Consider the following 72,089-nt stretch of genomic DNA (forward strand, 5'->3'; position numbering starts at 1 on the left):
CCAACTCCTAGAGCAGTGACATACAGGCTGTTTGGGACGGGGTGCGTTATGCATGTACCTCATTTCTCCAACATGATTGGAAGCCCCTTGAGGTTTACAGCATGTGAAACTTTATCACAGGGCTCTAAACACCCCATATTGATAAATGTTCATTGATAATAATGTCCCATAAAATTTCAGAGCCCACCATGTCCTGACCCCAAGGCAGAAGAATGAGGGTGTCCAAGGGCTGAGATGTCCTATCAAGGCACAGCCAGGGGTTTGGAGCTGAGGAAATGGCAGGGCCTAACCTGGAAGAGAAGTTAATGACTTGGAAAGTCCCATGGACGGAGGAGCCTGGTGGGCTGCCGTCTATGGGGTCGCACAGAGTTGGACATGACTGAAGCGACTTAGCAGCAGCAGCAGCACCAGCAACCTACAAGAGAAGTTAATGACTAGAGGTCTTGAGAGAGGAGGCAAAGTCAACAATTAGGCATCAGAGAAGAGTTTTCAGTTCCATTCACATTATTTCTTAAGAATCTTGAAATCATGCTCAGATATAATAGTCAGAGCCCTTTTTCAGTGTCTGACCCACTGCTGCCTGACACCTCAAATGATGCCCATATTTTTCCTGTCCTTTCCAGCATCACAAACCAAATGGCCTCCCCTAGCATTAGCAGAACTGCAGAATTTTAGATTTGGAAGGACACTTTCTTGCAACCATCAATGACCCTATCAGTTTGTTATCTAAGTTTGTTGCTTCAAGAACAAAGAATTTATTGTGGGTGTGGTGATACAGTTATTTCGTCACATTTTTTTCCTGGCATTTCCTCTTTTCCAAAAATATGGGCAACCCTGATCTCATTACTGCAGAGAGGGGATGCAGCTAGTCAAAAACTTTTAAAGGGGGGAACTTAGAGCTTGGGGATGATGTATAGACAAAATATATTGGAGATGTAAGGGTCAGACAGCCATAATTTCATTCACTCTCTGCCTAGAATAGGGTTTTCCATGGGCTGAGAAAGAGAACGTAAAGGAGAAGCAATTAGAACAGACAGAATGGTGGGGGTCCTGGAGCCAAGTTCCCTTCTTTCTGGGCAGTGCTCCTGGGGAGGCAGTCAGATTCCAAAGAGGAAATGGTTTCTTGCAAAGTCTCAGCACAAATGGTCCGTTGCCTCTTAAAGTTTCCCTGCCCTTACATGATATAACAAAACATCTGTGTGAGACTCCAACCCTAAAGGGCAGGGCTGCGCTACAGGCCAAAGGCAGTTTTAGAGTAACTCAACTTCAGAGATGAGTCCCCACTTCTGCAATTTACTAGACAATGGACAGTGTCAATCCCTCCAGAACCTTTGTCTCAACCCAGGACTGAAGAGAGAAACAAAAACCACCTGAAATTATTACTCTTAGCTAGGCAGTAGGAGAGTTAACATAGAATTGATTTAGAAGAAATGTTTAAGTTATTTTCCTAAATTAACTGAGTCTTTGGAATGAGATTCATATATCTACTATATATATAAAACATCTATAACTACCTAACACACAATAAATGCTCAAAATGTTATTTATGTTATTAATATTTTTATTAGTGAATTCAAAGTCAGCTATAAAATCTGACAAACCTAGACAGCATATTAAAAAGCAGCAACATTACTTTGCTGACAAAGGTCTGTATTGTCAAAGTTATGTCCAGTAGTCATGGGAGAATTGGACCATAAAGAAGGCTAAGGGCCAAAGAAATGATGATTTCTGAACTGTGGTGTTGGAGAAGACTCTTGAGAGTCCCTAAGACTCCGGGGAGATTAAACAGGCAATCATAAAGGAAACCAACCTTGAATATTCACTGGAAGGACTGATGCTAAAGCTCCAAAACCTTGAACACCTGATAGGAAGAGCTGACTCATTGGAAAAGATCCTGATGCTGGGAAAGATCGAAGGCAAAAGAAGAAGGGGATGACAGAGGACAAGATGGTTGGATGGCATGATCAAGTCAATGGACATGAGTTTGAGCAAGCTCTGGGAGATGGTGAAGGACAGGGAAACCTGGCGAGCTGTAGTCCATGGGGTCACAAAGAGACTGAGCAACTGAACAACATAAAATCTGAAAGGTATTTTTCATTTGTATGACTGTCAGTTAAATTCCACATGTTTTTGTGTCCAGATGGAAAATGTTGATTCAGTTCATTGCTCTCTTAAAATCCCTTCTTAAAGAAAGAAAATGTTAATCAAATATTTGTTGTCCCTTTAAGGGAAATAAAAAAAGAGCAAGTGTGGTATATATGTCTTCATTCCACAGAATTTGTCATAGTCTGTTTCATTCAGGACTTTGCCAATTCCTTGGACAAGTGGAGGAACAGACATACATCCGATGAGATTTTTTCGCTCTGCTAGATTTGACCATTTGTTCCAACAATGCTATTTTGAGTCTCAGTTATGCTAACCAGTATTTTGGCTGCCCACTCAATAGCACATGATCTTAATTAATCACCGTACGAATCTACTGTTTTCAACAGCTTCTGCTGTTACTCCCTGCTCTTTCATTTTACCATTTCTGCAGACCTCTCATTCTTTGAGCACTCAGTCCATCTCCCTCTTCCTACCCTTCATCCTGAGGTGAGGGTGTAGTCCTACAGCTGAGGACTGATGCACAAAAGTCACACATCAGTGCCAACTAGTGTCACAACAAACCATGTCTCCAAACCACGTGCTCCCTCAACACCATGTAGCAATGCCCTCTCCCCTCAGCGGGGTAACAGCACTCTCTCTTGGCTCTCCTCTCATCAAACTGAGCTTTGTCTCTCAGGCCTCTTTGTCAGTACCTTTCTTCTTTCTTTAATATTAGTGTTCCCTGCATTCTAGCCTTTCCCCTGCATTCTAAGCTCTCTTCTCACTCAACACTCAGAAATTTCAGCCACTGTGAAAATCTGACAATCATACCCACTAATTAACCCCACAACTGTATCTCCAGTCCAGGGCCTTTGAACTCTATAGCTGTATCTTAATAGACATCTCAACATCACTGATGTATTTTAAGTCTAAAAGGTAATTTGTTTTCTACTATTCCATTCAGCAACTACTGCCTTTTCCATTTTGGAAAAGATTGCCACCACTCTTTTTTTGTGTACCTGGTCAGATTTCTGTCTCATTCCTTCCTAGAACACTTGATTCTATCCCATATTCATTAATACATGAATGTATTGCTCGTTTCTCCAATAAAAATGTGACAGACACATTTTTATTCAATAGCTATTCACCAGATGAGTGACTAATTTTCATGATCTCGTAGCTTAATAATCATCCCAGAAAGGAAAATGACAAAGCTGACATTTAGGAATTAATGTTTATAATCATCTTTTACCTTTTCTAAATGCTTGTGAAAGTCGCTCAGTCATGTCTGATTCTTTGTGACCCCCTGGACTATACAGTCCATGGAATTCTCCAGGCCAGAATACTGCAGTGGGTAGCCTTTCCCTTCTCCAGGGGATCTTCCCAACCTAGGGATCGAACCCAGTTCTCCCACATTGCAGGTGTATTCTTTACCAGCTGAGCCACAAGGGAAGCCCTCTAAATGCTTATAAACAATCCATGTACTGCTTTACGTGGGGTAAACATCAAGCTTATTGGTTTATAATACATAAAGTTACGAGACTGAGAAGACCCTTGTCTCTTCTGGAAATCAGGATAAACTCTGTGTCGCATGTGTTGGACACGTGCTCATGCTCTGTGATTCCTCATGGATTGCCATTTGGGTTTCCCAATCTTGCCTGCCCTTTTCCTAGTAGCCTATGGGACTTCCCGGGTGGCACTAGTGGTAAAGAATCCGCCTGCAACGCAGGAGCAGCAGGAGACATGGGTTCAATCTCTGGGTCAGGAAGATCCCCTGGAGGAGGGCCTGGCAACCCACTCCAGTATTCTTCCCTGGAGAATCCCATGGAGAGAGAAGCCTGTCAGACTAGAGACCATAGGGTCGCAGAGAGTCAGATACGACTGAAGCAACTTGGCACACACACATGACGTGGCTAACATGAACTCATTTGGATGGTTCTCTTTCTGTCTCTAAGAAACTTAGACTCCTCTTACCAATGTTTATTCTTCCTTTTCTGACTGCAAATACTTCTCTTTGACCAAGAAGAAAAAAAATAAAAACACTAGTTTGATAGTTCTGCTTTCTTTCTGTTGTCTGTTAACATTACACAATTTCTCTAAGTAGCAGGTACCCCTTCCTTGTTTTTCCTTCCCTAAAAACAACTGAGGCTCTCTTTTTGTTGTCCTATGTCCTCTTTGCAAACCTCTACTCAGTTTGGGTTTTAAACTTTCTGACCCAGGTTTTCCATGTTCTGAATGCTTTACATTTTTGCTTAGATTTTTCCTCTCCTTCCAGCTTCTGGTTACATCATTTTAAAATCTGTATTAAAATCTCAGCAATGAAACTGGCAGATATTGAACACTTTATTGTGTACCAGGCACCATGCAATCTTTTAATTCCATGATAAAACCAGTGATAACCAGGTAAAACCATGATAAAACCAGATAAATTTATAAAATTTATCAAAAGTTTATAAATAACAGAAGTAAACCCAACAAATCACCAAAGTAGTAATTAGTAAAAGTTTACTACACACACACACCAAAAAGACAGTTTGCAAACTGGGAGAACTCAAACCAAAATATGGAAGGAGGCTCTGGGATATATTTTACCGAAGTAGCTTCTGTTAAGTCACTTCAGTCACGTCTGACTCTGTGTGACCCTGTGGGCTATAGCCCACCAGGCCCCTCTGTCCATCTTATAAAATGACAAAGCAGTGAAGTGACTGTTTATTCTTCACAGTGATAGACTATAATATTAGAATTTTCTTAGATAGGGAATTAATCCGCGGTTACCTCAACAATTTTGGGAAACAGTTTAAGTTTTCCTTATGATTTCCAGAGGCATAAGCAAGAAATGATGCAGGTCAAGTTAAGTCTTGCAAAATAAACTAAATTAAGTTTTGCTGATTTCATCTGCTTAGGGAATTTTCGAGGCTGGTTTCCACTTGTTTTTTATTTTAACATACATATCGTTAAAAATCCCTATATTATAGATAAGGAAATGAATCTTAATAAGATTCAAAAGCTTTCCACGGTCACAAAGCTAGTAAAAGTCAGAGCCAGGAGCTCAAACCCAGTTGTAAATGACTGAAATCCTTAGTTTCAGGTTTATTGGCAAACTCTTCTTGCGTGTGTGAAAGTTGCCATAAAACAGCTCACAAAGTCAAGTTTGAGTAAAAAGGCCTAAGTGTTTGCATTTTAAACATGTTGAAATGTTCTTTGCTTCCACAAAGACAAACAGTTCTTTTTTTTTTTTTTTTTAATTTTCCCATTATCTGGAGAGATACATAGGGGGAAATATTTCTCTAAATAGACTAAAGGTAGTAGTGTGAGCTTGGTGATAAAGTGGCAGCAGATACCCGAGGTACAGGAACCAGTAAGTGGAAGGACCATACTTTGCTGGAAAGCACATTTCCTACCTCAGTGGTTCTCAAAGTATGGACCTCAGACCTGCAGCATAAGCCTCACCTGGTAGATAGTCAGAAATGCACATTTTTGGATCATGATCCACTGAGTTGAAAACTCCCTGGTGAGACCTGCAATCTATGGCTTATCAAGGCCTCCACGTGATTTTCATATACTGCTGCTGCTGCTGCTAAGTCGCTTCAGTCGTGTCTGACTCTGTGCGACCCCATAGACGGCAGCCCACCAGGCTCCCCCATCCCTGGGATTCTCCAGGCAAGAATACTGGAGTGGGTTGCCATTTCCTTCTCCAATGCATGAAAGTGAAAAGTGAAAGTGAAGTCACTCAGTTGTGCCCGACTCTTAGCGACCCCATGAACTGTAGCCTACCAGGCTCCTCTGTCCATGGGATTTTCCAGGCAAGAGTACTGACTAGAGTGGGGTGCCATCGCCTTCTCCGTCATATACTGCATGCCCACCTAAAATGTTTGAGAACCACTGCTCTCCATAAAACGGACACCTGCCACTCTGTTCCAGGTTCTTGCTACCAGGAGGGGAATATGAATCCCAGGTCTTCAGTCTCTCCCAGGTTTAAGAGAGCTGGAAGTCTCAGTTATTTTCATTCTCCCAATTTTAAAATACTGCCTGAAATATTTTTAATACTGTATAAGCTAAACAAAACATGTTTACAGGCGGGTTCTGGACTGCAGACCATGAGTTAATGACTCTTGAATAGAATTGAGTTATAGTAAATATTGGAATTATTTTATTAATAGCTATATACTGAAATGTCAGTTAATTGGCCAAACAAATTGCAGTCTCTTCATTACAACTGCTTGTTGTTGGGGAAAGTGTTGCCTACCTTACAATCACTGAATGGAGTTTAAATGTTTTGATCATTGAGCATTTGGGGCCTTATTGTAAGGACAATGGAAAATTATTGACAGATTCAAATACCGCAATAATTCTCTAAAAGTTGAGTCTTTAAAGATGTTTGATTGTATTATGGACACTCAGTGGGAAAGTATAGATGCAGAGCAGAGTGATTAGAAAATTATTCCAGGAGTCCTAGTGGGAGATGGTGTTGGTAATAAAATTAAGGAGAATTACACAGATTTAGTAAGCACTTTGGAGAAGGCAATGGCAACCCACTCTAGTACTCTTGCCTGGCAAATCCCATGGATGGAGGAGCCTGGTAGGCTGCAGTCATGGGGTCACTAGGAGTCAGACACAACTGAGGACTTCACTTTCACTTTTCACTTTCATTCATTGAAGAAGGAAACGGCAACCCACTCCAGTGTTCTTGCCTGGAGAATCCCAGGGACAGGGGAGCCTGGTGGGCTGCCGTCTATGGGTCACACAGGGTCGCACACAACTGAAGCGACTTAGCAGCAGCAGCAGTAAGCGCTTGGGCTTCCCAGGTGATGCTAGTGGTGAAGAACCCACCAGCTAGTGCAGGTTAGATGTAAGAGACACGAGTTCCATTCCTGGGTGAGGAAGATTCCGTGGGGGATGTCACAGCAAACCCACTCCAGTATTCATGCCTGGGCAGAGGAGCTTGGCGGGCTATAGTCCATAGGGTTGCAAAGAGTCAGACATGACTGAAGCGACTTAGCACGCACGTACAATAAGCATTTAGGAAGTTGAATCGATATGGCTTTGTGGTTACTGGTCAGACTCCAATAAATCAGAAGGCCCAGGTGCCACGGGCCATCACTGGAACTAGACTGCAACATGCATGCTCCAGGTGACTCTGACTACTCACCCCAGTGCTCCAGAGAAGCCCAATTTTATTCGGGCTCCCTGCACCTGCTGCCTCCTTCACCCCATGCCGACACCACACCACATTTACAAATGCATATACGGCCTTGAGAAAACAACCACCATTTACTAATCCTATGTGAAACTATGCTGAGTTACAAAACAATCAACTTCTGGAAAATAGCCTGTCTACTTTAAGTTAGATATTTCTTGCCCTCTGTTCATTATAGGATATATTTACAGCCCATTATCACTTAGTTATTAATTCTAATAAAGTTCTGAACCTCTAAAATCATTTTTCTATGTCTCATTTTCCTTTATTAGCACAATTTCATCATGCTGACCTGACAAAGTTCTTCTTGGTCATCAGTCAAAATCGAAGGCGTAGTTTTGATGTTATATCTACATTGAAACACTGAACCTCTCAGTTTAAGGTATATTTATAACTTGGGGTATTCTGAGTTTCCAGGGCAAAATAAATCAGCACCAACTATTTTTGTGCTCCATTACCATCCTAATGACAATGTGGTAGAGAATCATTCATAACCTGCTCATTTCTTTTAGGAATTTAGAATTTAGATCATTAATACTCAGCAAAAAAGATTATGGGCAATACAAATAAAAAGAAATATTAATATTAGCTCAGGAATATAGGCAGCACATATCAACACAATGCCTAGTAGAGCATTTTTTGAAATACAATAATCATTTGGAAATTCTTCATCAGCTTAGAACCATTTTTTTCAACCTAGGAGTGATTATAAAGGGACTGGGTCAATACAGCCTATACTACCATTAAGATCTCATCCTGTTAAGATAATGGATGAAAATATGAACCAAAATTAAGAATATATATTTTTACATCCTGTATAATGTTGCATGCTTTCCTCCCATTCTCAGACCCACTACCCTAAGTTTAACTTTCTTTGGTAGGTAAAGCTCTGGTACAAACTGTGGGTGAAATGGAGACATCATGAGACCCACAGGGAATACAAGATTCAGGGCAGAAAAGGTGGCCCATCAACACTCCTTAGGTCTTGAGGAGAGCTCCCTTTCCCTTTTCATGATACTAGAAATCTAGGAAGATGGAAAGAAATATAGACAGATGTAAGATAGTTAGACTTGTCCCCTTGCTCAACAATACTGCAAAAGCAGTATTTAGTGAGATAAAGTCCTGTCCAAGGCATCCTGATGATGACTGGCTATTTAGTGAGAAGAAACACTAGGACATGATCCAGATAAAGAAATGGACTTCCTGTTTGCACAGGAAAATTGAGGGTTTCATATCTTCTTCTCTGTGCACTATCTTTTGCTGTAAACCTAAATGGAGTTACTCCCAGCTTAGTGGCATTAGGATTGAGGTAGGTGACAGATACAGCTTCCAATTATTCCCAGGGGTGAAGAAAGTGAGCAAGAGTTCCACTACTAATGTGTCTTCCAGGATTATTAAAACGAAAGGACTTGGGATTTAGAATTGATGCTGGGAAAGTATTATCTTTATAAGAGATATAGAAACTACGCAGTAATAAAACAAATTGTAGGCAAAATTTATCACCTCCTTGGATGCCATTCCTTAAATAATACCTACTTGGTTAATATTTAGTACCTTATATCAGTAACAATAGTGGCATATGGATTTTAATATTGCTGCTAAATTCCATACAATTGATAAATGCAAAGATGAATTAGCATTATTTCCTTTTCTCAACAGAACAAAGTTGGTGTGAAGTTGGACCACCCTGTACAACAGAACCAGAAATTTTTCCCTTTCAAGGTCATGGAGAAAGAAACTGAGCAAAGAAATTGAATTTAAATCTGAAAGAGATGGGTCTAATATTTATCAAGCATGTCTACCTAGGCTGAAATATTTAATCCTTTCAAAGCCTTCTGAGGCATGTGTGTGTGTGAGTGTGTGTGTGTGTGTGTGCACGCTAAGCCACTTCAGTTGTGTCTGACTCTTTGTGACCCTATGGACTGTAGCCCGCCAGGCTCTCTGTCCATGGGATTCTCCAGGTAAGAATACAGGAGTGGGTTGTCATGCCCTCCTCCAGAGGATCTTCCCAATCCAGGGATCAAACCCATGTCTCTTATGTCTCTTGCATTGGCAAACGGGTGCTTTACTATTAGCACCATGTGGGAAGCCCATCTGAGGCATAGGTGTTATTTTATACTTTATAGGTAAAGAAACCGAGGCTTAGGAATTTAAGTAGCTAACTGGAGGTGGCACAGCCAGAGAGTGGCAGGAGCTGGATGCAAACATAGGTATATTTTATATGTATATTTCTTATTCCAAATTCTGGGCTCCTTCCTCAAGCATTTCAGTTAACACTGGAGCTATTTTACAGATAAGAAAACCAATAATTAGCTTTTTTTGTCCTTTGGCAGGTAAGAAAACTGCAGCTCAGAGTAAAGCTTTTTCCCAAAGTTACCTAATTACTTAATGCCACAGAATTCAAACCTACTTTTTCACAACAGATTTGCTGCCAGGACATAAGTATCACAACTAAATCTAAGCCAAAATGGGAAAGAAAAAGACTCATATCAATATTGTTCTCCCTAGACATAGATTATAACAAGTCTACACCACAAGGTCTACAAACATGGTGGTATCAACAAAAGAACCATAGAAAAAATTTGAGAAGGGGGTGACTGATACAGGTTAGGATGTCTTCAAGTATGCCTGGATCTTGGACAAAGTGAAAGCTGCACGTGGGCATGGTATCATCATTGATATTTCCCTGTAGAAATTCAAGGCCAGCCCTGGAACACAGAGACTCTCAAAAGCATGAATACAGGCACACCTTAGGCTAACTGTGCTGTCCTGACTGTTGCTGCTGGTGTTGGTGAAGTTGAAGCAGGTATCTCCAAGAATGGGCAAACCCATGAGGGTGTTCTCTTCTGGCTTATAGACTGAGAGTAAAAGAACTGATTATTGGTATTAAAATGGATTCCACTGAGACACCCGGCAGCCAAAAGAGATACGAGGAAATCGTTAAGGAAGTCAGCACCTACATTAAGAAAACTGGCAAGAGCTCCAACACAGTATCATTTGCACCAGTTTCTGTTTGGAATAGAGACAGCATGCTGCAGCCAAGTGCAAACACGTTTTGGCTCAAGTAATGGAAAGTCACTCATAAAGACGACAATGCCAGTGAAACCATGCTGCTTGAACCTCTGGATCCTGCCACCAACTCTTCCATCTGACAAACCCTTGCATCCACCCCTCCAGAGCGTCTACAAAATTGGTGGTATTGGTACTGTCCCTGTGGAGACTGGTGTCCTTGAACCCAGCATAATAGTCACATTTACTCTAATCAACATTACAACTGAAGTCAGATCTTTTGAAATGCATTGTAAAGCTTTGAGTGAACCACACAAATTGTGGGAAAATTCTTAAAGATATGAGAATACCAGACAACCTTACCTGCCTCCTGAAAAACCTGTATACATGTCAAGAAACAACAGTTAGAATTGGACATAGAACAATGAATGGGTACAAAATTGGGAAATAAGCACACCAAAGCTGTATATTGTCACCTTGCTTATTTAACTTCTATGCAGAGTACATCATGCAAAATGCCTGGCTGGATGAACCACAAGCTGGAATCAAGACTGCCAGGAGAAATACCAATAATCTCAGATAAGCAGATGAGGCAGATACCACCCTTATGGCAGAAAGTCAAAAAGAACTAAAGAGCCTCTTGATGATGGTAAAAGAGAAGAGTGAAAAAGCTGACTTCAAAATTAACATTCAAAATGAAGATCATGGCATCCGGTCCCATCACATCATGGCAAATAGATGGAGAAACAATGGAAATAGTGACAGATTTTTGGGTTCCAAATCACTGCATATGGAGACTGCAGCCTTGAAATTAAAAGACACTTGCTCTTTGAAAGAAAAGCTACGATAAATCCAGACAGCATATTGAAAAGCAGAGACATTACTTTGCCAACAAAGGTCTGTATAGTCAAGCTATGGTTTTCCCAGTAGTCATATATGTATGTGATAGGTGGGCCATAAAGAAGGCTGAGTGCCAAAAATTCATATTTTTGAACTGTGGTGCTGGAGAAGACTCTTGAGACTCCCTTGAACAGCAAGGAGATCAAATCAGTCAATCTGAAAGGAAGTCAACCCTGAATATTCATTACAAGGACTGATGTTGAAGCTGAGGCTCCAATATTTTGGCCATCTGATGTGAAGAGCCGACTCACTGGAAAAGACCCTGATGCTGGGAAAGATTGAGGGCAGAAGGAGAAGGGGATGACAGAGGATGAGACAGGTAGATGGCATCATTGACTCAATGGACACAAGTCTGAGCAAACTCCAGGAGACAGTGAAGGACAGGAAAGCCTGGAGTGCTGCAGTCTATGATGTCACAAAGAGTCAGACATGACTGAACAACGACAACTGTCTAGGGACAAGATGGGCTTCAATGTCAAGAACATGTCTTTCGAAGATGTTGGTTGTGGCAGTGTGACTGGTGAAAGCATAAATGACCCACCAGTGGAAGCAGCTGGCTTCACAGCTCAGGAAATTATCCTATGGCATATAGTCCAAATCACTGCCGGCTCTGCCCTTGTGCAGGATTGTCACATAGCTCGTGTTGCTTCCAAGTTTGCTGCACTGAAGAAGGTTGTTTATTATTCTGGGAAGAAGCTGGAAAGTGGCTCCAAATTCTGTAAAGCTGGTGACTCTAGCATGGTTCATATGATTCCTAGAAAGTTCATGCATTTTGAGAGCTTTTCTGACAGTCCTCCTTATGATTTTGCTGCTTGCGACATAAGACAGCTGTCTTGAGTGTCATCAAGCAGTGGATGCGAAGACAGCTGGAGCTGGAAAGTCACTAAGTCAACCCAGAAAGTTCACAAAACTAAGTGAATAATATGCCTAATACCTGCCACCCTAATCTTAATCAGTCCTTAAGTGTGGAAGAATAGTTTCAGAACTGTTTGCTTCTGTTGGCCATTTAAGTTTAAAGGTAAAAGACTGGTTAATGATTATGCATCGTAAAACTTTCAGAAGGAAAGGCAAACGTGTTGTAGATTGCCTCTGTTTTTGTGTGTATGGCAAGTTTAAGTTGTCAGTTTTTTAAATCAGCAATTTTTTTGCCTTTTTTGAAAAATTTTTATTGGAGTATAGTTGATTTACAATTTCTGTTGGTTTCTGATGTACAGTAAATATAATAGCTTTGAAACATATACATTACCATATGTAAAATAGATAGCCAGTACGAGTTTGATGTATGGTGCAAGGAACAAAAAGCCAGTGCACTGTGATAACCTAGAGGGGTGGAATGGGGAGGGAGGTAGGGGGGAGGTTCAAGAAGAAGGGGCCATATGCGTACCTAATGCTGATTCATATTGATGTATGGCAAAAAAAACCACCATAGTCTTGTAAAGTAATAATCCTCTAATTTAAAAAATACAATATAAAAATAAATAAAATCAGTAATATCTAATGGAAACAAGTTGACCAAAAAGCTGTTATAGAAGTTGCTGCTGCTACTGCTGCTAAGTCACTTCAATCGTGTCCGACTCTGTGCGACCCCATAGAGAGCAGCCCACCAGGCTCTGCCATCCCTGGATTCTCCAGGCAAGAATACTGGAGCGGGTTGCCATTTCCTTCTCCAATGCAGGAAAGTGAAAAGTGAAAGTGAAGTCGCTCAGTCGTGTCTGACTCTTAGCGACCCCATGGACTGCAGCCCACCAGGCTCCTCCATCCATGGGCTTTTCCAAACAAGAGTACTGGAGTGGGGTGCCATTGCCTTCTCCGGTTATAGAAGTTGGAGACACATTAAAACAGAGTTTAATGAGAAACCTATATCCTCTTTTGGTCAAGACTGTAAATCTCTATAGTACTGCGGCTGCTAAGTCGCTTCAGTCCTGTCTGACTCTCAGCGGCCCCATGGACTACAGCCCACCAGGCTCCTCCATCCATGGGGTTTAAAAGATTTAAGTAAGAGTTTCCTATAATCTATTTTTGGTGTTTTATCTGCTGAAACCAAAATTTGATAATTCTGGGTTAACATTTTTTTCTAGGTAGGAATTTTGCTATTTTCTCCTTGTCTAAGGGGAAGAATCAGTTATATATTTTAAGGATATAGTGAAAAGCTGTGGGAGGGGGTCTGTTGGTTGCAAATTTTCATAGGTTAGGACAGATAAGCAAAAAAAAAATTTTATAGATAAGAGCTTATAAAAAGACCACATTCATATATCTGGTAAAGATGAATATTCTAACTTGAAAAGATACATGCGCCACCATGTAAATATTTACAATATTTACAGCAGCAAATATTTACAATAACCAAGACATGTAAGCAACCTAAATGCCCATTGACAAATGTGTCAATGGGCATTTAGGTTGCTTCCATATGGTGGAATATTACTCAGGCATGAAAAACAATGAAACATTGCCATTTGTAGCAACATGGATGTACCTAGAAGTTATCATACTAAGTGAGGTCAGTTAGACAAAGACAAATGCCATGTGATATCACTTATCTGTGGAATCTTAAAAAAAAAATGATTAAAATGACCTTATTTACAAAACAAAAATAGACTCACACACATAGAAAACAAACTTATGACTACCAAAGGTGAAAGGGGAGGAGGAGGGATAAATTAGGAGTTTGAAATTAACAGACACACACTACAATGTATAAAATAAATAAACAACAAGGATTTACTGTATAGGAGAGCAAAAGCTATATTCAATATTTTGTAATAGCCTATTTACAATGGAAAAGAATCTGAAAAAGTTATACACACACATATCACTGAAGCACTTTTTTGTATGCCTGAAATTAACATTATAAATCAACTATACTTCAATTTTTTTTAAAAAAATTCTGCAATATGAAAGTCCACGTGCTGCATACAAAATTTTGTGTAGTTACATTAATATTGAGTAAATTTTTCAGTATTTAGATGTGATAGAATGTGAATTCTCATATTTACAAATATTGAACTAATTCAAAGAATCTTAAGTTTAAGGCTTAAATAGTGGTAACTGTTCTGCTAGAGTTCATTGTATCTAGATTCTAGGAAAAGTGAAGATGCTGGGAGTCAAAGAAAAGAAAAAATAAAATAATAAAAAAAAAGAAAAAAGAAAAGAAAAAATTCACACCCAGAACCTCTAATTTCTTCTCCAGGACCCTTTCCATTTTATAGATAATTATAACATTCTACTAAGTCCAATGTTTATCATTTTTTAATGTCATCTGTAACCTTTGTTGAGCATTTACTACTTAATCTACATAATATTCATGGTCATCTTGCCTCCTAAAATCTAGATAAGACTGGTCTCCAACACACCTCGTGTTGAAAGCCTAAATCCCTGTCCAAGATTTCTGTGCATTTCTGGGGGACTTTCATTTTCATGACCACCTTCCGCTTCAGCTGACTTCTTGTTCTCCACTTGGCATTGAGAGGGTAACAGGCAGGAAGGCTAGGGGTCTCCAAATGGAGGAAATAGGCTTCAAGTGTCAGACATTTTTTATCTCTCTCTTAAGCGGCAGGAGGAAACAAACCACAAGTGTCAGATTTTATTCCCCCTTCTCTATACAAAATTAAAAGGAGGTTTCTCCTAAAATTCTGTGTTGCCAGATGACACCTGGCTCCACCTGAACTTAACTTTTCTCAAACGTTGAGCTAACCAATGTGTTTTTCTTGTGGAAATGTTTTTCTTAAGCTATGTTAATGAACTATCTATTTACCCTGGACTCTGTCTTTCTTCAAGTCAGTTCCCCTTAAGACTCAGAACCAAAAAGAGCTCAAGAAACCTGTATGTTTTACTCATACATTTTTCTCCTAATCCATGTTAATGAAACTTGGAAAACCGCCTTTCTTCAAGATTCATGCCAATCGTTTTATGGCCCGGGATGACTCACCTGTTGTCAATGTTATCTCAAAATGCATGTTGTGGATGAGGGACCTTGTGCCACTCTGAGTTTTGAGACATCTCCTTTCTCTAATTAACAGCTTGCTGATAGGTATATAACATACTGCTACAGGCTAGCAGAGGGGCACTCTTTCTGCCCCCTTCAGATGTCTATGTCAGAAGCTTTCTCTGTCTCTTTTATACTTTAATAAAACTTTACTACACAAAAGCTCTGAGCGATCAAGCCTCGTCACTAGCCCCTGCTTGATTTCTTCTCCTCTGGAGGCCAAGAATCCTGGCATCTTTCACAGCTCAGTAACAACCTTTAGCATCTTGCAACTTGTTCTTTATTGGGTGGGTTTTTCAGCTACCTTTCTTAGTTTTACAGACACACACACACAATTATGCACACAAAGCCTCTGTGTAGCAGATTTTACAAAAAGTTTAGAAAAATTAAGTAATAGATGGGGATTGCACTACTGATCCATCACAATTACTATTAATAGTCATTCTGTTCTAGAAAGTCTTTTTGGCTGATTATCCACATTGCTCAGCCATTCTCTTTCTGTCCCCTCCAATGACTACCAGTTTTGGGGTTTTTTTGGTTGTTTTTTTTTAATACAAACTAGTTCTACCCTCCATTTAGTCTGCCCTCACCCTCTGCATTCTATGATGGGCCTATTTTTTAATATCCAATTGCTCCAAGGTATTTTCTTCTTTTAAGACCACTTATTCCCAAAGGAAACTGTACTATCAACTATTAAAAAAACATTAGAATTTTTTAAACCATCCACGATCTATACTACATGATCTAAGGAGCAGACAAGGAAGAAACTCTGCTCTTAACAAGTAGCTAATCTAATAGGAAAATAGATGCATATGACTCAGAGTTCTCTTGGGCCTCACTAGCCAGTGAAAACAATGAGGTAACATAATATTTAACAGCTCTATCTCTACAACATGCCCACCTCCCCCACTGGAATCCCTGGACCCGTGTCCTGACTGATATGAGGAAGGCCAATACAATAGAAATTCACCTACTACAACTGTGAAGACTAAATAATTTATGATTAGAGCAGGAAAAGATGTCTAAAGGCTGAAGAGAGTTATAAAGATGACCATGGTTGAAATGGCCCACCTGAGGTTTAAATCAGCTATTTCCTTTTCCAAGCTTGAGTCAACAGGGTTCAACGATAACAGCTTCTAAAGGTCTGTTTGTTCAATCTATTTTAGTTTTATTCTCCCCCAACAAAAAAATCTAGGGTTATCTGGGGTTTCCATTTTGACAAAATGGAAAGTATTAACACACAGAAAGCAACCAACAATGGAAATGCATTTAACTTCATGTTACAATGTTTCTGTTATAAGCAATGAGAAAAACCAGTAAAGTCATGAAAAGGCAGTCTTGCAAAACAATTTTTAAATAATACCACTACCACAGGTCTTCTTGCTCTCTGGGCCTAACTAAAGGTTTTTATTCACAAAGTTCTAGCGAAGTTATTTGGTGGCAAAACTTGAAGTGAACAGACATGAGACTGTTTGCAGTCATTATTCATCCTATTTCTTGGGAGTAGCCCCATGTTTCCTGAAGAAACAGGCAAGTGCTTGATTACAGGATACTGCTTCACCACACTAAGAGAAGTCCATGAGACATGGAATGCAGAATCTACCTTTCCAAAGCCTAAGACGTGCTGAATTTCAGGACACATGCAGCCCCAAGGTTTGCAGATAAAAGCTTGTGTACCTGTACTGGCATCTGCTAGAGGAGATGAGAACACGTGATCTGTCAAAGGCAGAGGGTACTAGATACAGAACTGGTGTAGACATCTAGAGTCGTGCAGAGGCTGGGTGAGTGAGAATATTTGAGAACCCCTACCAGGTTTTTCCAGTGGTCATGTACAGGTGTGAGAATTGGACTGTGAAGAAAGCTGAGCACCGAAGAATTGATGCTTTTGAACTGTGATGTTGGAGAAGACTCTTGAGAGTCCCTTGGACTGCAAGGAGATCCAACCAGTCCATTCTGAAGGAGACTAGTCCTGGGTGTTCATTGGAAGGACTGATGCTGAAGCTGAAACTCCAATACTTTGGCCACCTGATATGAAGAGTTGACTCATTGGAAAAGACTCTGATGCTAGGAGGGATTGGGGGCAAGAGGAGAAGGGGACGATAGAGGATAAGGTGGCTGGATGGCATCACCAACTCGATGGACATGAGTTTGAGTGAACTCTGGGAGTTGGTGATGGACAGGGAAGCCTGGCGTGCTGCAATTCATGGGGTCGCAAAGAGTCGGACACAACTGAGCGACTGAACTGAACTGAACTGAACTGAGACAGGTTCTCCAGCCAAAGCCAGACTTGCCTATCAGGACCTGTGGCCCAGCTACTTATCACCATGTACAAGGCAGGCTGTTGAGGACAGAACAGTAAGACAATAAACATTCTACTGGAAGTTTCCAAGTTTCTCCTTTTTATTTTAAGATATCTGCTCATTTAAGTTTGGGGTTGGTTTTATCAATGTTTACTTAATTTTCAGAAAATGGATTCTTTTTAAAAATAAAAAGAGATAGACAATACATAAAGGCTTACTAAAATAGATCTTAAACTTGGACACACATAGGAATCAATTGGGAAGATTTTTAAAACTGATCCCTACACCCATCCCAGACAAACTGATAAGGAGGTCTTAAAGTGCTTCAAAGGCACATGGAGCCTTCAAAGTGACCCAAGGTAAAGTTGATGTATAGGCAAGGTTGAGAATTATTACCTTAGGAATTTTTTTTTTAATTTTTAAAAAGAAAAAGAGAAAGACTTTCCCCCTATTTTTGTGCAAGGAATGAAAGTGCCAAAGATCCAGAAAAGTCCAAACAGGGTGGTGAGTACACTTTGCAGTTTCTGTTTTAATCACATGTACTAACCACACAAAGGAAGCTTCATTTCTGCAAAGACTATCAGTTTCTCTTTCATACTTATTGTTTGCAATCCGAGATGTAGAAAACAATTTTCAGCCAATGATTTCATCTTCCCCGGACTTGAGGCCTTGGATATACCCTACATTTATGTACCATTAGGGATTAAGGGAATGTCTGCTATATGTCAGAAGGGAAAACATCTTCCCAGAAATTCCCTGGTATGTTGGCTGGAATGTAGCAAGAATCAGTGTCTCAACAGGAACCTAACTTCTTTCCTTCCTTCTGCTGGAGTATCTGCATATTACTCTCCACATTCTTAAGCAATTTGGCTTTTTATTCTTTTTTCCTGAATTACCTCAAAAAAAAAAAAAATGTTGCAAGCTAGTCCCTGTCTTATCTGCTTTCTAATATGGCTCCAGAATGCTTTGTCTTTGATCGTATCATGTTTACCCCCATGACTGCTTAGTTTATTTGTGATAGCGGACAATTCTTCCTCTTCATCTGTTGCTTGGCGGAAATGATTAGCCAAACAGGATTCATATTCTTCATGTGTTGTTCAAGCAAACATGTTTTCCGAGCTCTTATTTATTTTTCTCTCTCCATTTGGACTTTTTCTCCCTTCTCCTCCTTCAGATCTCTTCTTCAGAGGTTCTGCCTTTATCCTTGATTCAAACTGGGTTCCTTGTTATCATTTCTCAGAACATCATGTGCTTCACTTTTCTTTTTCCTTTGTTTTCAGTTTTATTTATTTATTTATTTTACTTTACAATATTGTATTGGTTTTGCCATACATTGACATGAATCCGCCACGGGTATACACGTGTTCCCCATCCTGAAACCCCCTCCCACCGCCCTCCCCATCCCATCCCTCTGGGTCATCCCAGCGCACCAGCCCCGAGCACCCTGTCTCATGCACCACACTCATCACAACTTAATTAAATGCTTATCTCTGTGCTTATTTATTTAACTTTCCTACAAGAATTGAATATTTGAGGTCAGGAGACAAGTCTGTTTCACAGTTTAGTTTTTTGCTGTTTAGTTGTTTAGTTTGTCATCGTTTGGCTTGGTTTCTGTTTTTATCTTTGTTTCCTGTGTGTGTGTGTGTGTGTGTGTGTGTGTGTGCGCGTGCATGCACACACATGTGCATGTGCTTGGGGATTTTCTTGGTGGTTTTGCTTTGTTTATTTGATTGGTTTTGGGAGGGAAGGGGCCTTTCCTTTTTTTATTACCACTCGTCAAATCAGTGCCTAACAGTAACACAGCGTGGGTGATACATAAATAGTAATTCAATCAACAGATTAAATAGATTCAAGTAAGCTGGGACCATTGGATATGCTCATCAGAAGAAGGTCACTGGAGACTTTATGAAAAGGTGTCAGTTAAAGTAGAGATAACTGGAAACCCGAAAGCAGTAGACTGCAGATGGGCTGGGTGGCAAGAGAAAGGAGAGGCAGTACACTCACCTTTGCATAGCAGGACTTGCAATTATCACGTAAAAATACGTGTCCAAAATGTAAGACTTCAGCCAAGGAGTCACACCTAATATGAACATACATTTCAGAGTTGCACTTTCCACTTCTATATAATTATGATTCAGAACAAATACCTTGATGATGTTTTATTTGCTATGGCAAATGCTTAATTGCACCTTGTTTTATTGGCATTTATTTAAATGTCAGTAAGACTCTCTCCCACCAATATTAAACTCTATAATTAATCATTCATGAAGCCTTCTTTAATCAACTTTTCCTTAAGTATTTCACATTCCTGTCAGACCCATTCATTTCCCCGGTGATGACCTAAGAATTGGTTTTAGGTGATAAATTGACTATGTTCTTCCAGAGCACATTTTTCTTAAGAGTTGAAGACATTCATCTTCACTCATCTGAGTTATCATGCTCAGTATGACAGCCTGAGCTACAATAAACACAACATAATGAGCAGCATCTGTCAACCCAGTGGCAAGTGATGTCAAGCATTTTCAAGTTTCTTGCATTTTTATATAGTCAGTGAGTGAGTCAGTCAACTAACATATGCAACTGCCAACCATGAGTAGTATCCAGAAATAGAATTGTATACACACTATGATATGTAATATGATGTGACATATAAAACTACGCCTTCCCTCATGGAGTTTATAGTCCAAATGGAAAGATAGACATTCAGCAAGCAGTAGAGTTAAGTAGCTATAATGGAGGCAAATATAAGTAATAGAGGAAAAGATTGAAGTTTGGGGTGATAGGGGGATCAGAATAGCTTCCTGACTTAAGCTGTATTTTAAAAACTGAGTAAATAAGGGGATTTTAGTGAAAGGAGTAATGGGGGGAAAGAACAGTCCAGATATGAAGAAGTGGTTCAAAGACCCAGGACTGTGAAACAGTATGACCCCTTGGACATGCCAATCATTAGGCATCTTGCAGGTCATTGGGCACAGAGCTAGTGAGAAATGAGATGGGAGAAGCAAGCAGAGTCCAGGTTGTGGGGTATCTTGTATGCTGTATTGAGCACTTTGGATTATGTTCTCTCGCCAATGGCCAATGTGGCAGTTTTGGAGTGTTTCAAGTAGCGAATGACTTGGTGAGACAGGTGTTTTCAGGAGCTCACTCTGGCAGCTGTTTAGAGATTGAATTAGGAAGTTTGATGTCTGGAGACATTTTATTCATTCATTCAAGCATTTTAAAAATATTCTTTTAACTGCCAGATACTGTCTAAGCTCTAGGAATACAAGAATGAACCAAAGAGACAAGATCTCTAGGCTCACAGTGTTTTAGCAGAGGCAAACAGATAATAACCAGACAAGGGAAGAGATAAACAAGAAAAGTAGAAGATAACGTTAAGCACTGTGTAAAAATGAAAAATAGGCTGACATAAGACAGACTGTCTGATGGCTACTTTAAATTGCATAGAAAGAAAGACCTCTCTGAGCAGAATCTGAAAGCCAGTCAGTGAATCTATGACTGGGAGGTAAGCATTTCAAGCTAAGGAAACACTGATGCTAAGAAGACAAAAGTTTAGCCAGTTCAAGAAATGGAAACAAGGTCAGTGAACAGGATCAAGAAGGTGAAGGGTAAGCAATTAAGTTTAAATAGGTAGACCCAAACCAGAATTTAAAGGCCATGTGGCCTGAGGCAACAGATTTGGATTTTATTTTAAGGTCCATAGGAAGTCACGGCATTGCTGTTGCTTAATCACTAAGTCATGTCCAACTCTTTGTGACCCCATGGACTTGCCTGGAGAATTTCATGAACAGAGGAGTCTGGTGGGCTACAGTCCACTGAATTGCAAAGATGTGGACACAACTGAGTCACTGCATGCTTTTAGGCAAACAAGTGACATAGTCTAGCATGTATTTTTATGTGGTCACAGGCTGCTTTGTGGAAAGTAGACCAGAGCAGAAGTAGAAGGAAATTGGAAAGCTATAGTAGTCATCCCCATGGGAGGGATCAGGGTGGACTAGGTTGATGGCAATAGAGATGGAGAGAAGCAGAGGGAACTGGGACATGCTTGTAGAGTTAAAAAGGTCTTTAAAAAGTTAAAGTGAAGTTGCTCAGTTGTGTCAGACTCTTTGTGACCCCCTGGACTGTAGCCTACCAGGCTCCACCATCCATGGGATTTTCCAGGCAAGAGTACTGGAGTGGGCTGCCATTTCCTTCTCCAGAGGATCTTCCCAAACCCAGGGATTGAACCCAGGTCTCCCGCTTTGCAAGCAGACATTTTACCATCTGAGCCACCAAACATAAGTTTCAAAAAAAGGTCTTGATGGGTGAACTAAATCTGGGGAACAAGAGGAAAAGTGTTATCAAAGAACACTGATGAACATTAGCATGTGCAGTGGATGGATGTTGGAAATGTTTATTGAGAAAGGAGCAGGTCAGAGAGAGAAAACTGGGAATTTCTATGGGGCCATGTTAAATGTGAAAGAACCATTACATCCAAGTGGAGATGACAATTTGGCAAATGGATGTACATGGCTGCAGTTCCAAGGAGAGGTCAGAGCTGTAGATAAAGTCACCCCCATGCAATGTTTCTAAAGCTCTGGGACTGGCTGGGACAACAAGGAGATGGTGTAACTGGAAGAGAGGATGTTACCCAAGAACCAGCTCTAGGTGTTGAGAAGGAGATGCAACTATAGTTTGAAAAAGATACTGTGGCCTCACGGAAGCCAAGAAAAGAATGAATGGTTTTACAATATAACTTTTTTTAAGTAAGATATCATTATAATAAGCAAAGCTTCTTTTGCAGCAGCAGCAGCAGCTTGTCCCTGTCTTTTTCAGCTCTGAAAATTTAGTGCTATAAGAGATCCTGATGCAGAGTAACAATAAAATGAGTCTTGCTAAGCCTAAAGCTCAGGCAAGAGGCCAGGGATGGAGGTTTGTACAGATGTGGGAAACTTCAAAATTGAAGTCATTGCAGCGGGTGAGTGAGATTATCCGAAATGGGTGTAGAAAGCCAAGGGCAGAAAGAATGCAACAAATAACATTTAGAGAGTGTTTAGCAATGAAACATTTAGCAACACTTAGCAGTGGTTTAAAGAAGGAACGTTCAGTAGGGCAGGAGTGGAGCCAGGAGAACATTATTATTATGGCAGGCGTGGAGTGTGAAATGCTACCAAAAGGAAGTCCCTTAGCAGACCTCAGAGAAGTAAACAAAAAGGATCTTGGTGGTAATGGGTGGGGAAGAGGTAAGAAAGCCAGGAAAGTAAGTTTGAACTATTCCCTCGGGAAATGAGGAGTTGTTTAATGAGTATAAAATTTCAGTTTTACAAGATGAAGAAAGACTTCTGTGAATATACTTAACACTATAGAGCTGTACGTTCAAAACTAGTCAAAATGGAAGTTTTACATTATATGTATTTTACCACAACGTAAAAAAAGATTTTTTTTTCAAAAAGAGACCATCTTCCTCTGAAGCTGGAGAAAAAGAGATGAAACTGATGTTGATGAGGAGTTAGTTGACATCAGCACAGAAACAAAGAGAAAAGCGTACATTGACATGACTTCTCTAAAATATTACGTGTGGTCGTCAATGCTAACAGGAGGGCAGGCAGGAGTGACTCCAACATCAGTTATCTTTGACGTTTGGGAAGTAGCTTAGTAAGATCATTTCACAGAGGAGTCAAACCTTGTTTTTGCCTGTTCCTCTCCTGCTAGACAGTTTTTCCCTGAAGAGTATAACTCATTGTTATAGTCAGTCTGTGAGAATAATACACAGATGAACACAAACTCCTGTATTTGAGTTTTGATTTACATCAAACTTAGTATTCACATTATTTCTTTTGTTCTGATCACACAGAAGAAATAAGATCATGACTTTCGCAGACAAGTAGTTTTGAAGGTGTATTTATTTGTTGACAGCTCACCTTGCAATCTCAGGATGGTCTAAAATTAAATCTAGAGGATTAAGAGAGGAATAGTGGTAATTTTTCTGGGAAATTACCACTGTGGAGAATTCTGAAAGAGATGGGAGTACCAGACCACCTGACCTGCCTCTTGAGAAATCTGTATGCAGGTCAGAAAGCAACAGTTAGAACTGGACATGGAAAAACAGACTGGTTGCAAATAGGGAAAGGAGTCAGTCAAGGCTGTATAATGTCACCCTGCTTATTTAACTTATATGCAGAGTACATCATGAGAAACGCTGGGCTGGATGAGGCACAAGCTGGAAGCTAGATTGCCAGGAGAAATATCAATAACCTCAGATATGCAGATGACACCACCCTTTTGGCAGAAAGTGAAGAAGGAGAGCCTCTTGATGAAAGTGAAAGAGGAGAGTAAAAAAATTGGCTTAAAGCTCAACATTCAGAAAACTAAGATCATGGCATCCAGTCCCATCACTTCATGGCAAATAGATAGGGAAACAGTGGAAACAGTGGCTGACTTCATTTTTCTGGGCTCCAAAATCACTGCAGATGGTGACTGCAGCCATGAAATTAAAAGACACTTGCTCCTTGGAAGAAAAGCTATGACCAACCTAGACAGCATGTTAAAAAGCAGAGACATTACTTTGTCAACAAAGGTCCATCTAGTCAAGGCTATGGTTTTTCCAGTAGTCATGTATGGATGTGAGAGTTGGACTGTGAAGAAAGCTGAGCGCCGAAGAATTGATGCTTTTGAACTGTGGTATTGGAGAAGACTTTTGAGAGTCCCTTGGACTCCAGGGAGATCCAACCAGTCCATTCTAAAGGAGATCAGTCCTGAATGTTCATTGGAAGGACTGATGCTCAAGCTCCAATACTTTGGCCACCTGTTTTGAAGAACCATCTCATTAGAAAAGACCCTGATGTTGGGAAAGATTGAAGGTAGGAGAAGAAGGGGATGACAGAGAATGAGATGGTTGGATGGTATCACCAACTCAATAGGTATGAGTTTGAGTGAACTCCGGGAGTTGGTGATGGACAGAGAAGCCTGACGTGCTGCAGTCCATGGGGTCGCAAAGAGTCGGATGTGACTGAGTGACTGAACTGAAATGAACTGAGTGGTAATTTTTATTTCAAATATGAATTATAATATCTAAAATTGAATGCATTTATTTCATAATGTCAGAAAAGAAGCACTCATAATATACAAAAAGCACCAAAAATATGTACAGCAAAACATCACAACACAATGTTACTTCTTCCCAGTTAACTATTAGTGCCAGTGAGAGTAGAAACAGAGCAAATGTGTCTGAACTTTGCCTGGCATTTAATTTACCCCAGTGCATATGTGTAGGAATATTTTATTTGCTTGCAAAATTTTATTTGCATCTATATATACAGGCTTGAATTAAAAAAAAAAAAAGCAGTGTATAGGTACAGCTCTTTATCATGGAAATGTTTATAAACAATTTTTGTTTTATTCATAAATATTTCAATGTGTATCTCTAAAAGCTAGTAACTTATTTTTATGAAACATGGATATACCATTATCACATCTTAAAAAATTAATAACTCCTTAATATCAGTGAATGTCCACTCAGCATTTAAACTTTCCAATGTATTTTCTAGTAGTTCAAATGGGGACCCCAATAAACTCCGTATATTACAATTAGTTGACATGTACTCTAAATCTCTTTCAATCTGTAGGCTCCCTTTTTGTCTTTCTTTAATTTCCCCCCAGCCTCTTCCTTTTATACCGAAATTAAACAATAAATGGGCCAGAAACTATGCTAGACACTTTATGGATATTGTCATACTTATTTATCACCAGAAGTCCTCACACATAGATATTATACTACCTAGATACAGGGACTTCCCTGGTGGCTCAGCTGGTAAAGAATCCACCTACTAATGCAGAACATGCGTGAGAGGTGGGTTCCATCCTTCATTCAGGAAGAGCCCTGGAGAGGAAAATGGCAACCAACTCCAGTATTCTTGCCTGGAAAATTCCATGGACAGGGAAGCCTGGTGGACTAGAGTCCATGGGGTCACAAAGAGAGGCAACTGAGTGCACACACACACACACCCCTAGATACAAGATCAGGAAATCAAAGCTTAGACAATGAATACTAACAGTAGCAGAACTGAGTTTATGTTGGCAGACCTCTTTGACGCCAAAGCCCATGTTCTTTCTACTAGTGATGGCCTCCCAAGTCACACTGTACTTGGGTATCCAAAGCTCAAGACTATCTCTGATTCCTTTTAAAATGCTATCCAAGCAAATTTGAGCCCAGGCATCCCATGTACCTGAGTTTCTGTAACAAAAGCAAGGAATATGTGTCAAACCTTCTAACCATTTAGATATTTCCAGTTAATTCTCCCAAAACAACAGAAATTACTGAAATATCAGCTGAATGATCCTCCCACCCCCAGCTCCTGGTATCAGCTTTCAGCCTTCAAGGGGTGAGAAGGAGATGAAAATTTGTTGAGAGTGACCAGAGAGTGCTATAAGGAAACAGATTCAAAATAGTTCTTTGCATACTTGCCTCAGATTTTGCAGAGATGGAAACCCCTGAATGATGACTCTAAACATAATGAAAGTCAGGCAGACTCCTTTTTATAAAAAAACAATAGCAACAACAACAACAAAAAACCTTGTGACGAAGCAAGAAAGTTTAAATCAGTTGCAGTCTCTCAGACAGATAATACTATGATTAGGGTTTGCATTCTTGATCCAAAAGCCATCTAAAAAAAAAAAAACTACTATTTTTGAAATTACATAAAATAACAAATTAATATTTCAAGTGCTATAAATGAGCATAAATTTACCTTGTATGCTGATGTTTAAATCAGTCCCAATTTACTATAATTGCATGTAGAGTTTACAAAATGATATAATCCTATTAAATCTCCATATTTATAACTGTTACACTTATATTCAGTCTCCCAGATTTGGGTCTATCATTTTCATCTTACTTTTTCAGATATATGGTGAATGCCAACTTTATGCCCAAGTAAAAGTTTTTTTATTTCTGAAGCCATTCAGTATACACTTAATGAGCCAATCTTAGGTGACAAGTCCAGTGTTGTTCAGTCGGTCAGCCGTGTCTGACTCTTTGTGACCCCATGGACTGCAACACACCAGGCTTCCCTGTCCATCACCATTTCCCAGAGCTTACTCAAACTCACGTCCATCGAGTCGGTGATGCCATCCAACCCTTTCATCCTCTGTCATCCCCTTCTCCTCCTGCCTTCAATATTTCCTAGCATCAGGGTCTTTTCCAATGAGTCAACTCTTCACATCAGGTGGCCAAAGTATTGGAGCTTCAGCTTCAGCATCAGTCCTTCCAATGAATATTCATTGTTGATTTCCTTTAGGATCAACTGGTTTGATCTCCTTGCTGTCCAAGGGACTCTCAAATGTCTTCTCCAGCATCACAGTTCAAAAATATCAATTCTTTGGTGCTCAGCCTTCTTTATGGTCCAGCTCTCACAACCATACATGACTACAGGAAGAACCATAGCTTTGACTATACAGATCTTTGTTGGCAAAGTAATGTCTCTGATTTTTAATATGTTTTCTAGGTTGGTCAATAGCTTTTCTTCCAAGGAGCAAACATCTTTTAATTCCATGGCTGCAGTCACCATCTGCAGTGATTTTGGAGCCCAAGAAAATAAAGTCTGTCACTGTTTCCACTGTTTCCCCATATGTTTGCCATGATGTTATGGGACCGGGTGCCGTGATCTTCATTTTTTGAATGTTGAGTTTGAAGCCAGTTTTTTCACTCTCCTCTTTCACCTTCATCTAGAGGCTCTTCAGTTCCTCTTCACTTTCTGCCATAAAGGTGGTGTTATCTGTATATCTGAGGTTACTGATATTTCTCCCAGTAATCCTGATTCCAGCTTGTGCTTAATCCAGCCCTGCATGTCGCATGGTATACATTGCATATAAGTTAAATGAGCAGAGTGACAATATACAGTCTTGACATACTCTTTCCCCAATTTAGAACCAGTCTGTTGTTCCATGTCCAGTTCTAACTGTTGCTTCTTAATCTGCATATGGGTTTCTCAGGAGGCAGGTCAGGTGGTCTGGTATTCCCATCTCTAAGAATTTTCCAGAGTTTGTTGTGATCCACATAGTCAAAGGTTTTAGTATAGTCAATGAAGCAGAAGTAGATGTTTTTCTGGAATTCTCTTGCTTTTTCTGTGATCCAACAGATGTTGGCAATTTGATCTCTGGCTCCTCTGCCTTTTCTCAATCCAGCTTGAAATCTGGAAGTTCTTGGTTCATATACTGTTGAAGCCTGGCTTGAAGAATTTTGAGCATTGCTTTGCTAGCGTGTGAGATGAATGCGATTGTGTGGTAGTTTGAACATTCTTTGGCATGTTAGATGCTAGATACTAGAGAACTAGTGATTAATAAGACCAAGTTACCATCTATAAGTGGCTCAGCCCCATAGAGAACTGACATGAAAAGGAACAAAGACAATATAATGCAATGAGTGCTGGGTGTATAAAATGCCTAAAGGATACATGAAAGGGAGTATCTAATGCTGCCTAGAGTCAAGGAGGCCTTCACAGAGGACAGCATCCATGAGCTGATGGTTGAAAGATGAGGATGCCAATGATGGTGGTGGTGGCGGTGGTGGTGACAGCAGCTATTTTATCTCTGCCGTGTTTATATAATATCTCACTAAATCTTCACACTAGTCCATCAAGATCAGTTTTACCCACATTTTACAAAACAAATTGTTGAGATCCAGGAAGTTAAGAATTTTATCTAATCATACAAGAAATTGGTGAAATGAAAACTACCTACCAAAAACTAAAAATAAATAAACCTACCTATGAAAACATCTGATTAAACCAAAATTCTGGTTCCAACAATAGCTTCTTATGCTAACTATTAATAATACTCTCAGCCTCTCTGCCCAGGGCAAGCAGACAGCAAGCACAGGGGACCTGTATGACAGCATCCTAATTTCCCTCCATTGATCCTTGGTTAGTGCTACCTCCCTCAGTGGCTTCAGCCTTATGCACAAAATATACTGTGCTTTGAATTTAGAAGCTGCTAAATTAAGAATTAGACTCACAAGGAGATTGAATAATCAGAATAACAGCAAAGAAGAGCCAGTGGGAAATAATTTTTCAGAGTCAATATTCTTTCTTTTTCATAAAGCCTCAGACAATTGCACTATCATGCCACAGTTGGAATATTTCAACTTTATGTCCACCAGGAATCTACTTTTTCATGATATTACAGAAAATACTGAAAAAAGAAATGTTTGCTTTGAAAAAAAAAAAGAAAAACAGAATTAGGTTTTGTAATTACTTGTGTTTAAAGATTTCCATTTTTTAATTTTCTTAAGCTAAAAGCTAAGCTGGCAGGGTCTTGATTTCTAAATGGAATAACTAGAGGATTAAACAATTGCTAACAATGTAGTATTTAAAGTAGATAAATAGATAATCTGACAGAAAAAAAAAAAAAAAACAGAAAATGAATAAGCATCAAGGGTACTAAAAAGCAGATGCCTACAGTGAAGATCAAGGGACAGCTGGCCAAAGGCTCCATAGTGATGCTTTAAATGGAAGATAGAAACTGTAGTCCCTCCCAGTGAAACATTGGTGCATTTTCAGGGACAAGATAAATGTGTACGAAGGTAGAGGACATGAGCAATGTGCTGTGAGAAATGGAACCAAATATTCTCTAGGTCTTAAAATCCAGTGCTGTCCCCTCCTACCCACTTCCTCATGCCTAGAGTCATGGTAAGTGGCATTCTCAGACTGCATACTGTGAAGTTTCAAGTATAAATGTGTCTGCATTGATGTAAACTTAAGACTAAGAGTGGAGGTTCCTCTGCACAGTGGTTCACAAGGACACATGACTTTTACTAAGATGTGGCAATGAAGATCTAGCAGGGGGAAAACAGAAGCAAAAGAGTGGGGAATTAGAGTGAATCTCTGTGGCTATGAGCTTATGCTTTAATTGACATCTGTAATTAAACCGCCTTTGGCCTATTCAGACACATCACTCTGGGAATGTTCCCTCCTCTGTCCTGTATCATCAATTTTTCCTTGTCTATTGGTTGGATCATTTCCAACACATATACATAGTTTTATCCTTATCATCTTATAAAAATGCCCTCTCTGGACTGTACTTCCCCCTTCAGCTACTGCTCATTTCTCTGTTCTCCTTTTCAGCAAGACTTCTTGAGATACTTGACTATTCACTATTTCTTTGTTTAATTTTGTTACTATACTCTAATTAGGCTTTTGCCACCACCACTCCCCAAACTGCTTTCCAAGCTCATCAGTGATCTCCATGTTGCTGAGTCCGATGGTCAGTGATCAGTCCTTATCCCACTTGGCATATCAGCAACATTTCACAGAGCTGATAACATTCAATTTCTTGGAAATATTTTCTTCACTTAGAATTCATGGCTATGCACTGGTCACCTCTCTTGCTGCTTTATCCTCTTCTCCAAGCCCAATGCTTGGTTCTTGGACCTCTTATTTCTCCACACTCTCTCTTGAGACCTCATGGTGTTATAAACCCTCTCTATATTAATGACTACCAGAGTGGTACTTCCATGCTGGATCTCTCCTCTGAAATCTTCTCTCATCCATTAAACCATCTACTCTATTTGACTGTCTAAAAAGCATCTCAGAATTAATATTCCCCAAACAGAACTCATGATCTCTTTGGCACTATCAGATTTGGATCACCCATAATGTTTCCCGTGTCAGTCAGAAACATCCATCCATTTGGGACTTGCTCAAGCCCCCAAATCTCAGATTTTACATCTAATTTCTGTAAAGTAAGAGCTTTTCTTTCTTTTCCTGAGAGGTCTTAGTGAAATGTCATAGATCCCTTTAAGAAAGGACTGAGTGCCCCAAGTACCACAAATCTTCCTTCTAGTCTTCCCCAAAGGGAAGGTGGTAACTTACTTATCAGTGTGACTGTGCACTATGGAAATGGAAATACCCAAACTTTTCTGGGGTTACTGAAGACTGGCTCTAAGGTGAGACCCATTCCTAAGAACCCAAAATGCCACTGTGGCCTACCACACCCCACACGGTGGGGACCCCTGGAAGTCAGGTGATAAATGCAATTTTGGCCTAAATCTTTCATGGACCCAGCAGATGAAGAGATTCACACTGTCATGATTTCCCTAGTGCCTCAAGGTTTACTTGGAATTGACATTCTCAGGAATTGTCACAATTCCCACAAGAAGGGCCAAGTAATGATGGTTAAGATCTAGACTCTGGAGCTTGCTTGTTCAAACCCTAGTATGACACTATCTGTGTGGCCTTGGGCAAATTACTTGAGTTAAGGTCTCTGTGCTTCAGCTTACTAATCTTATAAATGAGATAATTACATCCCTTAAGGTTGGTAAGAGAATTAAAAGAGTTAGTATTTGTCAAATGCCTAGGCATAGTAAGTGCTATATAAATGTTATTTAAATAACATCCTTAATCCCTTTCTTTATCTCTCAGATCAATCCAGAAATCCTTTTGGCTTTACCTCCAAATCATATCTAAAATCTGAGTGCTTTATATTACACTCCCCTCCACAACCCCCAGTGCTACCTCCACAGAGCCAGCCATCACCAACTCTTATTGGATTATTGTAGTAACCTCAGGCCCTCCATTACCTCTCTAACCTGATCTCTTCATAGGCTCCTCTGTATTCATCCCACTACCACTACACTCCATCCATACCAGCTGCTCCCTAAGTGCTCCAGACTTGCTCTCACTTTAGTGCCTTTGCACTGGCTGTTCCCCTAGGATGCTCTTGCTTCACTTATTCTCCTGCATAAACACTCTTTGATGTTCTTCACAAATGTTACCTTCCTAACAAAGTCCACTCTGATCATCTCTATTTAAGTGCACTTATGCCCCTATACGTATTTCCAATATATTCACACATACTCCTTATCCTGCTCTGTTTTAGTAGGCTTTCTAAAATGTATGCAATTTACTATAATTACTAGATCCTGCAGAAGATCATGGAAAAGTACCAAATGATTAAAGGCCTATTAAATAGAAGGTACCTGAATGCCTGAGTCACTGCCTGGAGCAGAGCAGTCCAGGAGAACCTCCGTGAGCAAGGACTGACTGACTGCTTTCCAGGAGGTCCATCTCCAGGTCCATATAACACAGATTACTGCCTTCACCTGGCTTTACCATCTTTCAAGAGCCCCCTCAACTTATTGCTAATATCTCAGGGGTGAATGGAGCCACTCATAGGAGAAAGAAAATAACAATAGCACCTACAGGACCCAGCAACCAGAGAGAAACAGCAGAATGCCTAAAACTGGCAGCCCCTCATAAACCAGAACTGCTGGAGAATAAGGATGCTTTAATTTCTGAGATTTAAAACAGAACAATAACAATGGTACTCAAAAATTCGGTTCTAATATATGAAGAGAAAAAAAAAGAGACTCTGGAATTCAAAGAGTTGTGTTTTTTTGTTTGTTTGTTTTCGTTTTTTTATAACTTTACAAATTCTACAGAGGAACTAAAGGAGCTGTTGTTTTCTGTTGGGGATTGAATTCAGGCCTGTATGATTAAGCAATACATTTCTCAACACAGAAAGTAAAAACACAAAGAAATGGAAACCATAAGAGAAATTTTTAAAAAGGGCTTGCAGGACAGATGCAGAGACTCAACATGTGAATAATGAAAGTTCCAAGGGAGGGAAAGGGAACAGATGTAGGAGTGCATTAATTAGGGAAATAATAGAAGAAATTTCCCCTTGTTTGAGGAAAGGCTCAAGTCTACAAATTTAAAGTGCTCATTGAGTTCCAGACATAATTAATGAGGAAAAAAAATTTTTTTAAACCCAGCTGGGTATATCCAGGCAGAATTCCTAAATTCAAGCATAAAGAAAATGTATAGGCTGTCACACATAAAAACTGCATCACATACAAAGGAAAGGGCCAACACGAATAGGACTGAGGCACTGGACAGAAGAAAACAGAATTACCCCCATAGAGCACTGAGGGAAGAGGACGCCAACCCCAAAACCTACTCTCCATTGAGACAGCCCCCTGCCAGGGTGAGAGAGGGTGTGGGCAAATATGTGACATCATGTACATCTTCCACTACAGCAATGCTTTAGGAAGGACCCTAAGGCAACGGGACGATCACAACAGAGTTCCCAGTAGGGCACAAGAAGGGGAGGAAATAGCATGAGAATGCATCTCTGTCTCTCTGCAGGTGCATTTGTATACAATTTTCCACTTCAGTTCAGTTCAGTTCAGTTGCTCAGTCATGTCCGACTCTTTGCGACCCCATGAATCACAGCAGGCCAGGCCTCCCTGTCCATCACCAACTCCTGGAGTTCACTCAGACTCATGTCCATCGAGTCAGTGATGCTATCCAGCCATCTCATCCTCTGTCGTCCCCTTCTCCTCCTGCCCCCAATCCCTCCCAGCATCAGAGTCTTTTCCAATGAGTCAGCTCTTCGCATGAGGTGGCCAAAGTACTGGAGTTTCAGCTTTAGCATCATTCCCTCCAAAGAAATCCCAGGGCTGATCGCCTTCAGAATGGACTGGTTGGATCTCCTTGCAGTCCAAGGGACTCTCAAGAGTCTTCTCCAACACCACAGTTCAAAAGCATCAATTCTTCGGCACTCAGCTTTCTTCACAGTCCAAATCTCACATCCATACATGACCACTGGAAAAACCATAGCCTTGACTAGATGGACCTTTGTTGGCAAAGTAATGTCTCAGCTTTTAAATTTTCCACTTAGATATACATATAGTGAAGTGAAAGTCTCTCAGTCATATCTGACTCTTTGTGACCCCATAGACTGTATAGTCCATGGGGATTCTCCAAGCCAGAATACTGGAGAGGCTAGCCGTTCCCTCCTCCAGGGAATCTTCCCAACCCAGGGATCTAACCCAGGTCTCCCGCATTGCATGTGGATTCTTTACCAGCTGAGCCACCAGGGAATCCCAAGAATACTGGAGTGGGTAGCCTATCCCTCCTCCAAGGGATCTTCCCAACCCAGGAATTGAACTGGGGTCTCCTGCATCACAGGTGGATTCTTTACCAGCTGAGCCACCAGGGAAGCAGACATACATATACTTAAATATAAATTGAAAATGATAGAATGCCAGGGAATCTGTAACATTAGTGCCAAACAATGATCATATAAAGAGAACATCCTACAGGGGAAAACCTAAAAATGTCTAAGAATACTAAATGATCTCAAGTCCTCGGAAAGGGAGGAAGGAACAAGTAGAGAAGGGAAGTGGAAGTTTTCTTAAGGTTTCAACTGAGTAGGGAAGTAAAAGTTTTACAAAGGTGAAAGAGGACAGCAAGGAAATGAACATGTCTATGGAGAGATATGGTCGGTATCTTATTTTCATATTGACAGCAGAGAAAGAAGTGGTTCAATAGAAGTAAACGAAATGGGAGAGTAATGCCTAGAAGAGTGGGGAAATGTGATAGAAACTCTAAATTCAGTAAGGAAAATGTAGACAACTAATTGTACTTGGATCAACCCACCAAAATTAAGGGCGGGGGGGACAGCATAATATAAATAATATGCATGAGGTAAAATGAAAGAAAGAAAATCAAAGACATCTGTTTTCAATTAAATGTAAATAGATTGGATGCATCTTTCAAAGACAAAGATTGTCAGATTGAATTTTTTTTTTTTTTTTAAGTGGATGTCTCTCAGACGGTAAAGCATCTGCCTACAATGCAGGAGACCCGGGTTCGATCCCTGGGTCGGGAAGATCCTCTGGAGAAGGAAATGGCAACCCACTCCAGTATTCTTGCCTGGACAATCCTACAGATGGAGAAGCCTGGTGGGCTACAGTCCATGGGGTCGCAAAGAGTCGGGCACGACTGAGCGTCTTCACTTCACTTCTCATTTTCTTTCTTTTTTTTTTAATTTTATTTTTAAACTTTACAATATTGTATTGGTTCTGCTATATATTGAAATGAATCCGCCACAGGCATATTTGTTTTAATGTAGGAAATAAATAAATAGGCAAACAGGTATCAGGAAAATACTTTTTTTTTTTTTTTTAAGAAAAGTTAAGCAGAAAAAGCAGCATACAATTATAACTAGCAAAGCAGCAGTTAAGATTAAAAGCATTAATCAGAGACTTCCCTGGTGGTCTAGTGGTTAAGAAGACACCTGTTAATGCAGGGGACATGGGTTTGATTCCCTGGTCCATCCGGGAAGATTCTACACGCCACACAGCAGCTAAGCCCTAGAACTGCAAGTACTGAAGCCGGCGTTCTAGATCCTGTGCTGCAACGGAAGAGTAACCCCCTCTCACTGCAACTACAGAAAAGCCCATGAGCAGCAACAAAGACCCAGCGCAGCCAAAAATTAATGAATTAACTAAAAGCATTAATCAGGACAAGAGGAAGTTTACCAAACGTAGACTCCATTTACGAAAAGGATAGAACAGTCACGAATCTCTGTGTACCAAATATCTAAAAAGCTAGATATGTGAAACAAACATCATTAGGATATTTCTTCTTAAGAAACATCTTCTTAAGATCATCTTCTTAAGAAATTATACATAAACCTTAACTCTATAGTGGGTTGTTTTAATGATTACATTTATTATATCACTTTTATATTCATATTGCTGTGTTTAGTGCAGGTGACTTTATAGTTTGAGACCCTGAGGTTCAGTTAATCATAGAAGAAGGGCTGGAGATATTAAATTTACTTATAAAGATTCCAACCAGTCTACTTGTTTTGAAAGCTGGTGGTCCCTTTACCACACTGTGCTGACTCCCTTGGGCCAAAGGGAACCCAGCCAGGACCATCACAGGGCCCACCAGAGAGAGAGCAGAACAGAGTCCCTGGGGCCCCTCCGAGGAAATGCTCTGGCCCTGCTGGTGCAGCACGAACTCAGGCCCTCCTTCCACCCCAGGCTTCTGCCAGGACCCTCTGAGTCTCACACTGCAGCCCCACTACTAACGCTTGACCCCGGTGGGAGCGTCTTGAAGGGAGATGGGGAGTTCTCTCTGTCCTCTGCCAGCCACTCCCTAGATTAACTCCTGGCACTTAGAAAGCATTCATCCCTCTTCAGTTTCCACAACAAACATGTTTTGAGTACACAGATGTACAAGGCCCTGTCCTGGATTTCTTTATTTGGTCATTTTCAGTCACTAAGTTATGTGTGACTATTTTTTGTGACCCCATGGACTGCAGCACACCAGGCTCCACTTTATCCTGGAGTTTGCTCCAATTCATGTCCATTGAGTCGGTGATGCTATCTAATCATCTCATCCTCTGCCTCTTTCTTCTCCTCCTGCCTTCAATCTTTCCCAGCATCAGGATCTTTTCCAATGAGTCGGCTCTTCCCATGAGGTGGCCAAAGTATTGCAGCTTCAACTTCAGCCTCAGTCCTTCTAATGAATATTCAGAATTGAGTTTCTTTAGGATTGGCTGGTTTGATCTCCTTGTTGTCCAAGGGACTCTCAAGAGTCTTCTCCAGCACCACAGTTTGAAAGCATCAATTCTTTGGTGCTCAGCCTTCTTTATGGTCCAACTCTCACATCCATACATGATTACTGGAGCTTTGACTATAAAGAGATTTATCAACAATGTGATGTTTCTGCTTTTTAATATAATGTCTAGGTTTATCAGAGCTTTTCTTCCAAGGAACAAGCGTCTTCTTAATTAGGGCTCTTTTTTCCCCAATACTCTTCTGAGATCTGGTGAATGTGCCAGAGCTGTAGGACTCACGTGTGGCTTCCAAATGCTCCATATTCAGGGACAATGATCCATAGGCAGTGCTGACCCATGACTTAGTTTCTAGATAGTGAGCTTTAGTAAAGCTAAATCAATTCTATTTAGACAATTGCTCTTTATTCTGATACTATTTAATATGTCCTTCCTCTTTATAGTTTAGACTTTAACTTATGAAATGATAGCAGATGGCAGAGTTTATCATTAATAATCTTACTTGAAAAATAAATGTTGCCAACCCTATGAACGCCCCCTCAAATAATTTATGATAGATGTAAGATGTATAACTCTGTGAATTCAAATATGTGGGGACCCCTGTTTTCCATGGCTTCCTCCCTACACATTTTCAATGTGTGTGGCCATCGTGTGCCACATGCAGGATCTTAGTTCCCCAACCAGGGATCAAACCCATGCTCCCTGCAGTGGAAGATTAGAGCCTTAATCACTGGACTACCAGGGAGGTCCCCCCTTCTCTGTATTTCTAAGGACTATCCATGCTGCACAGATATATTTCTACCACTACCTCTCAATCTGCAAACACGTCTTGACCAGCAATGGAATGGTCCAGTCATTCAAGGAACCAGATTTCCCCTGGAGGGATGGGGACTACATGGTACAGAGTCCTGTCCTGGAAGACTAGAAGAACACACTGCATTGGCAAGCATTGCTAAGCCTGGTGGATCTGTTCCCACACTGTCAATTGATGTCACAAGCTTGGTCTCCCACATATGCTGCTGGGGAAACATCACAATCCAGTGTCACTCTAAAAGAAAAATTCTCAAATACTGGCGTTGTCGCTGTTCAGTCGTCAAGTCATGTCCAACTTTTCATGACCCCATGGACTACAACACACCAGGCCTCCCTATCCCTCACCATCTCCCAGAGTTTGCCCAAGATCATGTCCATCGAGTCGGCAATGCCATCCAACCACCTCATCTTCTGTCATCCCCTTCTCCTCCTGACCTCAATCTTTCCCAGTATCAGGGTTTTTTCCAATGAGTCATCTCTTCACATCAGTTGGCCAAAGTATTGGAGCTTCGGCTTCAGCATCAGTCCTTCCAATGAATGTTTAAGGTTGATTTCCTTTAGGACTAACTGGTTTGATCTTGCTGTCCAAGGGACTCTCAAGAATCTTCAACACCACAGTTTAAAAGCACCAATTCTTTGGCCCAGATACATCCATAGTAATCATCACAAATATGGCAAAGTTGCCCTGAATCTACCTTAAAATTTAAAAGAAAAAAGTTAAAATTGAAGATTAAAATTTTAACAATATCAAACCAATGATAGAGAGGTATTGTCTTCATTTACACCATGCTCTTATTTTCCTAAATTTCAAAATGATTTCTGAGGTTCTTTCCCTCATTCAGTGGTTCAAATTTTAAGAAGTTTACTTTTAACCCAGGTTGAGTTTAGAAATTCAGCTCATTTGACATGGTACTTCACTTCTTTCCTCCACTGGAGACAGCCTGCTGTTGGGAAATTTGGTCTGTCTGAGGGCAGTATCTGAGTTTGAATCTTGACTAAAAATTTTTTATGAGCTACATTGTTACTTTCAGCAAGTTTTTAATATCTCTAAGCCAGGGCTTCATCATTTGTAAAATGGGTATCGTAAGACAAACAACACAGTTGTGATGTATCTGGTATAAAGTATCTAAGAAATGCTGGTAGTATTTTTTAATCTAATTAGACTTCAAATTTTACTTTCAAATAAACTTCAAAAAGATATTATTTTTTCTGTTTGTCCTATTTTTTTTAAAAAGCAGTTGGGAGGAAGTGTTTAAATTTACTTCTCAAGTTTGTGCAGAATGACAAGATGAACCTGGAGTGAACAGGATCTCATGCCAAATGCTCTTGCCCACTTGTGATGCCACAGATCCACAAATAAGAACCACACGTAATCCTAGCTTTGATTTTACCCCACTGTCTCTTTAGCCAAGCAGTGTCCTTAGCACGGGGCTTCAGTGCTGAATCATTACTGACTCAGAGGTTTATAAATACCGCTACTTGAATCACTTGGAGTTTTCTTTAGTGGTCCCCTACTTCCCTTTCTTAAGTTTCAATTAAACCTGACCCCATAAAGGGAGTGATATCTGACTTCCCACATTAGCGGGGCTGCTGTCTCTATGACGTACATGATACATTTATAAGAAGGAACATTCTAAAAATAAGCTTAATGTATTCTCATTCAATTCACTAAATAGCTGATGTAACTTGAAGACAGTAAGTCATCCTCATCAGTGTTCTGTAACAGCTTACTAAATGTCAGAAAGAAATAGAAATGTTCTAAGCTAGGACCCCATTCTTAATTCCTTACATAATAAGCTAGAATGCATACATTTTACAGAAAAGAAAATGTTAAAATAATGTAAATATAATAGCATTCAAAATCTAAATCTCATTTGGTAGGAATAGTTAAAAAATAACATTCATAAAGACAGCCAAGGTGCTGTGTTGAAAGCATTGAAATGTGACTGCCAGTACATGAAACCATTTCAGTAAGGAATGTACTTAAGAAATGGAGGTAGAATTATAGAATAATGCACAAGTAAATCAACATTGTTAGATCCAACTCATCATCTATGCTAGTCATGTACAGCAGCAAAGATAATCCAAAAATTTTTTATATTTGTTCTGTTTTGAGGGCTTCCCTTGTAGCTCAGTTGGTAAAGAATCTGACTGCAATTCAGGAGACCCCAGTTCAATTCCTGGGTCGGGAAGATCCCCTGCAGAAAGGATTGGCAACCCACTCCAGTATTCTTGCCTGGAGAATCCCCATGGACAGAGGAGCCTGGTGGGCTACAGTCCAGGGGGTTGCAAAGAGTCAGACGCAACTGAGTGAGTAAGCACACACACATTATTTGCAGTAGATTTATCTTCCCAATTATATTTAAGATTTGTTTCCCTTTTTGGATATTCATTACCTGATGGATAGGGAAACATACCCAATGGCATTCTCAAGGCCACAGATAAATAAAATTTTTCCAGAGATAATTAACAGAGCAAATTGTGTCTGTCAGTAGGTCATGCAGCCTGGAACCCTGAGAGTGTGGAAAGGAGTGAGATCAAGCACGTTATTGATGGCTCTGCCGTCCATCAGCCACCCTAGGCAGCCCAAGGGAAGCATGATTGCCAGCAAGCCTACTCATTGCAATCCTCCTTTCCTCTAGACATGTACCTCACCTCTTCAGGGCTGTCATGGTTAGAACATCATGGAGGATGGGGCTCATGAGAAAGGACCACCTGGGCTTCTTTGAAACCAAGTATCATCCATGTATGTTTTGAGACATGTTTTAGATGTTTCTTTTAGAAACCCTGCAACTACTCTAAAAATTGATTGTACTTTAGAACAGACTTACAGCCAGTGATGGCAGAGTCTACCTAGAACTCTGCTTCATGACCTGCTGGAAAAAACCTTTCAAGTTGTTGGCTATACTGTTCAGTATGACTGTGTAGCTTATTGTGTTGTTGAACACGTTGATGGTATTGTCATGAGTTCTAGACCATCAGTGGATTCTACAATTCAAAATTCAAATATTAAAATATTTGCAAATTTGCAGAGACTCTTAACATTTTTATGACATCCAAAAAGGTGACATTGTGATTGCAAAAAGCTCAAATGATCCAAAATCAAATATTTGTAAAAGAGTGACTGCTTTGGAAGAAGAGAAGAGAAGCGAAAAGCAAAGGAGAAAAGGAAAGATATAAACATCTGAATGCAGAGTTCCAAAGAATAGCAAGAAGAGATAAGAAAGCCTTCTTCAGCGATCAATGCAAAGAAATAGAGGAAAACAACAGAATGGGAAAGACTAGGGATCTCTTCAAGAAAATCAGAGATACCAAAGGAACATTTCATGCAAAGATGAGCTCGATAAAGGACAGAAATGGTATGGACCTAACAGAAGCAGAAGATATTAAGAAGAGATGGCAAGAATACACAGAAGAACTGTACAAAAAAGATCTTCACAACCCAGATAATGACGATGGTGTGATCACTGACCTAGAGCCAGACATCCTGGAATGTGAAGTCAAGTGGCTCTTAGAAAGCATCACTACGAACAAAGCTAGTGGAGGTGATGGAATGCCAGTTGAGCTATTCCAAATCCTGAAAGATGATGCTGTGAAAGTGCTGCACTCAATATGCCAGCAAATTTGGAAAACTCAGCAGTGGCCACAGAACTGGAAAAGATCAGTTTTCATTCCAATCCCAAAGAAAGGCAATGCCAAAGAAGGCTCAAACTACCACACAATTGCACTCATCTCACACGCTAGTAAAGTAATGCTTAAAATTCTCCAAGCCAGGCTTCAGCAATATGTGAACCGTGAACTTCCAGATGTTCAAGCTGGTTTTAGAAAAGGCAGAGGAACCAGAGATCAAATTGCCAACATCTGCTGGATCATGGGAAAAGCAAGAGAGTTCCAGAAAACATCTATTTCTGCTTTATTGACTATGCCAAAGCCTTGGACTGTATGGATCACAATAAACTGGAAAATTCTGAAAGAGATGGGAATACCAGAACACCTGGTCTGCCTCTTGAGAAATGTGTATGCAGGTCAGGAAGCAACAGTTAGAACTGGACATGGAACAACAGACTGGTTCCAAATAGGAAAAGGAGTTCGTCAAGGCTTTATATTGTCACCCTGTTTATTTAACTTATATGCAGATTACATCATGAGAAATGCTGGACTGGAAGAAACACAAGCTGGAATCAAGATTGCTGGGAGAAACATCAATAACCTCAGATATGCAGATGACATCACCTTTATGGTAGAAAGTGAAGAGGAACTAAAAAGCCTCTTGATGAAAGTGAAAGTGGAGAATGAAAAAGTTGGCTTAAAGCTCAACATTCGGAAAACGAAGATCATGGCATCCGGTCCCATCACTTCATGGGAAATAGATGGGGAAACAGTGAAAACAGTGTCAGACTTTATTTTTCTGGGCTCCAAAATCACTACAGATGGTGACTGCAACCATGAAATTAAAAGATGCTTACTCCTTGGAAGGAAAGTTATGACCAACCTAGATAGCATATTCAAAAGCAGAGACATTACTTTGCCAACAAAGGTTCGTCTGGTCAAGGCTATGGTTTTTCCTGTGGTCATGTATGGATGTGAGATTTGGACTGTGAAGAAGGCTGAGTGCCAAAGAATTGATGCTTTTGAACTGTGGTGTTGGAGAAGACTCTTGAGAGTCCCTTGGACTGCAAGGAGATCCAACCAGTCCATTCTGAAGGAGATCAGCCCTGGGTGTTCTTTGGAAGGAATGATACTAAAGCTGAAAGTCCTCAGCTTTGGCCACCTCATGGGAAGAGTTGACTCATTGGAAAAGACTCTGATGCTGGGAGGGATTTGGGGCAGGAGGAGAAGGGGACGGCAGAGGATGAGATGGCTGGATGGCATCTCTGACTCGATGGACGTGAGTCAGAGTGAACTCTGGGAGTTGGTGATGGACAGGGAGGCCTGGCATGCTTCGATTCATGGGGTCACAAAGAGTCGGACACGACTGAGCGACTGATCTGATCTGATCTGATCTCACTGCTTTGGAAGGAGACAAAATCCTCAGCAATAATCCATCAGGTTTCTTTCAAAGCTATAGCTGGGGCTTCCCTGGTAGTCCAGTGGTTAAGAATCCACCTTTCAATGCAGGGGACACGGGTTTGATCCCTGATCAGGGAACTAAGATCCCACCTGCCGTAGGGCAACTGAGCTCCTGTGCCACAGCTACTGAGCCTGCTATCTAGAGTCTGTGATCTGTGACAAGAAGCCACTGCAATGCAAAGCCTGCACACCACAACCAGAGAATAGTCCTCACTCACTGCAACTAGAGAAATCTCACTCACAGCATTGAAGAATCCAGCAACAAAGACCCAGCACAGCCATATAAATAAATAAATAATTTTTTAAAGCTATAGTTATGTGCCAATAAATCATATTTGGTCAGAAGGTGAAAATCTACAGAATTCTACAGACTGCAGGTACTGTTGGACCTATTTTATGCAAACTAATATGAGAATGTGTCTTGTTTAAGATTTGACCTCTGAGTGATTTGGATTTCTACGTGAATGTCTTAAAGGCCACAGATTTTACAATGATTAGTAAGCATTTATTCTTTGACTTGCCTATTGTCTCCTGTTCAAGTGAATGTATTGTTGCCACTGAAATCATATACTTACCAATAAAATAGTTACTATTAAAAATAAAATACTTCCAAATTGTGGGGGGTGGGGGGGCAAGTATAAAGAAAGCTAATATAAATCTATTGAAAATGAATGAAACTTTGCTATATTTAAAATGGATAACCAACAAGGACCTACTGTATAGCACATGGAATTCTGCTAAATGTCATGTGGCAGCCTGGATGGGAGAGGAGTTTGGGGGAGAATGGATACATGTATATGTATGGCTGAGTTCCTTTGCTGTCCACCTGAAGCTATTACAACATTGCTAATTGATTATACTTCAATACAAAATTTTAAAAAAAAATTTTTAATCTTTTTAAAAAATGAAGAGATCTAGCTATCTCTTTATAGGTTGGCTATCCAGAAAAAAGAAAAAATGAATGAGCTAAGCTACATGCTGAGAAGAATTTGCAAAGAAATCTTTCTGATTCTTAAGGAGATAAACCACAATTTATGCAAAAATTCTTCTTAATCTTTTAAATCCTAGGTAAGGTAACAGTGGAACAACTAGCTTCAAATCTCTTCTCAGACACAGACAAAATCATAAAAGTTATAGGAAACAATTCCTCAGTACTGAAAGTAAGGTATGTTGTCAACAAACAAGGAAGATTATCTGACCTATAAAGTAGGGGATAAACAGGATCAGAAGATGTCACTAAAAATCAATTCAGCTTTCCCACCTGTAAATGCAGGGTTACAGGAAGAGAGTAAAGCAAATCTTGACAAGTTTCACCAGCAATCTCTAATAATGAGTGATGAAGGCAAGAGGAGAGAGTGACAACGGATGGACCACAGATTCAGAGGCTGGGGCAGGCAGGGAAGGCAAGCCCTGAAGACAGAAGAAAATCTGCAGCAACTCAGCTTGCCGCCACCCAGATGCTTCACAGCAGATGTGTTTTGACCTGAAGAAGTACTTTCCGAAATGGGGAAGGAGGCAGGACCCTTGATCCCGCTCTGACAGGGTAGGAAAGACCATGAGAGAGATGGAGACCACTCCTCGTGGAGGCACGTTTGTGCTGGCCCTCACTCCAGCATCTGTTGAACCAGTGGCCCATGATACTGGCTCCAAGCTTTCTCTCATCCAAAATTTTATCTCCCTAGCCATTTCCTCCTGATACATCAAAACACATTACCAAATTAGAAGTAATTGGGAACATTGTAGAGGGACAGTCCTGCATGATGACAAGTCACTCTCTCAATTCGGAGGGCAAAATCCCTCAGGAAGATCCCAGAGAAAGTTGTACCCACCCTGTATCCTTGGAGTTAGAAGAAGGATGAACAAAATACCAAATGTAAAAATCTGGCCTCTGGTACAACAATTTCAGCAAAAAAGTGGAAGCATAACTTCAGAGACAAATGTATAGATTTCCCTCGTTTTTGATCCACATGTGACTCCCATTCCCTCGCTACCCTATTCAGACTTCTGAATGACTGAACTGAAAACATTATCCAACAAATCCAGCACTCCACGTTGTCCATAAAAGAATAGGAAAAATTCTTTTAAAAAACAGACTGGAGTCAGATAGCTTCTTTGTAACATTAAAGGCCAAAAGAAAAAGAATCATTACTTTTTTAGGGAAATAGCTATAACATTGAGTCAAATAATGATAATATGAAATAGAACACAATACTGAGTCCTATAACTCAGTAAAATGTCCTTTTCATATAGGGATAACAGGAAAATCAAATTTGCAAATCTTTAGGAAGTGTACAACCAGTATATTCTACTCAGAAAAGACAAGATTGTGTACCAGTGGTCAAAAAGAGATGCAAATAAAGAAGTAACATTACTTTAGGAGATGGGTCAAAGAGGACCTTGCTGTGATGTATGTTAAAGAGTGTACACTCCCTATATTTTCCTCTAAGAGCTTTATAGCTTCTGGCCTTCCATTTAAATCGTTAATCCATTTTGAGTTGATTTTTGTGTGTGGTGTTAGAAAGTGTTCTCGTTTCATTCTTTTACTTGTAGCTGTCCAGTTTTCCCAGCATCACTTACTAAAGAGGCTGTCTTTTCTCCATTGTATATTCTTGCCCCTTTTGCCAAAAAAGGTGGCCATAACAAGATCCTCTTTGACCCACCTCCTAGAATAATGGAAATAAAAACAAAAATAAACAAATGGAACTTAATTAAACTTAAATGTTTTTTCACAGCAAAGGAAAATAATTGCAAATGAAACAACTGACAAAGGATTAAGCTCCAAAATATACAAGCAGCATACCAATAAAAACCTGGGAAATGGAAAGAAATGTCACCGCTGATAAATTCTTCATCTTAAAGATGACAGTCACTAGATGCTTATTTCATATTAATAACTTGAGAAAGTTTGCCTTTAAATATTTAAAATAAATCAGGTCTTCTGCATTGCAGGCAGATTCTTAACCATCTGAGCCACCAAGGAAATCCAGTGAAATTAAATGTTGACTTTAATTCACAACATGGGTTGCCACTGCCTTCTCCAATCATATACTTACTTGTATTTAAAAAATGAAAACAGAAAAACTACATATGCTATATCAAGATAGAATATAAATTAAACCAAGAAAAGGCAGAAAACATGAAATGAAATAGGAAAAGTAATAACCATATGTTATAAAAATAAATGTAAAAGAAATAATCTCATCTGTTAAAAGGAAAGATTCTTAATCAGGTCAAAACACAAAATCCAATTATACATTATCATTGAGTTATACTCAAAATGATTCAGAAAAGTTAAGAAAAAAAAACAAAGAACAAAAAAGCACAAGTTGCAGTGTAAACATCAAAGTAGAAATAAAGGGGAAAAAAACATTAAATATAACAGAGTCATTTTTGTTAAGATCTGAAAATTCACAATGAATATCATCTATCAGAAACATATGTGTCAAATAACATACCCTTTTACATACAGCTTAAAAGTTAAAAAGGAAGTGACTATAGACATGAAGAAATTAATATAATTTTGCAATCCTAAAAGATTACATACATCAAAAACAAATAATAAATGATAGCATTATTTTTTGCTTTTGAACTGTGGTGTTGGAGAAGACTCGTGAGAGTCCTTGGACTGCAAGGAGATCCAACCAGTCCATCCTAAAGGATATCAGTCCTGAATATTCATTGGAAGGACTGATGCTGAAACTGAAACTCGAATACTTTTGGTCACCTGATGTGAAGAACTGACTTATTGGAAAAGACCTTGATGGTGGGAAAGATTGAAGGTGGGAGGAGAAGGGGATGACAAAGGATGAGCTGGTTGGATGGCATCACTGACTTGATGGACATGAGTTTGAGGAAGCTCTGGGAGTTGGTGATAGACAGGAAAACCTGGTGTGCTGCAGTCCATGGAGTCACAGAGTCAGTCACAACTGAGCGACTGAACTGAACATTATTTTAATATGTTTACAAATGCCAAATTTAAAGAAAGTCCACCACCTTTTATGGTTGCCATGGAATTTAATGTAATGGAACATTATGAAATGTTATATGAAATGTTACATGAACATTATGAAATGTTCCATTATAATGAAACATATGTGAACTTATGGAATATAATTATAAATTTGTTCTGAGAGAAAAACACCCCCACTCTCCTCCCCATCCGCACCAGTCTTTTCTTTTTCTTTCACTTTGGATAGATTTCGCTACATTATCAAGTTCACTAATAGTTCCTTCTGCAGTGTCTTATATGGTGCTAATTTTATTCAATGGAATTTTTATTTTAGATAGTTTATTTTTCATCTCTAGATATTCCATTGGGTTCTTTCTCAAATCGTCCATTTCTCTCCTCATATGTTTATGTTTTCTTTTCACTCTTAAGCATATTGAAATGTTTGTAATAGATGTTTTGGTGTTCTTCCCTGCTAATTTCATCATCCCTGTCACTTCTGAGTATACATCTATTAACTTCTTCTATCCTCGTTGTGAATCACATTTTCCTTGATCCTTCCTATGTTTATTCTTTACCACTGATCTACCTGGGAAGCCCTGTGTTAAGTTACATGTAAATTAATCAAGGCTTGTTTTTAAAACTCATCAAATAAGAAAGTCTAGAGTAATCTTTCTACTATGATTAATTTTGTCTCACTACAAGGTGTGAACTTTCTGGGATCTCAACTGAATGTCCTGTGTAGTCGTCAGCATCTATTTACTCTGGCTGTTGGGACATTGAAAGATGATTCCTAGCCTATGTCAGCTCTGGAACTTGCCCTGCTTCATATCTGTCTGGCAATTTCCCTTTCCCCAGAAGTTAATTTTTCCTGGCCTTGTGGAGTTTCATCCTATGCATGTGAAGTATAGTGTTCAGTCCACAATTCAAGCAGATCCCTAGGTGGATCTCTGGTGCCCTTCCTCTGTGTATCTTCCTCCTCTCCAGTTCTCTGCCCTGTAAATTAATACCATCCTAGTCTCCCCAAACTCCATTCTTTCTCCTCTATTCAACAATACTTGTGGGCTCTGCTTGGGTTCCCTGTCCCTGTGCTGTCCTCTAGAAATTGTCTTCAGGCTAAAAGCTAAGGTAACTGTAGGGCTCACCTCATTTCTTTCCCTTATCAGAGAGACCACAGTGCTGTGCTTCCTGTTGTTCCACATCCGAAACTGCTGTTTTTTTGTTCCACTGGTGTAGTTGTTTATGGTGGGAGACTAATTTTGGAAGCTGTTACTATCTCATGACCAGAAGTGGAAGTTCCAACCAAAATCTTTTTACCAAGAAAATCTTCTTTTTTAATTTTTATTGAAGTACAGTTGATTTACAATGTTGTGTTAGTTTCAGGCATACAGCAAAGTGAATCAGTCACACATACACATAAATCCACTCTTTTTTAGATTCTTTTCCCATACAGGCCATCACAGAGTATCGAGCATTCCCTGTGTTATGGAGTAGGTACTTATTAGTTACCTATTTTATATATAGTATATATGTATATAGGAGAAGGCAATGGCACCCCACTCCAGTACTCTTGCCTGGAAAATCCCATGGATGGAGGAGCCTGGTAGGTTGCAGTCCATGGGGTCGCTAAGAGTCAGACACGACTGAGCAACTTCCCTTTCCCTTTTCACTTTCATGCATTGGAGAAGGAAATAGCAACCCACTCCAGTGTTCTTGCCTGGAAAATCCCAGGAACAGGGGAGCCTGGCGGGCTGCCGTGTATGGGATCCCACAGAGTCGGACACAACTGAAGTGACTTAGCAGCAGCAGCAGTATATGTATGTCAGTCCCAATCTCTTAATTTGTCCCTTCTCCCCTTCTCCCCTGGTATGTCTAATTTTGTTTTCCACATCTGTGACTCTACTTCTGGTTGGTGAGTAAATTCATTTGTACTCTTTTTTAAAATTCCAAATATCATATGTCTGATTTATTTCACTCAGTATGACAATCTCTGGATCTATCCATGTTGCTGCATATGGCATTATTTTGTTCTTTTTATGGCTGAGTAATATTCTATTGTATATATGTACCACATCTTTTTTATCTATCCATTCCTCTGTTGATGGACATTTAGATTATTTCCATTTCCTTGATATTGTAAATAGTATTGCAACAAATATTGTGTTGTATGTATCTTTTTGAATTATGGTTTTCTCTAGGTATATGTTCAGGAGGGATTGCTGGATCACATGGTAATTATATTTTTAGATTTTTTTTTTTGACTGTATTTTTTTTTAATTTTATTTTATTTTTAAACTTTTCGTAATTGTATTAGTTTTGCCAAATATCAAAATGAATCCGCCACAGGTATACATGTGTTCCCCATCCTGAACCCTCCTCCCTCCTCCCTCCCCATACCATCCCTCTGGGTCGTCCCAGTGCACTAGCCCCAAACACAAGAAACCTCCTTACTGTTCTCCACAGTGATGGTACCAATTTACATTCCTACCAACAGTGTAGGTGAGATCTCTTCTCTCCACACCCTCTCCAGCACTTACTGCTCAAAGAGTTTTTGATGATGGCCAATCCGACCAGTGTGAGGTGATACCCCATTGTAGTTTTGATTTGAATTTCTCCAGTAAATGGTGCTGTTAAGTGTCTTTTCATGTACTTTTTGACCATCTGTACGGATTCTTTGGAGAAATGTTTGTTTATGTTTTCTGCCTATTTTTTGATTGGGTTTTTTTTATATTGAGATGCATGAGATGTATACAGACTTTGGAAATTAATCCCTTGTCAGTTGCTTCATTTGCAAGTATTTTCTCCCATTCTGAGTGTTGTCTTTTTGCTTTATTTATGGCTACCTTTGCTGTGGACTTCATTTTTTGGGGCTCTAAAATCACTGCAGATGGTGACTGCAGCCATGAAATTAAAAGACGCTTACTCCTTGGAAAGAAAGTTATGACCAACCTAGACAGCATATTGAAAAGCAGAGACATTACTTTGCCAACAAAGGTCCATATAGTCAAGTTTATGGTTTTTTCAGTGGTCATGTATGGATGTGAGAGTTGGACTGTGAAGAAAGCTGAGCGCTGAAGAATTGATGCTTTTGAACTGTGGTGTTGGAGAAGACTCTTGAGAGTCCCTTGGACTGCAAGGAGATCCAACCAGTTCATTCTGAAGGAGATCAGTCCTGGGTGTTCTTTGGAAGGAATGATGTTGAAGCTGAAACTCCAGTACTTTGGCCACCTCATGCAAAGAGTTGACTCATTGGAGCAGACTCTGATGCTGGGAGGGATTGGGGGCAGGAGGAGAAGGGGACGACAGAGGATGAGATGGCTGGATGACATCACTGACTCGATGGACGTGAGTTTGAGTGAACTCCGGGAGTGGTAATGGACAGGGAGGCCTGGAGTGCTGTGATTCGTGAGGTTGCAAAGACTCAGATGTGACTGAACTGAACTGAACTTGCTGTGGAAAAGGTTTCAAGCTTAAATTATGTTCTTTTTCTTTATTTTTGTTTTTTTTATTTACATTACTTTAGGAGGTGGATCAAAAATGATCTTGCTGCAAATTATGTTAAAGAATGATCTGCCTAAATCCATTTTGAGTTTATTTTTGTGTATGGTATTAGGGAGTGTTCTAATTTCATTCTTTTACACTTAGCTATCCAGTTTTCCCAGCACCACTATTGAAGAGACTGTCTTTTCTCCATTGTATATTCTTGCCTCCTTTGTCACAGATTAGGTGAGCACAGGTACTTATCTCTGGGCTGTCTATCCTGTTCCATTGATCTATGTTTCTGTTTTTGTGCTAGTGCCTCATTGTTTTGATGACTGTAGCTTTGTAGTATAGTCTGAAGTCAGGGAGCCTACTTCCTTCAGCTCCTATTTTCTTTCTCAAGATGGCTTTGATTAGTCAGAGTCTTTTGTGTTTCCATACAAATTATAAAACATCTAGTTCTAATTCTGTGAAAAATGCCATTGGTAATTGGATAGAGATTGCACTGACTATGTATATTTCTTTTGGGTAGTATAGTCATTTTCATAATATTGAATCTTCCAATCCAAGAATATGGTATATCTCTCCATCTGTGTCATCTTTGATTTCTTTCATCAGAATCATGTAGTTTTTTGAATACAGGTCTTTTGCCTCCTTGGGCAGATTTATTTCTAGGTATATTATTCCTTTTGATGCAGTGGTAAATGAGATGGTTTCTTTAATTTCTCTTTCTGCTCTTTCATTGTCAGCATATAGGGATGCAAGAGATTTCTGTGTACTGATTTTGTATCCTCCAGCTTTACTAAACTCATTGATGAGCTCTACTAGTCTTCTGGTAGTGTCCTTAGGATTTTTTGTGTATAGTATCACATCACCTATAAATAGTGGCAGAATTACTTTTCTTTTCCAATTTATATTTCTTTCATTTCTTTTTTGGCTCTGATTGCCATGGCTAGGACTTCCACAACTATCTTGAAAACCCTGGCAAAAGTGGACATCCTTGTCCCCTTCCTGATCTTAAAGGAAATGCTTTTAGCTTTTCACCACTGAGAATGATGTTTGCTATGAGTATGTCATCCGTTCAGTTCAGTTACTCAGTTGTCTCCTACTCTTTGCGACCGCATGGACTGCAACATGCCAGGCTTCCCTGTCCATCATCAACTCCCAGAGTTTGCTCAAACTCATGCCCATCGAGTTGGTCATGCCATCCAATCATCTCATCCACTGATTTCCCCTTCATTTCCTGCCTTCAACCTTTCTCAGCATCAGGGTCTTTTCCAATTAGTCAGTTCTTCACATCAGGTGGCCAAAGTGTTGGAGCTTTAGCTTTGGCATCAGTCCCTTGAATGAATATTCAGGACTAATTTCCTTTAGGGTTGACTAGTTTGATGTCCTTGCAGTCCAAGGGACTCCAGAGAGTCTTCTCCAACACCACAGTTCAAAAGCATCAATTCTTTGGTGCTCAGCTTTCTTTACAGTCCAACTCTCACATCCATGCATGACTACTGGAAAAACCATAGCTTTGACTAGACAGACCTTTATCAGTGAAGTAATGTCTCTGCTTTTTAATATGTTTTCCAGGTTTGTTATAGCTTTTCTTCTAAGGGACAAACATCTTTTAATTTCATGGCTGCAGTCACCATCTGCAGTGATTTTGGAGCCTAAGAGAAAAGAGTCTGTCACTGTTTCCATTGTTTCCCCATCTATTTGACATGAAGTGATGGGACTGGATCCCATGGTCTTTGTTTTTTTAATGTTGAGATTTACCAGAGGGATAGTATGGGGAGGGAGGAGGGAGGAGGGTTCAGGTTGGGGAACATGTATATACCTGTGGTGGATTCATGTTGATATATGGCAAAACCAATACAATATTGTAAAGTTAAAAAATAAAATAAATTTTTAAAAATGTTGAGATTTAAGTCAGCTTTTTCACTCTCCTCTTTCACTTTCATCAAGAGGCTCTTTAGTTCATCTTGGCTTTCTGCCATAAGGGTGGTGTCATCTGCATATCTGAGGTTATTGATATTTCTCCATGCAATCTTGATTCCAGCTTATGTTTCATTCAGTCTGGCATTTTGCATGATGTACTCTGCATATAAGTTAAATAAGCAAGGTAACAATATACAGCCTTGACATACTCCTTTCTCAATTTGGAACCAGTCTCTTGTTCCATGTACAGTTCTAACTGCTGCTTCTTGACCTGCATACAGGTTTCTTAGGAGGCAGGTAAGGGGGTCTGGTAGTCCCATCTCTTAAGAATTTTCCACAGTTTGTTGTGATCCACACAGTAAAAGGCTTTCACATAGTCAAAGAGGCAGAAGTAGATGTTCTTCTGGAATTCTCTTGCTTTTTCTATGATCCAAGGGATGTTGACAATTTGATCTCTGGTTCATCTGCCTTTTCTAAATTCAGCTTGAACATCTCGAAGTTCTTGGTTCACATGCTGTTGAAGCATAGCTTGGAGAATTTTGAGCATTACCTTGCTAGCATGTGAAATGAGTGCAGTTCTCTGGTAATTTGAACATTCTTTGGCATTGCCTTTCTTTGGGATTGGAATGAAAACTGATCTTTTCCAGTTCTGTGGCCACTCCTGAGTTTTCCAAATTTGCTGGCATATTGAATGCAGCACTTTCACAGCATCATCTTTTAGGATTTGAAATAGCTCAGCCGGAATTCTATCTCCTCCACTAGCTTTGTTCGTAGTAATGGTTCCTAAGGCTCACTTGACCTTGCACTCCAAGATGTCTGGTTCTAGGTGAGTGATCACACCATCGTGGTTATCTGAGTCATGAAGACCTATTTTATATAGTTCTTCTGTGTGTTTTTGCCACCTCTTCTTGATATCTTCTGCTTCTGTTAGGTCCATAGGGTTTCTGTCCTTTATTGTGCCTGTCTTTGCAAGAAATGTTCCCTTGGTATCTCTAATTTTTTAATAGATCTCTAGTATTTCCCATTCTAATGTTTTCCTCTATTTCTTTGCACTTAGGAAGGCTTTCTTATCTTTCCCTGCTATTCATATATGGTCTTTATTATGTTGAGGTAGTTTTTCCCATGCCCACTTTCTGGAGAGTTTTTATCATAAATGGGTGTTGAATTTTGTCAAAAGCTTTTTTTGCATCTGTTAAGATGATCATGCAGATTTTATTCTTTAGTTTGTTTATATGCTGTATCACATTGATGATTCATGTATATATTGAAGAATCCTTGCATCTCTGGGGTAAATCCCACTTGATTATGGTGTATGATCCTTTTAATGTGTTGGATTCTGTTTGCTTGTATTTTATTGAGGATCTCTGTCTATGTTCATCAGTGATATTGGCCTATAATTTCCTTTTTTGTGATATCTTTGTCTGGTTTAATTATCAAGGTAATGCTGTTCTCATAGAATGAACTTGGGAGTATTCTTTCTTCTGCAACTTTTTGGGAGAGTTTCAGAAGGGTAAGTGTCCTTAAATATTTCATAGAATTTGCCTGTGAAGCCATCTGGTCCTGGACTTCTGTTTGTTGGAAAATTTCAATCACAGGTTTTTTTTCTTTTTAGCACTTCTGATTGGTCTGTTCATATTTTCTATTTCTTCTTGGTTCACAAGAATCATGAGACAGTAGTATATGAATAAAATGGACCATCTAGATGAAATGAACAAATTCTTAGAAAGGTACAACCTTCCAAGACTGAACCAAAAATAATCTTAAGAATACATCATTCCTTTCATAGTGTTCTTACTCTCCTATGCCAACAAATACGCATAATCATTTCAATTACTATACTTGCAAAATTTTCTGAAAAAAGTGTATTTACCATGTGACCCACAAAGACACCACATATCTGAGGAAGAAAAGGCCAATTAGATATAATTCAAGTTGATGAGCACTGCCTGTGTTAAGATGAGTCCTCCCATCATGCTTGTGAGCTCTGAAGTCTTATTTCCAGAGGACAGATAGTCCATATCCTCTGGTTAGTGAAAATTTTTTAGGTTCTGGGGGTATGATTTCATGGTCTACACTCAGTCAGGGTTACTTTCTCTCTTCTTAAGAATAAGATACTGTGCTTTTTGTGTTTTACTACACTACAGGTCTATTTCAGTTGGATTTTGCCCCTGACAGAGTGTCAATGCTGCATATTTCTTACTGTTCCTACTATAGGAAAAGACAGCCTTGGAAGCAACCTGAAGATAGTGCCTAATTTGGATGCAATCATTCCGAGAATAGAAGATGACTCTTTTCCTAATAATAATAATAATAACCAGTAAATAAGAATAATATCAAAAGCCAAATGCAATATAAGTAACTTCTTAACAACAGAAATAATTATTAGATATAATAATGAAGGGTGTATGCTGAATGAATGTACTAACTAACAAATTTTACTACTGATATTCAGTGGATACTGCAATATAAAGGATGATACGCTCCCTTATTTAAATGTCCCCTCGCTAGTCTAGGAGGGTCCTATGTCTTGGATCCACTGCACTGTTTGACAAGATGCGTTAATACTTGACTTATTCAGTACTTGAATAGTACGTGTAGTTTCAACTTCTATTAGGAACACTCCCTCCTCATTTCTAGCTGGTAAAAACTTATAGGATGGTTGCTTTTCCCACACATAAAAAGAGATAATGGAGTTGAATGAACCAACCAAACTTGATTTCTTATTTGTTTATCAGCCCAAGATTTTTTCCCTTCTTTTTGTAATTTTGTACTATATAGTTTCAGAGGAATTTCCCCTTTGGGGGGGTAAAAAATCCCAGAAGATAAGCTCATTCACAGAGCTGAAAGACTATTTTTCTTTAAGCATTATTCAAAAGAAACCAATTATCTTTAGAGAGCTAGGAGAACTTGCATGATCCTCTACGTAGAAAACCCTAAAGACTCCACCAGAAAATTACTAGAACTAATCAATGACTATAGTAAAGTTGCAGTTTATAAATCCTCAATGGTGAAAAATTGAAAGCATTTCCTCTAAAGTCAGGAACAAGACAAGGGTGCCCACTTTCACCATTACTATTCAACATAGTTTTGGAAGTTTTGGCCACAGCAATCAGAGCAGAAAAAGAGAATTTGCAATGACCTCTCAATCTGAATTTAGAGGCTTCACAGGAAGATTTTTTCATTCTAAGTTATACTTGTCTAACTTTTAATTTTAATAATTTTCTGTAACATAATAAAATGAGATTTATTTCAAAATATCATTGCAGTTACTGCTTGGTTAGCTGCAATTGTGTATCAGAGCTGGATGTTATGATTAACATCCATTGATTGTATTTATTTGGTTTTGCAATCCATACCTGTAGAGTTAAAAAGAAAAAGTTTCTACATTTGGGCTTAGATTAAGACTCATACTCATTCTCTGTCATCGCAAATGGGAGAAATATCATTGAACATCTACTGGAAGAAAGACACTGAATTCTCTAAGTTCAAAGGAGACAATTTTAGTAAGTGAAGTAGATATATTAGAAAAATAGAAGGCACACAAGTTCTGGAACAATTAGCAATTTTCTGTTTTCCTGACATTTGGGGGATTGATCTCTTCAAATATACATATGTTAGATTGCTTGATGTTTACCCTAAAGTTGTTCAGGGTCTCTTCTCCCTTTAGACGTTCCAGGGCTATAAGGATAATTCTTCCTCTAAGTCAATAGGCAGGTTTGTTTTCTGACCAGGAGAATAAGAATGACGTCCATCACCACAGAGGAGAATGGACAGGTTCACTGGCAGTCCGTTTATCAGAGCAGGGGTTTTCTGGGCTCAGCATTACTCAGCTGTGACACACATCCACTGTGTGCCTAAGCATTCACCTGGGCCCTCCTCCGTATCACCCCCACGGTTCCTGGGGAGTAAGGAGAACCAGTGAGAACACGGTGCTCATGCTGCCTACAGTGCTGTGACTGAAAACTGTCTGAATCATCCAGGCTCGTGTCCTGTCCCTGGCTGAGTCTCTGGAGGGTGAGTCAGCCAGACCTGCACCTGCAGTAGACACTGTTGCTTAGGAACTTCTTGACTGATTGAAATGTGAAACTCTAGAAAAGACAGAGCTAATGTACAGTGATCAACGTGGCCCCATGATTGCTTGGGACTGGGGTGGGGAGGACTGACTGGGAAAGAAGGAGCCTTCTGAGGTGATGACTACATCTGTTCAAGTTCTTCCTACTATAAACTTAAAATGTATGACTCTTATAGAATGCAAAGAACACTTTAATAAAAATTTTTTTTTAACTTTATCCTTATCCTATGACTACTATAAGTCTGAGACAATGTGTGAGAGTTAAATAAAAATAATCCACAAGTCAAAGGCAATATTCCATCATGGAGTATTCAACTGAAATGAGATTGTCACATTGAATAAATCAAATACCTTCTCTGTATCCAAATTATTTAGAAAGATGAAGGAAAATCTGTCTTCTTAAATTTTGACTAAACTAAAACCCTGAGATTTAGCATACCCACATTAAGTTCTTTGAAAACGAATTTCATTTAAAAATTAGAATATGTAGTTATTATATATACTTTTTAATTGTGAGCTTTCTTTCAGATAAACATGTTTCTGCTAGAAATTACTTAAAAATAACTATACTGCCTTCTAAAAATCTTAAAGGAAAATTAAACTTGGGGAAAATAACTCAAAATATATGCAGTGCTCTATTCCAAACAACCAGATAACCACGATGTGTTTGGATCACATACCTAGAGCCAGACATCTTGGAGTGCAAAGTTACATGGGCCTTAGGAAACATCACTACAAACAAAGTTAGTGGAGGTAATGGAATTCCAACTGAGCTGTTTCAAATTCTAAAAGATAATGCTATGAAAGTGCTGCACTCAATATGCCAACAAATTTGGAAAACTCAGCAGTGGCCACAGGACTGGAAAAGGTCAGTTTTCATTCCAATCTTAAAGAAGGGCAATGCCAACGGATCCTCAAACTACCACACATTTGCATTCATTTCACATGCTAGCAAAGTAATGCTCAAAATTCTCCAAGCTAGGCTTCAACTGTATGTGAACCAAGAACTTCGAGATGTTCAAGCTGGATTTAGAAAAGGCAGAGGAACCAGAGATCAAATTGTCAACATCCCTTGGATCATAGAAAAAGCAAGAGAATTCCAGAAGAACATCTACTTCTGTTTCATTGACTATGTGAAAGCCTTTAACTGTGTGGATCATAACAAACTGTGAAAAATCCTTAAAGAGATGAGAATACCAGACCACCTTACCTGCCTCCTGCAGGTCAAGAAGCAACAGTTAGAACTGGACATGGAACAATGGACTGTTTCCAAATTGGGAAAGGAGTATGTCAAGGCTGTATATTGTCACCCTGCTTATTTAACTTATATGCTGAGTACATCATGTGAAATGCCAGCTGATAGAAGCAAAGAATGCATTTTAGGATGAGCCTTACTCAGGGGACAAGACATCTTGTGGTTAAGAGCACAAATTCTACCTGTGTTCAAAGTCCAACTCTTCTTCTCATCCTGGGCCAGTCATTTAACTTCAGTTGTCATGGCTGTAAAATGCGGATGTTGGTGGTACTTAAACTGAGAATTTACGTCATAGAGTAAAAATTACATTACAGTGATCAATACTGGATTACATTAATTAATACTGCAAAAGCTCTTAGAGTAACTGGGAACTCTAAGTACTAAAGTACATTTAGTGTTTGCTGAAGAAACAAAACGATCTCCTCAAGAACATTTAGGAGCCTTCCCTGGTAACTCAGATGGTGAAGAATCCATCTGCAAAGCGATAGACCTGCATCAATTCCTGGGTCTGGAAGATCCCCTGGAGAGGGAAATGGCTACCCACTCCAGTATTCTTGCCTGGAGAATTCCAGGAACAATGCAGCCTGGCAGGTTACAATCCATGGGGCTGCAAAGAGTCAGACATGACTGAGCAACTAACACACACTCAACAGTATTTGGGGACTCCTTGTAAGAAAGCTCCCTCTCCATAGTTCCTAAAAGTGGCACCCATGGTCCTGCCTCCTCCACCACCTTGACGGTTTGTAAATTCTGTTCCTTGTTCCACCTCAACAAACAAGTAAGTGGGGGGAAGCTTGACATTTAAAGCTGAGAGGCTGTAACATTATAGTTAGCCAATGGGGTCAAAGCGGGTCTCTTAAGGAAAGCTAAAACCAAATAATCTTTTAAAAAATAATAAAAATCACAAACAATGAAGGCTACACACAAGATATGAATTAAGCTCTTGATCTGAGAACTGTCACTGATGAGTCTCCCAGGTCTTCAGATGTGCTTTCAAGAAAGGTAAATGATTATCAGACAAGTAAGCTGACTCAGAGAAGGTCATCTGAATGCTCCTACAAGGCAGGTCAGTGGAAACTGGTACATAGCTGACATTCAGTGAATAAATAAATAATGGCAAATATATACTGGACAAGCATTTTGCACTTAAATACTTATAAGCAAAATACACTGGATCATGCATTTCAGTATATTAATATAATATATTAGAAGATGATTCATTAATCTACTCTATTAATATATTGTGTAATGTAACGTGTGTGCTCAGCCATGTCCAACTCTTTCCAACCCCATGAACTATAGCCCACCAGGCTTCTCTGTCCATTGGTTTCTCCAGGAAAGAATCCTGGAGTAGGTTGCCCTTTCCTTCTCCAGGGGATCTTGCTGACCCAGGGATCGAACCTGCGTCTCTTCATCTCCTGCATTAGCATGTGGGTACTTTACCATTGCACTATCTACTATGTAAGTGCTCTATAATAATTCAATAAAGTTACCACTGATTTTATCTCTACTTTAAAGATGAGGAGTATGAGGAAAAGAGAGGCTTAACATTTTTGCCAAGATCACACTGGAGCAAGCGTTGGACCTTGGATTCAGACCAACACTATCTGACTCCTGAGTCCACGTGCTGAGCAATTATGCCACAAGTGAATTTAGGACACAGTTCAGAAGAACAGTGAGATAGCCATGAAAATGCCTACCCAGCTTCAGTTAACAAGGAGCTCAGAAGCCACAGGCTCCGGCATTTAAGGATCCATGCTTTCCCTGGGCAGTCCTCCACCAGTGATCACATGGTGAGGGCACCAGGGGCTGGCTGCTTCTGCCCAAAGCAGCCCCCGTAATAGGCAGTCTCTGCTCTGGAGCTCCCTGCTGAAACCATCAGATCTGCACAGTGGCCCAAGGCTCTCTCTGCTCAGTCTGCTCCTCATCCCATTTCTTTCACAGATATTACTCCCAATAAACTTCTTTGTTAAAAGAATTTATTTATTTTAATTGGAGGATACATTGCCGTATATCAACATGAATCAGCCATAGGCATACATGTTGAACCCCCTCCCTGCTGAATCCACTTCCAACCTCCATTCCCACCCCACCCCTCCAAGTTGACACAAACAGCAGCTTTGGGTTCCCTGTGTCATACATCAAACTCCCACTGTCTAACTTACATATGGTAATGTACATGTTTCAATGCTATTCTCTCAAATCATCCCACCCTCTCCTTCTCCCACTCTGTCCAAAAGTCTGTTGTTTATGTCTGTGTCTCCTTTGCTGCCCTGCATGTAGGATCGTTGGTACTATCTTTCTAGATTCCATATATATGTTGTGTTAATATACAGTATTTGTCTTTCTCTTTCTGACTTACTTCACTTTGTATAATAAGCTCTAGGTTCATCTACCTTATTAGAACTCACTCAAATGCATTCCTTTTTATAGCTAAGTAATATGCCATTGTGCATATGCACCAGAATTTCCTTATCTATTCATCTACTGATGGACATCTTGGTTGCTTCCATGTCCTAGCTATTGTAAACAGTGCTGCAATGAACATTAGGGTGCATGTGTCTTTTTCAATTATGGTTTCCTCAGGGTATATGCCTAGTAGTGTGATTTCTGGGTCATATGGTTTTATTCCTAGGTTTTTAAGGAATCTCCATACTGTTCTCCACAGTGATTGTATCAGTTTGCATTCCAACTGTACTTTTCACAGAACTAGGACAAATCATTTTCACAATTTGTATGAAAACACTAAAAAAAAACAAAGAGCCAAAGCAATCTTGAGAAAGAAGAATGGAACTAGAGGAATCAACCTTCCTGATTTCAGATTATACTACAAAGCTACAGTCATCAAGACAGTATGGTGCTGGCACAAATACAGAAATATAGACCAATGGAACAAGATAGAAAGCCGGGAGATAAATCCACACACCTATGGACACCTTATTTTTGACAAAGGAAACAAAAACATATAACAGAGAAAAGGCAGTCTCTTAAACAAGTGGTGCTGGGAAAATTGGTCAACTACATGTAAAAGAATGAAATTGGAACACTTCCTAACACCATACACAAAAATAAAGTCAAGATGGATTAAAGACCTAAACGTAAGACCAGAAACTATAAAACTATTAGAGAAAAACACACTCAGAACACTCTCTGACAAATCACAGCAAGATCCTCTATGATCCACCTCCCAGTATGATGTAAACAAAAACAAAAGTAAACAAGTGGGACCTAATTAAACTTGAAAGCTTTTGCGCAATGAAAGAAACTATAAGGAAGGTGAAAAGATAACCCTCAGGATGGGAAAAAATAATAGCAAATGGAATAACTGACAAAGAATTAATCTCCAAACTATACAAGCAGTTCATGCAGCTCAATACCAGAAAAACAAACAACCCAATCAAATAGTAGGCAGAAGACCTAAGAGACATTTCTCCAGAGAAGACATACAGGTGGCTAGTAAACAGATGAAAAGATACTCAACAGCACTCATTATTAAAGAAATGCAAATCAAAACTACACTGAGGTATCAGCTTATAATGACTATCATCAAAAAGTCCACAAACAGTAAGTGCTGGAGAGGCTGTAGAGAAAAGGGAACCCTCTTACACTGTTGGTGGGAATGCAAACCAAAAAACTTCTTGAACTACTATCACCATCTCAGCATCTACCTTGTGGAGGAAATAACTGGTTTACCCTATAAAATATCCAGCCAAGATCTCACCAGTAAGGAAGAAGTATGAAAGATCAGTGGGCTTCCCTGGTAGCTCAGCTGGTAAAGAATCCACCTGCAATGCAGGAGACCCCAGTTCGATTCCTGGGTGGGGAAGCTCCCCTGGAGAAAGGATAAGCTACCCACTCCAATATTCTTGGGCTTCCCTGGTAGCTCAGATAGTAAAGAATTTGCCTGCAGTGTGAAAGACCTGGGTTCGATCCCTGAGTTGGGAAGATCCCCTGGAGGAGGGCCTGGCAACCCACTTCAGTATTCTTGCCTAGAGAATCCCCATGGACAGAGGAACCTGGCGGGCTACAGACTATGAGGTCTCAAAGAGTAGAACACAACTGAGCCACTAAGCACAGCACAGCACATGAAAGTTCAGTAACAAAAGTCTGCCAGGGAGATGCTGAGCACAAAACGTCCAGCTCACCGAGTGCGGAGGGGGATCAGGGCTGCAACATCTCACTGCAGCGCTAAAGCAGTGTCCTCACGTCCCTTCGCCTCCCAGATGACAAAGCTTTCCTCTTTGCTGGAGTACTGATTTTAACGTTATGCTAGTACACTTGCTTTCCTTTTGTCATTTCAACGCCAATAAGAGGAGGAAATCTGACAATTGCAGAATATGGACATTTTGGCAGATAGGAACCCTTCCTACTCCCCCAGGGTTACAACACTGGTGTCCCTTTACAACTCCACAACTGAGCTGACTTCTCCCCACTAAAAGGCAGGCATTCTGCCTTTTCAAAAGGTCCCTAATCTTTTATGTTCAGTCTAAATTAGATGTGAAAAGAAAAAAGTGAAAGTGTTAGTCGCTCAGTCCTATCTGACTCTTTGTGACCCCATGGACTGTGGCCTGCCAGGCTCCACTCTCCATAGAATTCTCCAGGCAAGAATAGTGGAGTGGATAGCCATTCCCTTCTCCAGGGATTCATCCTGACCCAGAGATCAAATCCAGGTCTCCTGCAGTACAGGCAGATTCTTTACCATCTGAACCACCAGGGAAGTCCAAATTAGATGTAATTTTAGTAAAAATTACAAAATAACACTGTGGGGTTCAACAGTATGTGAACCAAGGACTTGCAGATGTTCAAGCTGGATTAAGGCAGAGGAACCAGAGATCAAATTGCCAACCTCTGTAGGATCATTGAAAAAGCAAGAGAGTTCCAGAAAAACATCTACTTCTGCTTCATTGACTATGCTAAAGCCTTTGACTGTGTGGATCACAACAAACTGTGGAAAAAGCCTTAAAGAAATGGGAATACCAGACTACCTTACCTGCCACCTGAGAAATCTGTATGCAAGTCAAGAAACAACGGCTAGAACCGGACATGGAGCAACGGACAGGTTCCAAATTGGAAAAGTGGTAGGTCAAAGTTGTATATCATCACCCTGTTTATTTAACTTCTATGCAAAGTACATCATGTAATATGAAGGGCTGGATGAAGCACAAGCTAGAATCATCGATAACCTCAATATGCAAATTACACCACCCTATGGGAGAAAGCAGAGGAACTAAAGAACCTCTTGATGAAAGTGAAAGAGAAGAGTGGAAAGCTAGCTTAAAACTCAACATTCAAAACTTGAAGATCATGGCATCTGGTCCCATCACTTCATGGCAAACAGATGGGGAAACAATGGAAACAGTGAGAGACTTTATTTTTGGGGCTTCAAAATCACTGCAGATGGTGACTGCAGCCATGAAATTAAAAGACACTTGCTCCTTGGAAGAAAACCTATGACCAACCTAGAGAGCATATTGAAAAGAAAAGACATTACTTTGCTGACAAAGGTTCATCTAGTCAAAGCTATTGTTTTCCCAGTGGTCATGTATGGATGTGAGACTTGGACCATAAAGAAAGCTGAGTGCCAAAGATGTTTTTAAACTGTGGTGTTGGAGAAGACTCTTGAGAGTCCCTTGAACTGCCAGGAGATCCAACCAGTCCATCCTAAAGGAAATCAGTCCTGAATATTCATCGGAAGGACTGATGCTGAAGCTGAAGCCCCAATACTTTGGCCACCTGATGCAAAGAACTGACTCATTGGAAAAGACACTGATTTTTGAGCATGCTCCAGGAGCTGGTAATGGACAGCGAAGCCTGGTGTGCTGCAGTCCATGGTATCGCGAAGAATCAGACACGACTGAGAGACTGAACTGAAGTGAACTAAATGCCGTGGGAATGAAAGGAAGATGGAAACATGTTCAGATTTCTCTACCATGGATTCAGACTCCTGGAAATAAAGCTAGCACATTATGACAAAAATTTAAGGGCAAGGGATTACTTATAATTTTTTAAATTGTATGACTAAGAATTAAAGAAACCTTTAGGGAACGATGTTGTAGAAGTATTTGTACAGTAGATAGGCACATCACTATGTACAATGGTAATACTCATTCAGTTCAGTTCAATCACTCAGTCATGTCCGACTCTTTGTGACCCATGAATTGTAGCACGCCAGGCCTCCCTGTCCATCACCAACTCCCAGAGTTCACTCTGACTCACGTCCATCAAGTCAGTGATGCCATCCAGCCATCTCATCCTCTGTCGTCCCCTTCTCCTCCTGCCCCGAATCCCTTCCAGCATCAGAGTCTTTTCCAATGAGTCAACTCTTGGCATGAGGTGGCCAAAGTACTGGCCTTTCAGCTTTAGCATCATTCCTTCCAAAGAAATCCTAGGGCTGATCTCCTTCAGAATGGACTGGTTGGATCTCCTTGCAGTCCAAGGGACTCTCAAGAGTCTTCTCCAACACCACAGTTCAAAAGCATCAATTCTTTGGTGCTCAGCCTTCTTCACAGTCCAACTCTCACATCCATTCATGACCACTGGAAAAACCATAGCCTTGACTAGACGGACCTTTGTTGGCAAAGTAATGTCTCTGCTTTTCAATATGCTATCTAGGTTGGCCATAACTTTCCTTCCAAGGAGTAAGTGTCTTTTAATTTCATGGCTGCAGTCACCATCTGCAGTGATTTTGGAGCCCCCAAAAATAAAGTCTGACACTGTTTCCACTGTTTCCCCATCTATTTCCCATGAAGTGATGGGACCGGATGCCATGATCTTCGTTTTCTGAATGTTGAGCTTTAAGCCAACTTTTTCACTCTCCACTTTCACTTTCATCAAGAGGCTTTTTAGTTCCTCTTCACTTTCTGCCATAAGGGTGGTATCATCTGCATATCTGAGGTTACTGATATTTCTCCTGGCAATCTTGATTCCAGCTTGTACTTCTTCCAGCCCAGCGTTTCTCATGATGTACTCTGCATATAAGTTAAATAAGCTGGGTGACAATATACAGCCTTGACGTACTCCTTTTCCTATTTGGAACCAGTCTGTTGTTCCATGTCCAGTTCTAACTGTTGCTTCCTGACCTGCATATAGGTTTCTCAAGAGGCAGGTCAGGTGGTCTGGTATGCCCATGTCTTTCAGAATTTTCCCCAGTTTATTGTGATCCACACAGTCAAAGGCTTTGGCAAAGTCAATAAAGCAGAAATAGATGTTTTTCTGGAACTCTCTTGCTTTTTCCATGATCCAGCAGATGTTGGCAATTTGATCTCTGGTTGCTCTTCCTTTTCTAAAACTAGCTTGAACATCAGGAAGTTCACGGTTCACGTATTGCTGAAGCCTGGCTTGGAGAATTTTGAGCATTACTTTACTATTAGCGTCCTTTAATTGTAAGCAATAGATAGTGACTCTGCTAGCTTAAACCAAAGACAAGTACTAGGAGGTTTATAGAAAGAATGCTTCCTTGCTAAGTTTGCTAAGTTGCTTCAGTCATGTCCAACTCTGTGTGACCCCATAGACAGCAGCCCACCAGGCTCCCCCATCCCTGGGATTCTCCAGGCAAGAACACTGGAGTGGGTTGCCATTTCCTTCTCCAATATCACTTTTAGGTGGGATCTAAAAAAATGGTACTAATGAACTTATTTACAAAACAGAAACAGACTCACAGACACAGAAAACAAACTTATGGTTAACACAGGGGAAAGGGGAGGAGGGATAAATTAGGAGTTTGGGATGAACATGTCACGCAAATGTATGTTCCTCGGTTCTTTGTCTCATCACAACAAAGATTTGGAGCGACAGACATTAAAGCCCTCGGCGCGTCACAGCTCTCGGGTCTTGGCCAAACCGTATTATAGCTCTTAGGCAAATCAGTGTTACAGCTCTATTTTATTAAGAAGATAGCAGGAGAGAGAGAGAGAGAGTGAGAGAGAGAGAGCACACACACGCGGGAGAGAGAGAGTCCGTGAGAAAGCACTTTGGCTCCTCCTTTTATATGTTTTTTCCTCCACCTGGGCCTGCCCTATGCAAATTGGGCTTAGCCAAGAGTGGTGTTTGTTCTGCCTGAAGTCTTCACTCTGGTCCTCGGACCTTCCTTTGACCTTCCTTGTCTTTTAGCCACCGCCATTTTGGACTCCTTTTCCCTATTCTACCTACCTAACATTCCCCCCTCAAGAGATGGGAGGCCTAATTCTTTGGGAATAGGGACGTTGAGGTCTTTCTGGCTACTTCCTGCTGAACTGGGATGGCGAGGGGTATTGGGCCTCCCCCTCTTGCTAGTCTCAATCCTCAGAGTCCTTATAGTGGTGTCCAAGGGTATGTGATATTTTCCGTGGTCAGCTGTAGTTTTATATCTTTGTTGAACTGGCACTGCATGTTGTAGCTGGTTGACAGGTGTATCGAGTGTCCTCTTCTGTTTTCTTCCACGGCTTGACTCGTGAGTAGTGAATCCAGGAGTCATGTCCTGGTACCTTGACTGCTTAACCGGAGGTCTTCTGGAATCTGAGACTGGGCCACGTGAGCTTTCTGCTGAGTTCGTTTTTCATTTTTTGCTGTCCCGGTTTCCAGCACAATGGGCCTTCCCCTGCGCTGGGTTTCTTCACCTTCCACTTCTAGCGCGGGAGCTTCGCTGAGTTGGGCTCCTGCTGTGCTTGGCCTCTTCCAAAAGAATGGAAAGCTGGAAAGCGGGAATTACAATGAAACCACATATGAAGAATAGTATGATCAAGGAACTTGGCTACGTGAGATGGAAATCCAACTATTCGTACTTTGAGAATCATTGTCCTCCTGTTTAAAATTCAATTTAAATTCAAAATTCCATGGAGAGGACCTCAGATTGGCCTAGCTTGCATCAGTATCCAGTCCTTGGGAAGAAGTAAAGAGGACTCCTGATTACAATTTCAAAAGACAACATCCATTGCTTTTTGTTTAGTGGCTGAGTCATGTCTGACACTTTGCAATCCCATGGACTACAGGATGCCAGACTGTCCTTCACTGTCTCCCAGAGTTTGCTCAGATTCATGTCCACTGAGTTGGTGATGCTATTTAACCATCTCATTCTCTGTCACCCTTTCTCCTTTTGCCTTCAATCTTTCCCAAGAGATAATTCATAAAAAGGAAATCAGGTGGGAAAGAAAGAAATGGAGGGAGGAAAAAAGGAAGAGGAAGAGAAAGAGAGAGGGAGAAAGGGAGGGAGGGAGAGAATGTTGAATAGCCAAATAACTTCAACTGTTTAATAGATTATGTCAAACTTCCAAATTAGTACTGGTGAACAAATTCAGTAAGATGAAGATGATTTCTGTCTGCCCCTCTTAAAGCTAAACAGCCTTCAGTGGAAGACATAAAACATGAATAAGGATAAGTTCTCTGAGAGAGATATAGATAAATCAGAGTATCTTTTACAGGGGGATAGGATGGTGAAAGAGCTATCCTAATAAAACCAGGTAACAAAACTCATGTGAAGAAATGTTGAAGGAACTAGGAATATTAGTCAGGAGGAAAAGGTCTCAGGAAGGGTAGGTTAGCTGCCATCACATATTTGTCATGTGTTGATGATCTTAGAGTCACTATCTTCCCAAGGATTAGATTTAGAACAAATGTTGTTGTTGTAAATGTTGTTCAGTCCCTCAGTCGTGTCCAGCTCTTTGCAAACCCATAGACTGCAGCACGCCAGACTTCCCCGTCCTTTACCATTTCCTGGAGTCTGCTCCAGCTCCACTGAGTTTGAGCAAATGTCCATTGAGTCGCTGATATCATCCAACTATCTCATCTTCTGTCGTCCCCTTCTCCTCCTGCCCTCAATCCTTCCCAAGATCAGGGTCTATTCCAGTGAGTCGATTCTTCGCATAAGATGGTCAAAGTATTAGAGCTTCAGCTTCAGCATTAGTTCTTCCAGTGAATATTCAGGGTTGATTTCCTTTAGGATTGACTGGTTGGATCTCCTTGCAGTCCAAGGGACTCTTAAGAGTCTTCTCCAACACCATAGTTCAAAGGTGTCTTCAGCGCCCAGCCTTTTTTATCACCCGGCTCTCACATTCGTACATGACTACTGGAGTAACCATAACTTTGACTATATGGACCTTTGTAGCAAAATAACGAATCTGCTTTTTAATACTCTATATAGGTTTGTCATAGCTTTTCTTCCAAGGAGCAAGCGTCTTTTAATTTCATGGCTGCAGACACCATCCACAGTGATAATGAAGTCCAAGAAAATAAAGTCTGTCACTGTTTGCATTGTTTCCCCATCTATTTGCCATGAAGTGATGGAACCAAAATGTTGAGTTTTAAGCCAACTTTTTCACTCTCCCCTTTCATGTTCATCAAGAGACTCTAGTTTCTCTTTGCTTTCTGCCATACAGGTGGTGTTATCTGCATATCTGAAGTTATTGATATGTCTCCCAGCAGTCTTGATTCCAGCTTGTGCTTCATTCAGTCTGGCATTTTGCATGATGTACTCTGTATACAAGTAAAAGTGAAAATAAGATGTACTCTGCATATAAGTAAAAGTAAAAATAGGCAAGGTGAAAATATACAGCCTTGAAATACTCCTTTCCCAATTTTCAACCAATGCATTGTTCCATGTCCACTTCTAACTGTTGCTTCTTGACCTGCATACCGATTTCTGAGGAGGCAGATAAGGTCATCTGGTATTCCCATCTCTTTAAGAATTTTACAGTTTGTTATGACCCACAGAGTCAAAGGATTTAGCATGGTCAATGAAGCAGAAGTAGATGTTTTTCTGGAATTCTCTTGCTTTCTCTATGATCCAACAAATGTTGGCAATTTGATCTCTGGTTCCTCTGCCTTTTCTAAATTCAGCTTGAACATTTGGAAGTTCTCAGTTCACATACTGTTGAAACCTGACTTGAAAGATTTGAGCATTACCTTGCTAGCATGTGAAATGACTGCAAATGTGTGGTAGTCTGAGCATTCTTTGGCATTGCCCTTCTTTGGGATTGAAATGTAAACTGACCTTTTCCAGTCCTGAAGCCACTGCTGAGTTTTCCAAATTTGTTGGCATATGGAGTGCAGCACTTTCACAGCATCATCTTTTAGGATTTGAAACAGCTCAGCTGGAATTCCATCACCTCCACTAGTTTTGCTTGTAGTGATGCTTCCTAAGACCCACTTGACTTCGAATTCCAGGATGTCTGGATCTAGGTGAGCGATCATACCATCGTGGTTATCTGGGTCATTAAGATATTTTTTGTGTGGTTATTCTGTGTATTCTTGCCACCTCTTCTCTGTATCTTCTGCTTCGGTTAGGTCCATACCATTTTTGTCCTTTATTGTGCCTATTTTTCCATGAAATGTTCCCTTAATATTTCTGATTTTCTTGAAGAGATCTCTAGTCTTTCCAATTCTATTGTTTTCCTCTATTTCTTTGCATTGTTCACTTAAAAAGGCTTTCTTATCTCTCCTTTGAACCAGTAGGGTTTGGAATCAAGGGATGGATTCAGAATAAGTGAAAGTAAGTTGGGTCTGCTTTCACTGGGAGTGAAATCCTGAAGCAATTCCCGTTATAAAGAAATGAAACAATAAGGAAAAAGTTGGAGCTGGGATTAGAAAATTACATTAAAGAGAATTGAGCTTGATATAATATTAACAAAAATGGCTATTTTTTGGCATACACTGTATACAAGGCTATACCCCTTAAATATCACTGCATCTCAAAACTTTGAACCCCTTTTATGACAGGAAAAAAAAAGCGAATGCTTACCTCCAGACCACAGGGGGCAAAGCAAAAGGATTCATAATTGTTAGGGGTTCTCAGCTTTTCCTTAAATTCTTGGGACTCATGTTGTATGTTAAAAATAAGGCATAAGTGTTAAAAATTTTTTTTTCTGAATACCAACAATTTAATTTGAAACACTGTCCTCTATTTTATGGCTTGTTTCGGGGCCTCTTGGTACATTAATGCCTAACTTCATGGGTATGCATGCTCCAGTTTCTGAAGAATGAATATTTTAAAGTAAGGTGTTTTAAAAAATATTTAGAACTGTCTGAGAATGTAATGTACTATCTAAGGAAACTTGTACCTAAGTAATCTAATCTCTAAGCTACCAAGTCAAAGTTAGTCAGTCATGTCAACTCTTTGCGATCCCATGAATTCTCCAGGTCAGACTACTGGAGTAGGTAGCCTTTTTCATCTCTAGGGGATCTTCCCAACCCAGGGATCAAATCCAGGTCTCCTGCATTGCAAGTGGATTCTTTACCAGCTGAGCCACCAAGCTACCAAGAATGAATTCAAAACCAACCTCACAAACAAAAGTAGTCCTTCAATTCACCTCTTCAGTTCATCCATCAGAGACACTCTAATCAAATCCTTCTGAATTATCCTAACACCTGAAGCTCCAAGCCCAGTGACTAGTATAGGGAAAAGCAGTCAAAAGTCAAAGATCCACAGATGTTTTCAAGAAGTTAAGTTATAGACAACCCAATATTTAGGGGGCAAAATCACTATTTTGCTACAGAATAAAATCTTCTGTAAGTCCTATCTCTCCCATTCTTATGGTGAACAACATGTTTGATATATTTTTGCCAGTGAACCGGCAAAAATATTACACATTAAATAATTCAGAGAGTTTTCAAACTGGAAGATATCTTCAGATTAATTTTGTCTAGGCTTCCTACCATTAGAAAGCTGAATTTCTATGAACTGAAGTGGCTTGCCCACATAGTGTTAGAGGCAGAACTGGGCCTTTTTATTCTCAAATGAATATTCTTTTTAGAAAAACAAGGTGTGCTCTAAAAACTTTAAAATGGAACACTCGGGCACAGCCAGTTACCTAGCCTATGGCAACCTGGGCAAGTTGCTTATCTTTTCTGAGCCCATTTCCTCTCTGTAAGGTGGGAATAAAACCCACCTCAGAGGCTCTTCCAAGGATTTAAAGTGGGAATGATCTCAAAGCAATTAGCACAGTTGTCAGCACATGGAGGTTGCCTCCCAAAATACTTTTGTCCTCCAATTCCTAGCCTTTCTTATTTTGTTGTTTCCCAAGTCTTCCTGTTGGTTGTACCCCTATAAATTTAACAAGAAGAATGGAGTTTCCCCTTCTTTTTTCAAATCACATGGCTGAGAGACAAACACAGAGAGACAGAGATGGGGCCAGTGCAGCAAAATATTAGTGATGGTAGAGGTGAGAGGGAATCTCTGAGTTCTTTGTACTTGACTTGCAAGTTTTATGTTTAAGTTTGAAATCATTTCAAAATAAACTTTAATGGAAAGTTAAAACCTGTACCATCACACATTATTTTTCTTCCATTCCAAAGCTCATTTGCACAGCAACCGAACTAAGGTTAACTTCACGCACGTCTCAAACTCCACTAACGTAGGTGCTCCTTCCCAGCCCCTCTCCAGAGAAAGTTGTCTGTGATTCCCCTTTTACTTGTTGAACTTACAACACAAAGAGGAACTGTGTCAGGCCTGGGGCACAGTTTGAAACTCAAAACTACCTAGGTTGAATGATAAATGTATGATCACCCTATGTTAACCACTGATTAAGACAAGGTCATGTGCTAAACTGAAAAGTCCCAGCAGAGGGGAAAGTGATCAAGAGTTTTTTGTATCCAAAATAGCAAAAATAGTTTCCAGCTGAGAAGAAACCCAAGTTTGTTTCCCTTTCACAGTGATGCTGTAGGTTTTTTGGTTTTGTTTTTTTTTAATGATTTAGAAGACATCTCCACCACTACCTGAACAGATATACATTCTTCTTCATCTGATAAAACATCAAGATCCTGGTCAACTATAGGTTTGATAATCAGAGATGGTCTGTGCATGAATTATTTTATAACTTTATGAAAAGCCTTCCAGTATTTTGGCATTTAAATAATCTGTGGACAATTTCTACAAGGGGAAGTGGGAACAATAATGACATTATGCTAACAAGGATCTTTTCAGATGAGCATTAACATATAAAGTAGAAATGCCAGGATAAATCCAAAGCAACTTCTCCTCCCCCTTCAAACTTCAGCATATAATTCATTCATCCACTCACTTATTTAATAAGTATTTTTTGTGTTCCTCAACTACCAGTCATCATGCTAGAAGCTAGGTGTGCTGTGGCGAATAAACTAGGTGAGCTCCCGCTGTCACTGAATTCAAACCTGGTGGAAAGACAAGCATCATCGAATGATTATAATAAATGCAGTAACTTCTCTGGCAGAGTACTGTGTGAAAACACAGCACTCAGCTCAGCCTAAAGGGGACGGGGGCTTCCTAAGGGAAGTTACATCTAGGCTGAGACCTGACATTCAGACCAGAATTAACAAAGCCAGTCGACTGGGATGTTTTCCAGGCAGAAGAAACAGCAACACATGAAATTATCTGCAAGTTAGGAATTCCAAATACCAGCAGCGTAGAGCCAGGAAGGTTGGGATGAGGAAGAACCAATGAAGCTACAAGGCACACTCAAATGCCAGAGGCCACACAAGCAGAACAACACAAGCTCACCATCCTCCAAGGGCTCAGATGAAGGGGAGAAAGCCTTTTGCAACATGGTTCACAGGACTGCTTTCCTTGGCTTTTTTCTGATGCACAGTATTTCTTCTCAGGATAAGACTGCCTGGATAAAACTGGCTTTGGGCAAAGCTCTTTTGTAGGCCTGATTTTTCTTTGGGGCCTTTTTTGTCCACTAGTCAAGCCATTTTGTTGATTCTGATATAATGCCAGAAATAAATAATATTTATGAAATACTGCACATATGGCTGGCACTCTCACGAGTGCCTTACAGATATTGTTTAACCCATTCTGAAATATAACCCTAAGAGGTATTATTGTTATTATTATCCCTATTCTATAAATAAGGAAAGTTGGACTTCTATACATTAGTTGGCTAACTTTCAAGGTCAGTACAAATAAATGCAGAGTTGGCTTTAGAACCTAGTTCTATCTAAGTCCAAAGCTAGTCATCCTGGTAGCACTCCTCCTCAAGGTGCCTGATTGTATCCCATTTCTTGTAGAACCTTTCTTTCAGCTATCACTCAGCCAGTGCATTGAAAGAGGACATTATGGGGGACTTCCCTGGTGGTCCAGTGGCTAGGACTCTGCACTCTTAATGCAGGTGGCCCAGTTTCGATCCCTGGTCAGGGAACTAGATCCCACATGCCATGACTAAAGATCCCGCATGCCACAAGGACCTGTGCAGCCAAAATAAATAAATATTTTTAAAAAGCAAAAAGAGGACATTATGGGCCCAGCACATAGGAGATATTCAAAGTGCTAATGGCTAACTAAAGTATTAGCTGATAAAGTTAGGTACATTAACTGTGATTTTATATAGAGAACCCTTTGACTACAAATGCCTTCAAGGCCTAATGAAGCTGTTCCTATAGAAAGATCACTGGCATTGATATATGAAGTGGTAACCACAGTACCCCCTGGAATCACACCATGGAAACAATTAACTACCTTCCTGCTTGTTGCTACACTACTTCCTCTTGGATGATGCTTCTGAGGTCTTAACAGAAACCCACAGCACCAGCACCACTTTCTTCCCTTACGTCTCATGAGTCAGGGTGTTTTACAGAGGGGCAAAACTAGACCCTTTGCCAAACTGCAGCTATAATAGCAATCAAAGAGGTAGGAATTTCCAAACCCAGTCAGAAGGGAAATTTAGAATACTCTCATGACTTAAGTGTTCTGCCCACTCTGTAATCTGTGGGGCTTGTCTATTTTTGTTTTTAAACAAACATAACTAGAGATGTGATCTTG

The 72,089-nt window shown here is 40.0% G+C and overlaps 1 non-coding gene and 2 pseudogenes across 1 annotated transcript; all 3 read left to right on the forward strand.

The window, feature by feature from the left end:
• The first annotated feature begins 9,553 nt into the window (after window positions 1-9,553).
• Window positions 9,554-12,361, forward strand: LOC109568785 (elongation factor 1-alpha 1-like; annotated as a pseudogene).
• A 10,036-nt stretch (window positions 12,362-22,397) lies between these two features.
• On the forward strand, window positions 22,398-42,202 carry LOC139176163 (mitochondrial inner membrane protease subunit 1-like; annotated as a pseudogene).
• A 29,194-nt stretch (window positions 42,203-71,396) lies between these two features.
• Window positions 71,397-71,469, forward strand: TRNAK-CUU (transfer RNA lysine (anticodon CUU)). The gene has a single exon. It is a non-coding gene; the product is annotated as a tRNA-Lys (tRNA).
• Window positions 71,470-72,089: the final 620 nt, after the last annotated feature.

This window comes from Bos indicus, chromosome 15 (genome assembly GCF_029378745.1).
Source record: "Bos indicus isolate NIAB-ARS_2022 breed Sahiwal x Tharparkar chromosome 15, NIAB-ARS_B.indTharparkar_mat_pri_1.0, whole genome shotgun sequence".
Taxonomy (NCBI): domain Eukaryota; kingdom Metazoa; phylum Chordata; class Mammalia; order Artiodactyla; family Bovidae; genus Bos; species Bos indicus.